Source organism: Mesoplodon mirus (assembly GCF_964341445.2).
Source record: "Mesoplodon mirus genome assembly, chromosome: 16".
NCBI lineage: Eukaryota > Metazoa > Chordata > Mammalia > Artiodactyla > Ziphiidae > Mesoplodon > Mesoplodon mirus.
In genome coordinates this window covers 39,744,325-39,816,413 of record NC_138992.1, presented here as the reverse complement: position 1 = coordinate 39,816,413, position 72,089 = coordinate 39,744,325, and the positions used below count along the sequence as shown (strand labels likewise).

General features: G+C 41.4%; 1 protein-coding gene across 3 annotated transcripts; it reads left to right on the top strand.

Moving 5' to 3' along the window:
- The first annotated feature begins 33,538 nt into the window (after window positions 1-33,538).
- PLEKHF2 (pleckstrin homology and FYVE domain containing 2) lies at window positions 33,539-61,430 on the top strand. Of its 3 annotated transcripts, none has more exons than XM_082601504.1 (2): window positions 33,539-33,798; window positions 58,807-61,430. In XM_082601504.1, exon 2 carries the CDS (start codon window positions 58,821-58,823, stop codon window positions 59,568-59,570), a length of 750 nt encoding a protein of 249 aa, XP_082457630.1. In that variant the 5' UTR covers window positions 33,539-33,798; window positions 58,807-58,820; the 3' UTR covers window positions 59,571-61,430. The 3 variants fall into 3 exon arrangements, with proteins under 3 accessions (XP_082457630.1, XP_082457629.1, XP_082457628.1); XM_082601503.1 differs by lacking the exon at window positions 33,539-33,798 and adding an exon at window positions 38,963-39,035; XM_082601502.1 differs by lacking the exon at window positions 33,539-33,798 and adding an exon at window positions 39,974-40,191.
- Window positions 61,431-72,089: the final 10,659 nt, after the last annotated feature.

The window sequence follows — 72,089 nt, the reverse complement described above, 5'->3', positions numbered from 1 at the left end:
CAGACTTGTCTCTTCCTTTCCACTCTCATACCTATTGTCTAATGCCAGGTGTGGTTTTCCCCTGTGTGCATTGACTTCCTTGCCCATTTCCTGCCCTTACTATCCTCCTTCCAGCCATTCCTCCCTGCCACCAACCATTAGAGACGCCGTTAGATCAAGAGCCTTGTATTTAGTTGCAGCCTAAGAGGGGATATCATGATTTGGACTCTGCAAACCCTAAATTCCTGCCCTCACAATCTCAAGAGAGTCTCATTCAAAGAAGGTTGGAATGATGATTATCAGGCAGCCAGCAAAAAAAGCCTCACACCCCAAATAGAGTCTAATGTGGAAAACATTATTTCTCAATTGCTTAGCAAACATATCTTTCACCGATTGTTTGTAGGTCAACCACATCTACCACCCCTAGACCTGGACGATCAACAGAATCTAAGGTCATGAGGATCCCATTCAAGTGGGTCAACAGACAGATGAAGAGATCAAATGACAGAAGTAAAGAAGAAAGATCATGAGATTCTTGCTGATTTTGCCAGTGTGCTCAACAGTAGAGCAACCCACCCAGTTTTTTGAAACCAAGGACACAAGATTTGACAAATGACTTTCAGATTTAGTCACTCACTCATATGAAATTGTACAAAGGTGTACACAAACAAATCATATTTAGTTATACACTTTTTTGAGAAAAAAATTACATTAAATGAAGTTGAGACGGTCTTGGAAATTTTAACCTATCAGGTCACCAGGACCAAACGTGCAGGCTCAAAATGCTTGAAAATAAAAATAATTTCTTTGAGGCCCCAAAACAGACATTTATTATTTTATCAGTCTAGGTTAGCACCCCCCCCCCTTTTTTGAGGAGGAATTTTCTCCTCCCCAGGGCAACCATAAGCATCTTTTTGGGCAGGAGTGGGTACATGACCTAATCAGTGTTTCTCTGGAATTTTCCAGTTGGTTCTGGTGAAGAAGGGTCCTCTTTAATCTTGTTTCACCCAACCCTCACCCACTTCTCCCTGCATTATTATTTAGGAGCAAATGCCCAACGTCGTAGCTTTCACAATAAACATTTCAGTATGAATTTCAAAAGATAAGGACTCTTTAAAAAAAATAAGCACAATACTACCACCCTGCCTTAAAAATTAACAATGATTCCTTACATCATCAAATACCAAGTCAGGTGCAAATTTTCATTTTTTAAAACACAGTTTATTTGAATTGGGATTCAAATTAGACCACAGGCTGGGGTTGGTTGATAGACTCTTAAATTTCCCTCTGGTGAGGAAGAGAAGGAAGTTAATGATGTAGCCATTTAGGTTGTGAGTCTTGTACAGCCAGCCAGCCTGAGAGAATGAAGCCAGCACAAGAGAGATTTGAAGGACCAAAGTTCCTGGTTGCAGGCATGCCTGAGGCCAGCTGCACCCCTATCTCACCAGTTACTTAAGCCTAGAAATCTTTCTGCCTTACTAGCTCCAGGGTTTTTTTGGTTAATTACCACGAAAGACTCTTTGTCAAACACAGATCAGTGGTCTTGTGAGCAGGGCAAGGTAACCATATAAAATCAAACCAATAAAAGAAGACAGAGCCACTTGCTGGGATCTCCCATAGGGCCAGTGGAATGAACCCAACCCTCTGAAAGCTCTAAACAAGGGTGGTGACCCACCCCTCTAGAAGCTGACCTGGTTATATCATAAAAAAGATCAATTTTTAAATGAGGTCTTAATGGTCCTGTTACCTAATGCTTTATTATTAGAAAAATCAATCTTTGACCAGAAAGAGGCAGGGTTTGGTTTTGTTTTTTCCTTGCACTATTCACGATTTTCTGGAATTCTTAATAAAAATTGCATGTCTCTAGGCAGAAGCTCTCCAATGCCAGATTTTCCACTAACATTCAAACGCCATTTCCCTCAAGTTCTTCCTCTGCTCATGACCTCTCAGGGCAGCTATGTTGCTCGCAGTGTAAATTCCAAGTGCCTCATCTGGGCACTGGACTTCAAGAATTGGGCCTAACCTTCAGTTTCATTTCCCATAGCTCAACAAAATGAACATTTATCTTGGTCACGCCATTCTCTGTATTGCTTCACACTGGCTGTCTCACTTTTTTTTTAAGCGGTACGCGGGCCTCTCACTGCTGCGGCCTCTCCCGTTGTGGAACACAGGCTCCGGACGTGCAGGCCCAGTGGCCATGGCCCATGGGCCCAGCCGCTCCGCGGCATGTGGGATTCTCCTGGACCGGGGCACGAACCCGTGTTCCCTGCATCGGCAGGCGGACTCTCAACCACTGTGCCACCAGGGAAGCCTCATCTCACTTTTTTCCACGCCTTGGGTTAAGCTGCCAACTCTGAACCATCCCTCCCACATGTGCTCTTTCTCTTCATCTTAGTCTCTTTTCCTGCCTTCAAAAAACTTGAGTGCACACTGTGTAGTCCTGAGGGCTGGGTATAAAATGATTTACAGCATATGGTTTTGTCCTTGAGAGATATTTTGGGCTGAATCACATTCGCCACAAATTCACATGCTGAAGTCCTAACCCCGAGTACCTCAGGATGGGTCTGTATTTGGACACAGAGCTCATATGAGCTCCAGTGAGCTCATACGGGTGGGCCTTAATCCGATAGGACTGGTGTCCTTATAAGAAGGGGAGGTTAGGACACAGACACTGCACAGAGGGAAGACCACGTGAGGATACCTGAGGATGACAGCCACGTATAAGCCAAGGAGAGAGGCCTCAGAGGAAATGCTTCCTGCCCATGCCTTGATCTTGGACGTCTAGCCTCCAAAACTGCGGCAAAATAAATGTGTGTTGTTTAAGTCACGCAGTCTGTGGTACTTTGTTATGGCCACCCTATCAAACTAACACACTCCAGGGAGGGAGACAAATGAGAAAAGAAGCAAACATAATACAGCCTTGTGAGTGCCATGACCCTGATTGTGGGAGGTGAAGGGGAGTTACTTAGGGTTGTGAAGCTCTTGAGAAGTGCCTGCCTCGCCAAAGGAGCAAGGGCGGCCAGAGGCAGGCCCTCAGACGCAAGAGGTCTTGATGCCTGTCTCACTTTTCCTGCTCCCACCGACCTAAATGCAGCGGCTCCAGCCAGGCCATGGGTGCAGACGTGCACCCATGGGAGGGCGCTTGTGGACAGTGATCAGCTGAGCCAAGTGCATCTCCCTCAACAGGTGGGGGAGCCAACAGGGCAGAAGCAGCTGAGAGCCTCAGAAAGGTGGCAGTGAACAGCAGCCGGCAGCCAGCAGAGGCCACGCATAAAGCAAAGCCACGCGGCACAGCAGAGATCAGAATAAGCAGTCAACAGGGCAGAAGCAGCCGCAGAGAGACTGAGAGGTGGAAGTGCAGCCGCAGGCACCCTGGGGCTGCTGGAGCCCAGGGCAGGGCTGTGAGGGCTCCTGCTGGGACCAGTGCCTGCCTCTGAGGCTGGCTCTGCTGCTGAGACGCGTGTTTGGAGTCTTTGCTTCTTTTCCTCAGTGGTAGGGAGAGGACTTCAAGTGTGGCTCGTTACGTTTGAGACACTTGTCCCTTTCTGTGTCCTTCTTCCCAGACTCAGCACATGGGACGAACTGGCTAGATGACTGGAGAGGCGCAGGAGAGGCGGAGGCCAGGGCATTTGCTCACCATGCTCCCCGGGCTCTGCCTGGCAGGACTTTCCGTCCCGTCTCATCCCTTGGATCTCTCCAGAGCCTCACTTCCCCCAGGGCAGCCCATCCTCTCCCTTGTACCTTGGTAGTGTGTATTGAAGTTGTGATCACTTTGCTTTTGCTTATAACTTGATTAATTATTAGTAAGATTAATGATCGTGGACCATAAACTCCATGGGGGACAGAGGCCATTTTGCACTTGTCTGTCTTCCCATGACTTAGCACAGTGCCTGGTACCCAGTGGGCTCTCAGTACATATTCACTGAGTGAAGGACTAGACTCCAATCGTGCATATAAGGGAAAGTTAGGTAATTTGCTCAAAGTCACATATCTAACAAGTGACCTGAAGGGAAAGTGAGACGAACGCTACTTAACCAGCACTTAGGCAAACGCACGGGCTCACACACACACACACAAACCAAAACCCTCCAATGGGCCTTTTCTCAAGAGAATGGAATATATTACGATTAAAGTAATTAGCTGACAGATGGAGGTGAAGGGGCCCATTTGTGGCAAAAGCAGTACTTAATTTTTAACAAATGACAGTGTAAAGCTTTGACAGTTTAAATATATGCCCTAAAAGAAAATGAAATTGAAATTAATCAAGAGAAAACTGTCCCCAAAAGTCCCTGTGGTAATGAAGCATACAGGGGTCTTTAGCCTTTTTTTTTTTTTTTTTGGAGGGGAGGGATAGAAACACACACCCCGTTTTAAAAATAAACTTCTAATTACATTATTATTAACTAAAGTCCATAGTTGATTCAGATTTCCTTAGTTTTTACCTGATGTCTTTTTTCTGTTCCGGGATCCCATCCAGATACCATATTAAATACAGTTAGTTATCACGTCTCCTTAGGCTCCTCTTGGCTGTGACAATTTCTGACTTCCCTTGTCTTTGGTGACCTTCACAGTTTGGAGGAGTGCTGTATTTTGTTGACTTTATCAGTACTTTCTAGAATGTCCCTCAAGTGATATTTGTCTGATGTTTTTCTCATGATTAGATTAGGGTTATGGGTTTTCTGGAGGAAGATCAAAGGAGTAAAGTGCCATTCTTATCACATCTTATCAAGGGTACCATCAAGAAGACTTACCACTGCTGATGTAAATCTTGATTACCTGGCTGAGGTAGTTTTGTCAGGTTTCTCCACCGTAAAGGTACTTTCCGCCCTTGTCTTTTCACTGTGTTCAAATTTTTTTTTTTTTTTTTTGCGGTACGCAGGCCTCTCACTGCTGCGGCCTCTCCTGTTGCGCAGCACAGGCTCCGGACGCGCAGGCTCAGCGGCCATGGCTCATGGGCCTAGCCGCTCCGCGGTATGTGGGATCTTCCCGGACCAGGGCATGAACCCGTGTCCCCTGCATTGGCAGGTGGACTCTCAACCACTGCGCCACCAGGGAAGCCCTCGCTGTGTTCTTTGAAAGGAACTCACCATGTGCAGTCCACATTTCAGGAGGGAGCGTTATGTTCCACTTCTTGAGGGAAAGTATCTACATAAATGCTTTGAAATCCTTCTGCATGGGAGATTTGTCTTTTCTCTCCCATTTTTTCATTTATTCAATCATTTATATCAGCATAGACTCATGGATATTTATTTTATACTTTGAGTTATAATCCAACAGTACCTTATTTTCTTGATCACATTTTTCCAGCTTTGGCCATCGGGAAAGCTGGAACTTTCCCAATGCCCAAAGTTTTCAGTTGACCTGTGTCCCTTCATTGTGTGTGCATGTGTGTTTTCTTTCTCTCTCTCTTCCTCCCTCTTTCCTTCCTTATTTCCTTCTGGAACACCTATTTACTTTCTGGCACTGCAAGCTGTTCCAGGTTTATCTTGTATTTTCTGCCCCAGTCCTAAAATCAGCTATTTCTCCAAAGAGCCCTGATTTCTTTTATTAGAGAATGGTATTAGAAACCGAAATCTGGGCAATAGGTGTACTCATGGTTACTGGAGTGTTGATTCTAGGTCTCCTCAGCTGACAGAGCAAAGAAAAATGTGTATAATTAGCCATGTATGTATAATATTTATGTAAATATTTCTACATGTAACCTTCTGTATCTGTATTAAGCTAAACATGAGTTCATACTCAGCTCACTTTAGCTAATACCCCTGTGTTTGGTTCTACAGGCTCTGCAGAATGGGGACAGTACCTGTTCTTTTTTTTTTTTTTTTTTTTTGCAGTATGCGGGCCTCTCACTGTTGTGGCCTCTCCCGTTGCGGAGCACAGGCTCCGGACACGCAGGCTCAGCGACCATGGCTCACGGGCCCAGCCGCTCTGTGGCATGAGGGATCTTCCCGGACCGGGGCATGAACCTGTGTCCCCTGCATCGGCAGGCGGACTCTCAACCACTGCGCCACCAGGGAAGCCCCTGGTACCTGTTCTTGATACAATTCTGAGTAAATTTGGCTCTTGGTTAAGAAATAGATTATACGCCCTGATCATAATCTATCCTGGTAGTGTTGTCTATGTTGCAGTATTCAAGTGTGTGGCCTCCAGAATCCAAACGCTATCGCATAGCCATTGTCCTATGAGATGATCCACAGTTTATTGGACAACAGAAGGAATGAGAAGCTTTCTTTTATCTGACCATACAGGAGGTTCTCTGAACTGCCTTTAGGTTGACCCAGATTATGAGGAAGATCTGGATTTCACAGATTAATGTCCTAAGGGCTGACACTGTTTACCCTTGGCCAAGACAGAATTGAAAGAGAAAAACCTAACCAATAATGAAAGAATAAAGGTCAGCTCAAACTGAGAAAGCAAAAAGCAGCCCTGCCTTTAACCAGGCTGGGAGGATAGAGACGGATAAATCAAACTGCAATTAGCAGAAAACATCTTTTGTTCTCAAGGATGCAAAATGCCATAATAACCCTCTCTTGGAGTGATTGACTTGTACCAATGACACCCCCAGACCCAGTTTCCTATTTTCACTTATTGCCGTGGATAGCCCATTGCTTAGCCACAAATAGCACTCAATCCTTAGTTAATCCCTGCTTCTCCTAATCCTGCCTGAGAAATGGCAACCAATCCGGAAATGGTCCCTTCCCTTAGACCCTCCTCAGAATCCTTTGGTGGGAATGCCAGGCTGACAAAAGATGCTTCCCTCTGTACTCAGTACTCAGCTCCTCTGTAGTGCCCGCCCTGCATGCAGTCAGCAGGCAATACATTCTAAAGTGCTCAAATGAAGTCTATGGCTGTGGGGTGGTGGCTGTCATTACCTGAGGGAGGGGTGTGCCATCCACTGGGTGTGCCAGCAGCAGATTAGAGGAGTTAACAGGAACCAAATAAAACGTTTCATTCTTAAACGTTCACCATTCTCCTTCATATATATATATGTATATATATATATAAATATATGTATATATATATTTTTTTCTATTTCTGGCTGCTGCTTATACATGTATAGGAGTCCACATTTCGGCTTCCCAAAGATTCTTCATCCCCATCTCTGTGATTCTTTGTACATTTTTCTTTCTTGGAGTAAGACACTTTGTTCCCCTTCACATTTCCCCTAAAGTTGCCTTGACCTTTGTCTTGGCTCATCATTTGGCTCTGACAGCTGTTCTTTACATTTTCTAGCTGCCCTTTCCTTTCTCTACCTTTGTTTCCTTGGCCCATGCTTCCATTTAAAATTCTGTGCAGCCAGGGCTTCCCTGGTGGCGCAGTGGTTGAGAGTCCGCCTGCTGATGCAGGGGATACGGGTTCGTGCCCCGGTCCGGGAAGATCCCACATGCCACAGAGCGGCTGGGCCCGTGGGCCATGGCCGCTGACCCTGCGCGTCCGGAGCCTGTGCTCCACAACGGGAGAGGCCACAACAGTGAGAGGCCCACGTACTGAAAAAAAAAAAAATTCTGTGCAGCCAGAAATCTATTTACTGTTTAAAAACTTTCTTTGACTTTCTCCTTTTCTTAGCACTTCTATTTTAAAACATTTAAAGAATATTTCTCACCATTCTGTGCCTCCTTGAAAAGAGATCCCCAATTCCTTCCCTTGTCCTTTTATTTTACTTTGCATTTCTAACATGCAGTTGCTAAGTGCTCCATAACGCTGGCCCCTCACCCGGCTTTTGGGACCTTCATTTCCACGCTTAACACAGAGCTGCAGGCAGCGACTTCTGAGTTGCATTTCACAACCTCCAGTCTCTCTTTCACATTCGATTCAGGGCTGGGGAGTGGCACATGCACGATTACAACAAAACTCACTGTTTCTTAAGATGCCCCCCCCCCCACCGCCGCCGTTAACTGGAAACCTCAGCCTTCACCTGCATGGTTGGGAGCGGCTTTGGAAGCAGAGGGTAGCTGATGATCAGCGCTCATCAACTCTCCCTGGCAGTGCTGAGCAGCTAACCCTGCAGGTGCCGCGTGGGCCTGGTGCCTCGGGCCAGCTGCCATCCACCAGCAAGGGGTCTCCACTCAGGTGCCTGCCCTTGGGGCCCTGCCATCTGCAGTGCCACCTGCAGCCCTCATTGCTGCAAGGATGCTAGAGTCCAGGCCGCCCACCTGGGTTGACAGCCTCGCAGATGCGACTGCTTCTCCCACCTCTCCTGCACACTCGCCCGTCTTGGACCTCCAGTGCCCTGGCAGGAGAGAGACAGGCATGCCCATCACGTGGGGTCCTAACGTGAGGCTGCCCTTGCCCACTCTAGGTTCTTTCCAGATTCCCTCTGGAAACTGGAACTGGTGAGATCAAAGTCGTTACCACCCCCAAGCTGTGCAAGAGTGAATATTCTTCCACTGTGCTTCCTCTGGCTGGTCTCTAATCCTTTCTACCCCAACTTCGCTTATTCCCACCCCTGAAACACCTGCTCCACAGGGCGGGCAGTCTCCCACACTTTGTAACCCCACCAGGATGGGCCTGCAGGGGCAGCTCCTCTCTGCCAATTTCCCTTTGATATGGGCCCTGTATTCTCACATAATGACCTAAGGCTTGGCTTCAGAAGTCAGCTTGAGGTTATTTTCAGCCGAATCACTTTCCTAATGATCCCTTTGAAATTCCCTTCGGGTATCACTTTATATAGAAGAAATATCAATACAGTATAAACAGTATTTAGGAGAAAAAAGAAAGGGGGAGTTATCAGTGTTCTTACTTTTTACATTTCGTGACAGAATCTTGCCCTCCACAATTTTTATCTCCAACCATTCTCTTAAACCTCAGAGCTTTAGTGCTGTGAGGACTCCCATTGTGGGGAGAACCCCTCAGCTGCCTCTCTGTGCCCTATTTGTGTGGCATCGGAGTTCTCCTGTCATGAAGCTCCCTCTCTAGAATTTTCCTTTCCTACGCGTGGTCCTCTTGCTACTTAAGTGTTAGAATGTTAGTATCTGTGTGATTGTATTTACTTTGTTCTTTAGTTCATGCTCTGGATTTCTCTTCTCCTCCTGTATTTGGCTTATCCTGTTCTGCCTTTATTTCAGGTTCTACCGGTGTCTCCAGCTCTTGGTCTAACATCTCTTTTCTTGGCAACTTGAGATTCCTGCAGTGAAGCTCTGACTCTTCTCCTCCCTCACCTTTTCCTGTTAATTCCTCCCCTCCTCCCCTTCTCCTTCTCTGCAGGCTTGAGACAAACTTCAGTCATGGTCCTCTCATTTCCTCTCAAGAGCTATTTTCTCCCACTTACTATTTCTTACTGCCACTCCGGTTCATTGCTTAATATTACGAAACTCATTTGTTCCATCTCCAAATACCCACCACAAGCTGAAATATATCTTCTTTATTTTCCCCTGGAAGCTCTTCCAGAAAACCTCCCTTTATCTTACTTACCCCTCCTGCCCCCCAAAAAACCCTCTTCCTTGCATTCTTCAGACAAATGAAAATAACTCCTTGGTTCCTCTTCCACTTTCTTTTTTATGCCCTTAAAGCAAGCCCGACTCTGCCCACCTCCTTCCTATTATGTAACGCTCTTGGGCAGTTTGCCTAACTGCATTTTATCTGTAAACAGATGGTGGTATCACCTTTCACATGTACACCTTTCTTATTTACACCTGGGCCAGTGTTCCCACCTTCATATTGCACTCAAGAGTTTTGAATCACACCGGTGTGTCTTCCACTGTCTCTATCTTCTTTTTTCATAAATTTGTTTATTTATTTACTTATTTATTTATTTTTGGCTGTGTTGAGTCTTCGTTGATGCGCGCGGGCTTTCTCTAGTTGCAGCGAGCGGGGGCTACTCTTCGTTGTGGTGCACGAACTTCTCATTGCACTGGCTTTTCTCGTTGCCGAGCACGGGCTCTAGGCATGCGGGCTTCAGTAGTTGTGGCATACAGGCTCAGTAGTTGTGGCTCACAGGCTTAGTTGCTCCATAGCGTGTGGGATCTTCCCAGACCAGGGATCAAACCCGTGTCCCCTGCATTGGCAGGCAGACTCCCAACCACTGTGCCACTAGGGAAGTCCCTTCCACTGTCTCTAAATGGAATTGTCTGGCATGTGGTCAACCCCAAGTTCCCCTTTGACATAATTTGATTCCATACTAATCATCTCCAGGCCAGACCCCAAACTGGTCAGCATCTTTTGTTAGGGTTATTTAATACCTCAGGAAGCCTTTTCAGTAAATAATAAAGTCTCCTGTATCCATTCTTACATGCAGAAATAGTATCCAGAACAAATCCATTTTCTCTGCTAATCTGCAATTTCATGAGAACATTTGCCCTTAAAGAATCTGAATTATAGAAAACATGTTGAGTTTACTGAGTTTCTTCTAAGTAAGTTCATGACCACGGTGCCCACCCTGTGCTTCTCACTGGGTAGCTTTCCTTATCCCTGGAACAGCCAACTGGGAAGCGTGGGGAGGGGGGAGTATGGAGGACAGATGTTGCTCAGGTTCTAGTCAGCCTTGGTGGGCTTGCGTCCTGACCCCACCGGGACCTTGAACAACTGACTTCATCTATGCCTCCATTTCCTCATCAGCAAAACCCCCAAATAACCTATCTTTTGCGGTTGTTGGGAGGCTTAAATGAGATAAGATGCAAGGTCCTTAAAACAATTCTAACACATAGTAAGTGTTCAGTAAATCTTAGCTAGAGTTTTTAGTGCCAAGCATCTTCCCTTCAGAGTCCACTCACGGTTCTTCCCTCTCTTAATTAGCCTAAGTTTTTAATTAGCCTGGTTTTCCCTTCTTAATTAGCCTGGTTTTCCCTTCATCAAGTCCTTCTTTAGACCTTAAAGAAATACCTTTCTTCTCCCCTTCCTCCTCCACTTCCTTCTGGCCACGCTGTCCCTACTTTTTCCACATCTTTCTACGACTCCTCTCTTAAGTGTGTTTGCACCTGACAGGTGACAAACACCATCTAGAGTCGGGGGTGGGGGGGGGAGAAAAATATGTGACTTCACATGTCTGAGTTTGACCCGTGATTGTAGAGGGTTCTCTCCATCTTGCATGCAGGCATCTATGTTTAATTTACAAAGTATGCCTCAGTGGGTGAATGAGGAGAGTCAGGTGATTTGGGCAAACCCAGAGACTTAGGGCAGAGATCCATGAGAAGACTGTCACCTTTGTGCTGCCAGAGGAAGAAGGATATCAGGGTTGGGTGGGACATGGGTCATCCTAATGGGGAAAGGGATCAGAGTCAGTAACCCACAGCCACTCCCATGGCCTCATTCTCTTAGCAAAGTGACAATCTAACTGCAATTGACTTTTGATCCCCAGGGTGGAGTGCCAGAGCAGGCAGGGCATAGGAAAGTCAGTCCACCAAGACTGTCCCAGGCTCTAGCCCAAGGCCCGTAAATCCCTGGGGGAGGGCGACTGCTCCTTCCAAGTTCTGTGTGATCTGTGCCCTCCTCCACCCAGATTAGTCAATGTCAGAGCTACTTGTGGGTCTGCACAAAGCTGATGGAGTCTTTAAATTTAAAATGGATATTCTGTTTATTATAGTAACATCTTTTAAAACCTAGCTTCAATTTAAGCTTCAAATCATTTTTATAAATGTAGCAGGTTTGAGCACTCACTTTTATGAGGTGTTTGATACTTGACCCAATTTACACATAATGTAAGTGCCCATTACAGGTCAAATCAGGATGGGGCTCCTTATTTAGAAGAGCATGCACATGTGGGAGCCTTGGGCAGTGGGCACAGAAACTTGGGGTGGGAGAGAGTCAGAGGGGAAGAATGCTGGGGGAGGGGCACCACAGCCAGGACTTAGAAGAAATTACTGGACCTTGCAGGAGGTCAGGCTGAGGAGCTCTGTTTGTCACCCACCACCACCTCAAGGCCTGGGGCTGGTCACCGGCCCCACACATGCAGAGCTGAAACCACCTGCACATTTATGAACAATTCAAGTGATCACAATGAATAGGGATGAAAAGGAGTCCTTAGTTAGCAGACGAAGGAACAAGAGCTGATAAAACAGAGAATTAATATTATTAAGCAGATGTTGCTCATTAGGCCTCCCTATCACCCTAAGAGGCCAGCATTATTCTTCCCATTTTATGGATATGGAAACTGCACTTCAAAACTACGCAGCTAGCAAACAGTGGAGACTAGATTCAACCCGTAAATTTTAAGAACACACATCTTAATAAAAACCATTTATAGGGCTTCCCTGGTAGCGCAGTGGTTGAGAGTCCGCCTGCCGATGCAGGGGACACGGGTTCGTGCCCCGGTCCGGGAAGATCACACATGCCGCGGAGAGGCTGGGCCCGTGAGCCATGGCCGCTGAGCCTGCGCGTCCGGAGCCTGTGCTCCGCAACGGGAGAGGCCACAACAATGAGAGGCCCGCGTACCGCAAACAAACAAACAGAAAAACCATTTATAAATATCTTGCAAAAGTATTGGAACTATCTAATCCAAGTTGGATCATGTTGTGACTTTTTCACCTTTATCATCTTCCCTCAGCCCCTAGTCCACATTTTCTTTTTCCAAAATTGCCATCTCAGGCTCATTATCTGAGACTCCATGGACCAAAAACAGGCAAGTCTAATTTTGAGGATTTCATATGAGGAAAACTGCAGGAAGGAGCTAGTTCTGCTATTACTAATGTTATAGCAGTTGCCAAAGTGGAAGTGATGCTGAAAGCTCAGCTTCTCTGTTCACTGGTGCCAAATCAAATCTCGGAGACAGAGTTTTGGGCGAAGTAGAAAAGGATAGCTCTATTACTTTTCCAGGCAAAGGGGGAACACAGTAGGCTAGCACCTCAAGAACTGTGCCCCCCTCCCTGGGGAATAGGGAGAGTTCTTATAGTCGGGGCTCGTGGTCAGGGGTATGCGATAAGGACCAAGGCAGTAACAGCCTTGCATTCTTCTGATGGGTGAGGTAAGTAGGAGTCGGCATCATCAACCTTCAGGTCCAGCTGGTCTGGGGTCTACATGCTTGTGGGCAGCATACCGTTAATCATCAACTTCTCCCACCTGGAGGGGGTTTCAGTATCTGCAAAATAGCTCAAAGATATTGTTGTGTGCATCTGTTGATGGGGAAACAGAGCCTTGCCCCAAGGCTGCTCTTGACTGTTTGTTTCTCCCTGGTCTCGCATCCCCTCCCTTCCCTAATTAACAGCTGCTTGAATCTGCCCATTGGAACTCAGGGAAGGTCATGGAGGCTGAATGAAGGCTGTTTCCTATAATCAAAGAAATGGGGGACACAGAAAGGCTTTGTGCCCAGGAGCCCCACAGGGCCCTGCACCGTATCAGAAGCAGAGATATTGCACAGTTGGAGATGGAGCAGTCTCTAGTGGCTGAGCTGGGATGCCTGGCCACTCATCGGTAGCAATGCTGGTAGAATCCCACCTGACGAAGCCTGACAGGGGGGCAAGGGATCACCTAAGCTTTGCAGGTCCTAGAGCCCCTGGATCCAAGAACAAACTCATTTTTCCATTTTAACCTCTGGCTAGATATGTTGCTTCTTTAAAAAGCACATTACGGACTCAGAGAGAATCTTCTTTTCAAGCATCCGTGGGAAATTACCAAAATATATAATGCACTAGGTCTCAAATTTCCAAACGGAGAGTTGTTTAGGCCACAGTTCTTGACTGCACATGAAATGAAACTAAACATGAATAACAAAGATTAAACTATGACTTCTCAATTTGAAAAATTGAAAGCACTTCCCTTATTGGTAATGACATAATCGGCCAAAGGAAAAAATTGGAAACGATGGAAATGTTCAACAGTAGAAGATGCAGAATGCTGTGCAGTCATTAAAATAAGGCTGGAGAATCCATCTTCTGCCTATATTGTTGACGCCTGAGATAAAAGTCAAGCTTTTAGAAGTTGGTGAACTACCTTCTAAAATTCATTGTAAAGAGTTTCAAGTGAGAGCAGCTTATGCCTTAGTGGTGATATTCTGATTTGGAGTCTCTTCTGCTTCTCCGAAGTGAATTTTCTTAATAGATTTAAAAAAAAAAAAGGAATGTCTATTACTACATCCTGAGTGCTCAGAATTGAAGAGAGATAATATATAGAGCACTGAACAATGACCCAATGAACTGACTGCAGTCATGGTGAAAGGTATGAAATCTCATCTACACTCTGATACCACAGATTCTTACACCACAGGGGGAGGAGGTGGGAGAAAGTGCAGAGAAAACTAGGTGGCAACGGCCATGGGGAAGCTGAAAAACTGTACGGGTATAGTGAGCACACTTTCTGAATTAAATATCGACATTACAACTATGAGGCTGAAACTGAAATCTCTTGGACTATTTGGGATATAGGTTTTCCTAATTCTATGAATTCTGAATGGGAAATTCGACAGACTGTGTCCCAAGAGGAAGCAAGCCTAGTGTCTGTGCTTGGGGCAATCTTGAAGAAGTTGAAAAGTAGACTGATGATTTGAGAAATCTATGAAAACGGGAGTTTGAAAAGAGGTGCTGAAAAATTTTTTTGGATTAAAAAATATTTATTGTGGAAAATTTGGAAAATCATAAAGAAAATAAACCATCTGTAATCCCACCACTCTGAAATAATGACTTCTGGTATTTTATTGTATTTTCATCTAGCCTTTTAACTTGAATATATAACTTTAGAAATTACAGTAAAATATACATAACATAAAATGTATCATTTTACCCATTGTTAAGTGTACAGTTCAGTGGCGTTATGTAGATTCACATTGTTCTGCAGACATCACCACCATCCGTCTCTAAAACTCTTTTCTTCTTGTGGAACTGGAACTCTGTACCTATTACTCACGAACACGTCATTCTTCCCTCCCCCCACTCCCTGGCAACCGCCATTCCACTTTTCGTCTCTATGATTTTTAATTGAACACATAATATTTATTTAAAATTAAAATTATACTGTACACTATAGAGTTTTGTGCTCTGCTTTCTTTAATTAATATTAGGTTCTTCTTACCACTAGTCTTGCCAGCATCATTTTGCAATATATTCTATATTGGTGTTTCTTCCTTTTTTTCTCTTTTTCTGTTAAAATTTTCCATAAGCATACTTACACATACAGTTTTATGAGTAAGCAACATTCTGTAGAACGTTTTAAGTAATAACTCCATAAAATTAACAGTGGTTGAAACCTAATTGACAAAATAAGATAAATACTGTCACATGGTTTCTTATTTTTCTGTTTTGGTAGAGAAGCTACACTTGTTAGAATAGAATTAAAAGAAAAATACTTAACTAATCTATAATTTCATCAATTTTCTGAGACCATCCTAACGTGATATATGTGTGCCAACATTCTACATAGTTTCCTAGGATGATTGTTTACATAGTAAAACAGAAGATTATAAAACACAAAAGAACCTATAGGTATGAATAATACTATCTTTTCTAAGAGAATTGTAAGATTTCTGGCTTCACTTTCACCATTTTTTGTTTGGACCAAATTGAGACTAAATGCAGCAAAACCTGGTGGTGGTTGCTTTTAACCTAAAAATACCTACCTCGGGCTTCCCTGGTGGCGCAGTGGTTGAGAGTCCGCCTGCTGATGCAGGGGACACGGGTTTGTGCCCCGGGCTGGGAGGATCCCACATGCCGCGGAGCGGCTGGGCCCGTGAACCATGGCCGCTGAGCCTGCGCGTCCGGAGCCTGTGCTCCGCAATGGGAGACGCCACAACAGTGAGAGGCCCACATACCGCAAAAAAAAATAAAAATTAAAAAATAAATAAATAAATAAAAATACCTACCTCGAGGAAAATTTTCACTTGCGACTTGAGAACAGAAAAACAGGACAATCTTCCTTTGGAGGCTCTGGCAGCAAGGCAGAGGCCTGGTTTTGGCTTCGCCCATCCCCCCTTTACCCCTTGGCTCACCTCACATGAGTTCCGTGTGGTATTGTGATCTTTGCATGGCAGGCACTGAGCTACTTGTTACCTGGACCAGGTCATGCCCTTCCCTGGGACTGGAGTGCCCCTCCAGAAGGAAAGGGCCAAACGTATAGTCGTGGTGAAGGTGGGGTGGAATCCCTGAATCCTAAAAACCTATTTCCTCCCCGGGCCTCATTTCCCAGCAAGCCCTTCCTTAGGACCGTGCACTAGGAAAGGAACAAAGAGTCTTTGTCCTTTACGCCTTAGAAAATATACTCATGGTTAGTCAGCCATGTTCTAAGCATATTAAAACAGGCCAGTGCTAATGGTAAATTTCAGCTAGAGCCGTCCCCAATGTGGCGGCCTCAAGTCTTCCGTACGATTGAGGCCTCAATTCATATGTCAATGCCACAGTATTGCCAGTGCGGGGCAACACCCTAATCCAGAGAGATCCATCTTCCCTGAAAGCTGGCTTCCCTCTCAAGGTGTGTTCTTATGGGCCACCACCAGCCACCACCAGTTCTCTTGGGCTTCAGGAGCCAAAAAAAATGGCCGTGTTCATGGTGGCTGCTTCCGCATTCTCTGCACACCTTCCCTTCCACTGCCTGGCAAAACTTCCATGGTTCATGCAAGGTGTTGACTAGGAAGAGTTCCTAGTTCTTTCCCTGTGCTAAACAGAGAGGCGAGCTCCTCTTGCAAGACCAGCCTCTTGAATGTTCCACCCCTTCCATCTCTTCACTCCAGGTTACAGAGCCCGAGCCTTCGCACTGGGGCTTGCTGGAGACACACACCACCCCTGGAGTTCTCCTCATTCCTAGCCACCACACTTCTTTTTTTTACGTTTTTTTTTGACATGGAACCATTGTTTCTTTTTAAGTCTTTTATTGAATTTGTTACAATATTGCTTCTGCTTTTTGTTTTGGGGTTTTTTTTTGGCCGTGAGGCATGTGGGATCTTAGCTCCCCGACCAGGGATGGAACCTGTACCCTCTGCTTTGGAAGGTGAAATCCCAACCACTGGACTGCCAGGGAAGTCCCCACCCCACTTCTATTGTCTCACCTCTAAAGCATTTCCTATAATAGAGCCTCTGCAAGTGCCTATTAATAAACTATTTGTGGAAGTTTGGCCTCTGATGCTTTCTCTGGTGCCTTCTTGGTTGCTCCAGGCTTCAGGAGAACCTCTGCAAATGTGCTTTCCCAAACCCTTTCCTCTGAGACAGAGTGTGCTGAGGCTCTTTCGAGTTGGTCTGGGCTGCAGATAACGATCCCTAAACCATACATGAGCCTTTGGAGCGAATTGAACATGGATGGGTCCATCTGATCTAGAAAATGATTTTAACTGATCAGGGAAGCCAAATTGTAAAGGCTCGATCCAGGGGCAGTCCCTACCTTTCTTGGTTCCTAACCAGTTCCTGCCTTCCCTCACTCTGTGTAAGGAATAAATAAGCAGTCACAAAATGTACCTGAAATGTGGATATCCATAAGAATTAGGTTTTAAAATGATTTCCTGCTCAGGATGTGGCCTGCATGAAAAAAATAAATAGAAGAAACAATAGTAAATATAAGGACAAAGTAAGTAGTTAAACTTGAAAGCAAGTTTTGCTCCACAAAAACTGTGATGGAGCTGTGGTTGAATTTTTTTTTTTCTCTTAAAGAGAAGGGGAAAAAATTATCGATAGTGAAAAGGAAGTGATCTGATTTGTTGAAATGTTTGGTCTAGAGGACTACTCCATATAGTCAGATGCAAAGTTGTCTCTGACTTTCTGAATATATTATGCCTTTGAGTATACTGTGTTACTGATTTTCTATATGTTTTAGTTTCACTTTCTTTTTCTTTTTCTTTTGGTATATGTTAAACCAATTTGTCCTACATGCTAGAACTAGCTAGCTTTGGAGCAGATATCTTTAGAAGTTATATTAATTCAGAGGGTGTTGGGAAATATTGGCTAAATAATGCAGCTTTCAGTGTAATTTATGCCCAGAAGCCTTTGCATTAAAAGATTCCGACTCAAAATATCTATTATGTTCATAGACAAATACATTGTTTTCTATTTTTGCAGGCATTTCCTGTTTAACTTTCACATACTCCGTGATGTAGGTGTGACTATTGTTTTGTTGATTTTTGTACTCGGACAAGCCAAAGCTCAGCAAAATCAAGTTCTTTTTCTTCTTTCCCTTCCCCTCCCCCTTGCCCCAAGGACACCATAAAAAGCCGGAATAGAATCAATGTTGGCTGCCTCCAAGCTTAATGTTCCATACCTTCGGTGAAGCCGGATGTTGGAGCACTTTTCATTTACCTTCTCGTTTAAGCAATCTAATTCTGAGTCAGGTAAATATGCTCAGGCCAAATTAAAACCAAGTGTTTGATATGCTTATTTTTAGAATGATTTTATTTACAGTAATTGCTTTCCTGTTTTTCATGCAATACATTGTGTTCTTAGCAGGGCAAAGAAGTCTATTTAAACACCCCTATCTGATGACTTAGCCATTTTCTTTGCATCTGATGATAACATCTGGCAGTACCCGAAGTTCCAATCCCAAGTGATTCACATAATGCACAATGTTGCCCTTGTCTGGTCTTCTTTTAACTGGGACGGGCTAATAGGATTTGGGCTAAGGAAGTTTCACAATCTAGTAGTAGAATTTTAGATTTGGGAGGGACTTTACAGGTCATTTAGTTGCATATCCCACCCAATGCAAAAATCTCTTCCATAGCATACCTGCAGGTGACTGTCACCTCTTGTTCCCGGCCCCTTCAGGGACAGGGCCCTCCCAAAGGACAAGGCAGTTCATTTCACCTTTGAACACTGAATTGCTGGAGAGTTTTTCCTTATGCTGTCACGATGAGCTGAGATTTTTGTCTCTCTGTAACTACTACCCATTGGTTCTAATTTGGTCATGAGATGACAAATTATCTTATGGTCATACAATTCAAATTGATCATAACATTCAAATTCTTTCACACAATGAAAACGTAAATAGTTCTCATACTGCCTCCTAGGAAGATGACTTTTTTATGGGTAAACATTTCTTGTTCCTTTAATTGTTCCTTATCCTTTTGTGGCTTATGTAATTGAGATTCTTTAATTTGTCAGAGGCAGAAATCCCAGTTCAAAATGGCTCCATTAAGAAAAAAAAGTATTGGCTTACATAACTGGAAAGTCCAGAGGAAGAGGCAGCTTCTGGCCCAGCTAAAGCCATCAAGGCCTGGTCTCCTTCGCCATCTGTGCCATTCAGAGTCCCATCAGGGGGGAGAAACCACACGATCGTTTGAACAGGAAAAGTTTAACCTAAAGAATTATTCACTTTGCTGTCCACCTGAAACCAACACAACATTGTAAACCAACTATATTTCAATAACAATTATAAAATAGTGAAAAAAAAAGAATTATTACCTGTAACAGGAGATTAGAGTAACATGGGAATGGCCGGCAAGAAGTAAACAGTCCTGAAGAATGCAGGAAGTGTGGGTATATGGAGCAATACTCCTGGGGCTGATATAGAACACCCAAGAAAGATCTAGGCATTCCCATCTCCCCACCTGAGATCCAGACCTTGTTGGAGAGGGCACAGCTGTATCTCACTGATAGGCAAATAAGTTACTGTCATGCTGTTTCAGTGGAACTTGCTGGAAATCTTCCCCCTGCAACTTACTGGAAATTCATCCCCATAGTGCTGGGGAAAGCTGTTCATGAGGAAGTGTATCTGAAGTAGGTGCCAGGGTAAGCTGCTGGCCACTGGGTGCTGCTGGCACTGAAGGAGCAGATACTAGCAAAGCCATTGATGTTGCAAGTGGCAGACATGGGAGAAGTGGCCCCCATTCCCAGTGAACACATGGAACTGGGAAGCAGAACCCTTTCTTCTGCCATGTTTCTCCAGTGCTCTCTATTGACAAAGTGTAATATCATGACAGCTGGTAAAGAAAACTATGTAAGGACCCACTACATTTTTGTAGAATAGACAATAAAGGGTGAATTTGGAGCCAAGAGGCAATCTGTTGTTAACTGGCACACCACTTTTACATTCTGTTCCTCTCTTTAGGCTCTATACACATTCTCCTTCTGGTGGCAAGATGGCTGTCAGAAGTTCCAGGCTTTTATTCCTTTCTCCTGATGACCCCACTGGGAAGAGAATATGTCTCTTCCCCAACATTGTACCAGGTTAAGTTTAATTGTTTCTAGTTTGTCAAGCTTGTATCATCTGTTCATTCCTGAACCAATCACAGTATTCAGATGGTTCTGTTGCTCTGATTGACCAGCTCTGAAATATCCTACTCCCAGAAGAAGGGGTGAGTCAACCTTACCCCTATCAAATGTACAGTGAAAATTCCATGTAAGATCCAAAATTGTTTTATATATAAATTTTACTTTATTTTATTTTTGACTGTGTTGGGTCTTCATTGCTGCATGGGCTTTCTCTAGTTGAGGCAAGCAGGGGCTACTCTTCATTGTGGTGCATGGGTTTCTCATCACAGTGGCTTCTCTTGTTGTGGAGCACAGGCTGGAGGTGCATGGGCTTCAGTAATTGTGGCACACCGGCTCAGTAGTTGTGGCTTGCACGTTCTAGGGCACAGGCTCAGTAGCTGTGGTGCACGGGCCTAGTTGCTTTGTGGCATGTGGGACCTTCCTGGACCAGGGCTCGAACCTGTGTCCCCTGCACTGGCAGGTGGACTATTAACCACTGCGCCACCAGGGAAGCCCAGATCAAAATGTTGATACTAGAAGAAGGAGGAATGGCTAATAGGCAGGCAAAAATAGCACTGGTGGTTTCTAGGAGCAGAGAATGTGGAACAAGATAGATCTCAATCAACCAGTGCCTCCATTTTCTCACCTGTAAAGTGGAAATAATAATAATGCCCGTTTGAGCTGGAAGGGATAAATAAATGCCACACCTTAATTCCTGCCCAAATTTGGAAACAATTGAGAAATAGACTGAAGTGTTAATAGGGTGGAGAATAACATGTCAGCTTTATTACTGAGAGAAGTTGATGTTGAGTGGCACTCAGGGAATGATGTTGTCTCTGGTAGTGCTAAATAGCCACAGGGACCTGCCCCCACGCCCCACCACTCCCTGCCATGCAAATTGGCTACTGTAAAACTTACGCCATAGACATCAAGAAAGAGACAAAATCTTGTGTTCTTTGTAGGTAGACAAATCTCAAAGAGAGGGAGAGGAGTGAACTGATCCAGACATGCACAATTCCCTTTTTCTAAATTCCCAATAAAGTAAGTCATTTTTCCTCCCCTGGGGGTGTGAGGGTGGGACAAGTGAGGGTGGGACAAGAGGGCAAGAAAGTGAAACATATAGTCCATTTACATTTAAAGTAATTATTGATAGGCATGTGCTTATTGCCATTTTGTTTATTGTTTTGTTGTTCTTTTTTTCCCTCTCTTCTTTTGTTCTCTTTCTTCCCTTGTGATTTCATGACTGTCTTTAGTATTATGTTTGGATTCCTTTCTTTCTTTTTTTAAAAATAAGTTTATTTATTTATTTATTTTTGGCTGCATTGGGTCTTCGTTGCTGTGCGCAGCCTTTCTCTACTTGTGTTGAGCGGGGGCTACTCGTTGTTGCGGTGCGCAGGCTTCTCATGGCGGTGGCTTCTCTTGTTGTGGAGCATGGGCTCTAGGCGTGAGGGCTTCAGTAGTTGTGGCTCATGGGCTCTAGAGCGCAGGCTCAGTAGCTGTAGCACATGGGCTTAGTTGCTCCCGTGCACCACAACTAGTTTTTCTCTCTCTGGGCATGTGAGATCTTCCCGGACCAGAGCTCAAACCTGTGTCCTCTGCATTGGCAGGTGGATACTTTTTTTTTTTTACGGTACGCAGGCCTCTCACCGTTGTGGCCTCTCCCGTTGTGGAGGACAGGCTCCGGATGCGCAGGCTCAGCGGCCATGGCTCACGGGCCCAGCTGCTCCACGGCATGTGGGGTCTTCCCAGACCGGGGCATGAACCCGTGTCCCCTGCATCAGCAGGCAGACTCTCAACCACTGTGCCACCAGGGAAGCCCCTGCAGGCGGATTCTTAACCACTCTGCCACCAGGGAAGACCTGGATTCCTTTCTTTTTTTGTGTATCTATTGTAAATTTTTGGTTTGTTGTTACCCTGAGGTTGTTACCCTGAGGTTTATATATAACAACCTAAGTATATACATGATTATTTTAAGTTGATCTCTTAAGTTCAAATGCATTTTTATTCACCCTCACCACGTTTACTGTTTTTGACCTCATTTTTTATATCTTTTCTTTGTGTGTGTGTGTATCCTTTTACTAGTTATCATGGATATAGATGATTTTACTATTTTTGTCTTTTAACATTCCTACCAGCCTTATAAGTGGCTGATCTGCTACCTTTACTGTATATTTGCCTTTAACAATGAGATTTTTTCCTTTAATAATTTTCTTTTCATAATTTTCATATTTTTAGTTTTGCTCTTTTCTTTTTCATTTAGAGAAGTCCCTTTAACATTTCTTATAAAGCTGGTTTAGTGGTGCTTAACTCTTTTAGCTTTTGCTTGTCTGTGAAACTTTCTCTCCTTCAAATCTGAAAGATGGCCTTGCTGGATAGAGTATTCTTGGTTGTAGTTTTGGGGTTTTTTTTTATCACTTTAAATATATCTTGCTACTTCTTTCTGGCCTGCAAGTTTCTGCTGAAAAGTCAGCTGATAGTCTTATGGAAGTTTCCTTGTACTAACTAGTTGCTTTTCCCTTGCTGCTTTGAAGATTCTCTCTTTCTCTTTAATTTTTGTCATTTTAATTACAATGTGTCTTTAAATCAACTATACCTCAATAAAATAAAATAAAATTCTTTAATACCTTGAAAAATATCTGTAAGAAACAAGGATATATTGCACAGCACAGGGAAGTATAGCCATTATTTTGTAATAACTTTAAATGAAGTATAATATATAAAAATATTGAATCACTATGTTGTATACCTAAAAGTAATATAATATAACAATATAACACTGGCAGGTCAGCACTTGTCATGTGGTCCTGCTGGAAAAGATAAGCTGGGCCAATCAGCATGTCCTTCTGAAAGAATGAAGGTGTTAGTAATGGGAGCAGGAAAGGAAAGCATGCCTAGAAAGAGGGAAAGTGAGTTAGAATTGGGGCCAGGAACAGTAAAAGCAATTCAAATTTTGAGTGGAACAGATGCACACAGAGAAGCAATGATGCTGTGAGAAACAGAGAGACCAAGGTAGTGTAGACCATGAGGAAGAGAGAAAAAGTAGCCTTGGTTCCTGATGGCTTCCTAGTTTCTTGTCACAAAGATCTTCATCACAACTGATAAACAGATGTCTAGTTGAGGGACAGTACTCTATTGCTCTAACACAAACTGCTTTTCTTCCCAAAAGTGACCGTGAATTTAGAGGCAACCATCTTAATCACTGATAGTAACCAGAAAGTTGCCTTTAAAAATATGTTACCTTAAAAAGGGGAATTTTATGGTATGTGAATTAGACTTCAATAAAGCTATTATTTTAAAAGTGTTTTTTAAAAAAATTAGTGTAAATACAGACTATTGAGTTTTTTCAAGGTATCAGGGAAGTCATTAAGGATTAATGCATGGGACAGATTGAGTTTGGGAGGGTATAACCAAACATCCTTGGGCCATTTGGATTTATAATAGGAACTTGGACAGTACCAGAAGTAGACGGTGGATTCTTGGATGGTGGGGACCAGGATGTCCCCTAATTGTGCTATTAAATAGTCTGGGTGGCAGGTGTCTGGTTAAGTTGTGTTGGCAAGCCCCCCTACCCAAATGCTCTTAAAAACATCTGCTGGCATTTTGCATCTGTTAGTATGGCTATTATATATTAAAAAAAGAAAATAACAAATATTGGTGTGGGTATGGAGACATTTGAATCCTTGTGCACTGCTGGTGGGAATGTAAAATGGTGCAGCTACTGTAGGGGAATCACTATACTGTTTTCCATAGAAAAACAAATTCAGCAGCACTGAGGCAATTATCCTGAGTGGTGAGTGTGGTGGTGGTGGGGGTGGGGGGGTGGGGAGCGGGGAATGCCATGAGATTAACCCAGAGAGGACATTAAATGACACCAGAGACCATCAACCAGGTTCTATCAAGATAGAGGACCCAGAAGAATTAAATGGAGTCTTGAGTTTCAGACCAATATGAAACTCTTATGGGCTCTCTTTTCTCTCTGTCTTCAAGCTTATGCATAAATATTCATATTCACATATGTGTTTGGAGTCTAAAAACTGGAATAACATCAATGGACATGACACCTAGACCCAAGGGCACAGAGAAGTGCTAAGGGGAGGCATTGTTATGGGGACCTGGGGAGGAGACCTTTGTCTGAGCCCCGTGAACTGTTGCTGAAGCCCTGGGGGCATAGTAAATGGGATACTCCTCATTACAGATCCTCTAAGATAGTGTTTCTAATAATGTGTCATGTGAGATTCTGGATGTTTCACATAAGAAAGGATTTGGTCTTCCAGTAAGACTAATCTAGGTCACCGTCTGCACCCCCATCCCTTTGTTAATAAGGAAGCTGAAACTGTGATTGGTAAAGTGAAAGTTACTTATCCAAGATTGTGCATGTGGGTCTATCTCTGCCTCTTTTTATGTAATATTTTGTCACACTTCCAAGCAATTCAAAATTGTGTATCAGTATATTCTTATATGGATTCTTTTCCTCTCTATCTTCTTCATTTTTAAAAAAATAAATTTATTTATTTATTTTTGGCTGTGTTGGGTCTTCATTGCTGTGTGTGGGCTTTCTCTAGTCACGGCGAGCAGGGGCTACTCTTTGTTGTGGTGAGTGGGCTTCTCATTGCGGTGGTTTCTCTTGTTGCAGAGCATGGGCTCTAGGTGCGTGGGCTTCAGTGGTCGTGACGCTCGGGCTCAGTTGCTCCGCAGCATGTGGGACCTTCCAAGACCAGGGATTGAACCTGGGTCCCCTGCATTGGCAGGTGGATTCTTAACCACTGCATCACCAGGGAAGTCCCTCGCTCTGTCTTCTTCGAATTATCCTTATCCAGTCCCCTGGATGGTGGTAAAATGCATTATTTATTCAGCTAGGGGATCCTAATGACCTATCATATGTTGCCTATAGAGCTGTGGTAATTTCTCCAATAATGGTGCCCACAGTCCAATAATGGCCAGTAATGGTGACCAGATGTACTTTGGGCCAGTGGCTTATGCTTGAGAGATGGTTGGAGGAGCAAAGACTTTACTATTCTGCCCTGTGGCCTTATTAGCATCTTGCTGCACCAATAAACCACGCACCAGACAGATCATGCTTCAGCCTCCTATCCAGCTACCATCAAGATGCCTTTGGAGAGTTTAAATCAACTGGTAAAATTTCATTGCTCTGTGAGTTTTGGTTCATGGGTGCCACTTATTTAAGAAGCCAGATAGGTTATCTAAGCAGTTTCCAAAATCAGTGATGTACAGCATTGGACAGATTTCAGTAAAAATAATAGTAGCTAACACACATTTAGTGCTTGCTACATTCCAGGCACTGTTCTAAGTGCTTTTTATATATTTTCTTATTTAATCTTCAAAACAACCCAATAAAGTAAGGTACTATTATTATCCTGACTGAGCAGGTATAGAAACTAAGATAAAAAGTGGTTAAATCACTTGTCCAAAAGCAGCAGTGACAGAGTTGGAGTTTGAGCTCAGAAAATCTGGGTCCAGAATCTGTGTTTTTAAATCTTTTTTTTTTTTTTTTTCAGTACACAGGCCTCTCACTGTTGTGGCCTCTCCCGTTGTGGAGCACAGGCTCCGGACGTGTGGGCTCAGCGGCCATGGCTCACGGGCCCAGCCACCCCGCGGCATGCGGGATACTCCTGGACCGGGGCACGAACCCGTGTCCCCTGCATCGGCAGGCGGACTCTCAACCACTGCACCACCAGGGAAGCCCATGTGTTCTTAAATCTTTATGCTATTCTCCCCTGCTTCTCAATCCCGGGCTGTATGGTTTGATGTAATGGATAATTACACATCAGAACCGTGCTATCTTCCAGTCTCCTGAAGGACATTTTGGGCTTTTTCATGTTTGTTTGCTTTTCCCCATCAAGGTGTCATTGGATAATATACCCTTTCTGGATCCCAATATTCAGTGTCAGCTCTAAGATTTATGTTGCTATGAAAAATTCATGACTGAATTCAGTTTTTCTTATACTGGTTGGTAAATAACTTGTAACGTTTCCAGGCAATGTGTTTCTGGAAAGGAATTTTTATCCCATCTCTCTGATTCCCTAGTTGGAGATGAAACCTGCTGGGCCGGCCTGACTTGTCTGACCCTAAGTGGCCTGGGCAGGGAGCCTGCCGTTCTCACCCATAGCTGTGAAGGGGGAGCCAGGACTCCTGGGCCAGCAGGGGCAGCCAGTGAACACAGGAATTTTATTCCAACAGGTCATCTAAACAAGGTAGCACTGAGGTAGGTAAAGAGAGTTGAAGTAAGGAGGAATGGGATCAGAAACCCAGTGAAGAGAGGAGCAGAAAGAAGCGAGCCAAAAGGAGTCTCTGGAAGGCATTCTGGGCAATTCTGAGCAACTCTGTGCAAGATCAGAGACAGGAAGCTGTTGCCAGAAGCCCAGACATGTTTGAGTAAACTTCACCAACTTCAGAGAAAAGTTAAAACTCTATGAAAATCTTTATTAATTTACATATCCCTTAAACACACATGTAGTCAGTATGAACAATTCTGTTCACCCTTTTTACTTAGTGGTAATAAAGCATTTCCAGGAATCAACATAATCCACATTCTTGGATTTCTTAAAGTTTTATTCCTATTGCTGTTTGGCCACTTCCTTATCCTTGAATTGGTTCCAGTATCTTTCTCTACTGGGCAATGTTTTGACAAGGAACTGTGCCTACTAAAACAGCATTACCCCAGCCACACACACACACCTGGCTTACTGGTGGTGGGCATAGAATCTTGGCCCAAATAGTCATGCGGGTCCACCTTGTCCAGCTGTCCACCTATAATAATAACCAAAGACCTCTTGGGACTCAGGGCTTCATAAAAACTTCAAAGGATTAATTGAGAAAGACCAAAACCAGTTATCCTACACATGACCAGATATTCGATAGGTTTAAAAATATTGTATAGGGTGCTTCTAGCTTACTTTAAAATCCTCTGGCCATAGCTACTCTTTTTGTCTCTGCTATCCAGCATAATTCTTCTGCTTTTATCATCTGCTGATTCTGCTGGTTTCACTTCCCTGCTTGAAACCCATTGAGTTCTACTGCTTTCAGAATGAAACCTGAGTTCCCAGATATGGTCAGTAGAATAATGGCCCCCAAAGATATCCACATTCTAATCTCTGGAACCTGATTATGTTATCTTACATGGCAAAACACTTTACAGATGTGATTAAATTAAGGATCTTGAGATGAGAAGCTTATACTGAATTATCTGGGTGGACCCAATCTAATCATAAGGGTCCTTATGAGGTCCTTATAAAAGAGAGGCAGGGACTTCCTTGGTGGTGCAGTGGTTAAGAATCCGCCTGCCAATGCAGAGGATATGGGTTCGAGCTCTGGTCCGGGAAGATCCTACATACCGTGGAGCAACTAAGTCCGGGGGCCACAACTACTGAGCCTGTGCTCTGTAACTACTGACGCCTGTATGCCGTAACTATTGAAGTCCGCATGCTCTAGGGCCCACGTGCTGCAACTACTGAGCCTGTGAGCTGCAACTACTGAGCCTGCGTGCTACAGCTACTGAAGCCTGCGCACCTAGAGCCCGTACTCCGCAACAAGAGAAGCCACCGCAATGAGAAGCCCATGTACTGCAACGAAGAGCAGCCCCCCTTCGCCGCAACTAGAGAAAATCCCCTTGCAGCAACAAGGACCCAATGCAGCCAAAAATAATTAATTAATTAATTAATTAATTAAAAAAAGGGGAGGCAGGAGGGCCAGAGTCAGAGAAGGAAGCGGCGGGAGTGACATGGGGCCAAGGAATTGCAGATGGCCTCTAGAAGCTAGAAAAGATGATGAAACAGATTCTCTGCTACAGCCAGAGCAGCAGAACACTGCTGAGTAACGTTTCTGGGTAAGCACCAAGGCTCCCACATCACACTCTTCAATGTCATAGAATTACAGTCTTCTGAAAGTCATCAAGTGCAATAAAGATATGTATCAGCCCCAGTATTTATTAAGTGCCATCTGTGTGCAAAGGCCTCTGCTTTTGTGTATACTTGTAGTGGGGTGAAGTACAGAATAGTGGATCCCCAAAAGATGTGTTCAAGTCTTAACCCCCAGAGCTTGTGAATGTGACTTTATCTTGAAAAAAAAGATCTTTGCAGATGTAATGACATTAAGGCTCTCAAGATGAGATCATCCTGGACTTAAGTCCAATGACAGATGTCCTTATAAGAGAAAGGCAGAGGGCGAGCTGAGGCACAGAAACTCACAGGACAAGGCCACGTAAAGAGGAAGGCAGAGGTTGGAGTGATGCTGCCACAAGCCAGTGAACCCCTGAGCCACCAGAAGTTGGAAAAGGCAAGGGAGGATTCTCTTCTGGAGTCTTCAGAGGGAGCAGGGCCCTGCCACACTTTCAGAGGCAGTTTGGACTTCTGACCTCCTAAATTGTAAGAGAATAAATTCGTTTTGTTTTTAAGCCCAGTTTGTGGTCATTCATTATGGTAGCACAGGAAGTAATACAGCCGCCTTCCCTGTGCTTCTCTACTAGGCTGTGAGCCGTTAAGATCCTGTTTGCCTGTCACAGTGCAGACAAGAGCCACCTCTGCTTCCTCCCACACACCGCGTGCTTCTGCTTGTGATTCCTCTTCTCGCCTCTCCTACACTTTACAGACCCATTAGCACACACTCCTCTGTGTGACTTTGCTTTCAGGACACATAGTACAACCAGCGTGAAGACTAAAAATATTTGGCCACCAGGACGGCACAGGTGCTGACCAATCGGAATGGTTGCCGGCTGCAGTGATGGAGCAAAGTCCAGGAGGCCCCTGCCGTGCCAGGCGTTACCCCTTTAGGTGCGGGACTGTGGCTACCAGATGTTGCCAAGAGTCCTGGTGTTAATGTTTACTGTGTACCAGGAGGTCTTTGAGACCTCACCACAATTCAATGGGTGAGGAAAACTGAGGCTTAAAGGGGTTCAGTGTCATGCCCGAGGTCATTTAGGTAGCAGGCAAGTGACAGGGTAAGGGCTGGAATGCAGGCAGTCTGACTCTGCTCTGTTGTAGGCTATGTGAAGAAAGGCCTAGAGCAGGTCATTTCTCTATGGAGTAGCGAATACACAGAAAGAGGTGTTCTTGGGGTCTGGGGCCCTCGGAAATGTCAAATATTTATTTCAGAAAAATGGCGTCAGAGGCGATACTAGTTGATTCTGTCATTCGGTCCTGATTGGAACTGCAAGCCCGAGAGCCCATCAAGCCGAAGGGAGAGCAGGCAGGAGTGTGGAGTGCTCACCCATCCCCCCATCGCCACCCCCACCCCCACCCCAGGGAGAGGTGAGCTCTGTCCTTGTGAAACTATCCAGTGCAGAGAACTCAGAGCGTGCCGAGGCCAAGTGATGCCCAGAGGAGTCAGGACCCCAAAGGTGAGCCCCTGCTAAGAGTTCTTGAGCCCTGAGGCATCCCCACACTTACTGTTCTTTCCCTGCCTTCTTCCTTGGCTGATCCTCGGTGAAGCCGTGGCGCGGAAAGGACACGTGTGCTTCTGTGAGAGAGAAGCAGAGGCTGGGTGAAACAAGCAAACCTGGATCTCCAGCCTTGGAGGAGAAAATGAAGCCAGAGATGAAATTGGTGGTGTTGGCTTGAAAGAGGGAAGGGTCCTCGGCAGCCTGACACCTGCAGAGGAGAAGAAAGGAGAGGCAGGGAGGTCTCCCTCAGCCTCAGCCAGAGGCAGGGCCCCTGGGGCTTAACCTCTGAACACCCACTGCTCCCCAGACAGACAGGTGGAAGGGAAAGTGAGGGGGCCTTCATTAAAGCAAGGGCAGCTGGGGCAGTGGAATTTACCAGCAGGGGACCTCCTTGCCTCTCCCCGCCCCGCCCACCCCCTCATGCTGATGTTTGCTGAAAGTCAGCGGCATTTCTGGTACTACATATGTAGGTGTACTTTACAGGAACTTTTAAATAAATCTAGTCCCGAGGGATTCATTAATCTATTATATTAGTTAGGTGTTGGCAGATCTGTCGCACCATATACAAATGCTGAGCTCTTTCTTTGCTGGTACCTATGAGTCATCTTGCCGACTTTCTGTGTATGTTTTCTACCGCTGTTCTGTAATCGCATTCTTTCGTTCAGTGTATACAGGTGAGGGTTATGTTCTTACCTTCTCCTACATTCTTCTGTGAGATCAAAACAGCAACAGCAAAAAAAGGCAGATATGGTTTTCTTTGATATTTTATGGAGATTTATAAAACTAACCTTGACACTGGGGCTTCAACTTAGATCTGAAATTACAAGTAAGTTAATGCAAATGCTCTTCTGAGATTTGTAATAAGCAAAAGTGTATAACAAGACAGTCTTGATGCAGGGGACACAGGTTCGAGCCCTGATCTGGGAAGATCCCACATGGTGCGGAGCAACTAAGCCTGAGCGCCACAACTACTGAAGCCTGTGTGCCTAGAGCCCGTGCTCCACAACAAGAGAAGCCACCACAATGAGAAGCCCGCGCACCGCCACAAAGAGTAGCCCCCGCTTGCCGCAACTAGAGAAAGCCTGTGCTCAGCAACAGAGACCCAAAGCAGCCAAAAATAAATAAATTAAAAAAAAAGACAGTCTTGCATTTGATGGACCTTATCAAGTTGTGTACCCATCTTGCCAAATTGCTGTCTTCAAAAATTCACTTTTACATTTAATGGATCTGCTTCATCCATCATTACCACAGAAATCTAAAAAGTTCTCCTTGAAAACCTTAATATTTGTCAACACCAAGAAGGAGAGAGAAAAAAAATATGACCCAAGAAAAGATGGATTTGTATGACAGAGAAGACCACTAACCATGTGTTTCATTCACTCCATTATCTCTGGAAGGTCTCCCTTGGCAACTTTTATTTTGTTACTTCATTCTATCTTGGAGGCTTCTCTCTCTCTCTCTTTTTAAAAAATATTTATTTATTTATTTGGCTGCACTGGGTCTTAGCTGTGGTATGCCTGATCTTTAGTTGTGGCTCGCGGGATCTTTTAGTTGCTGCATGCAGGCTCTTAGTTGCGGCATGCAGGATCTGGTTCCCTGACTAGGGATCGAACCTGGGCCCCCTGCATTGGGAGCACAGAGTCTTAACTGCTGGACCACTAGGGAAGTCCCTTGGAGGCTCAAATGTAGTGAGAGAACAGAATTATAAATATGAAGGGAAGGGAGAATATGGCTCCCCGAATTAAAAAGTGTTCCACCATTTTCCCTTTTTATGTTACCTTGAAGCCTCTCCAGTTGACTCAGCCACATTGGTTGGAGCTGCGTTGCATGCACTTAGACTTACCCATTCAAATGACCACGGCAGGAAGTTAGAAGCACACCTTTGACTCCAATGGAGTTTTTCTATTCACATGCTCTCCATACGGAGGAGTCATCAGGCCTCGGATGAGGTCTTCACAAGACCCCAAGGTTTCTTCTCAGCGGCACCCAACCTGATTGCTCAGCAGATATTTTTGAGAAAAGCTGGGAGCTCAGAGAGCTGCCCATGGTCATTTGTCGAGCCAAGTGCCCTAAAATTGCAGATGCCAGCCAGTCAACACTTAAGGAACGGCACTTCTCCACAGCTGGAAATCTGGAATGTTCTCAGTTTAAAAAATGTTTTCTAGATGCTGCAGATGGTGATTTTGTTCGTCAGCTAGCCAGGTTGTGCTTTTTATGGTGATTATGCTTAATACATTTTGAGCTCAGTTTAACCATAATTTGAAGTAAAAATACATGTATTTTAGTGACTCAAGGTGGCTGGGTCATAGTGTTAGTACTATTGATTAGGAATCTTTTGGTTGAAAGCAACAGAAAACCCAGCTTCCACTGACTTAAACAATGAAGGGAACTCAACCCACCTAAAAAGGCCAGAGGTGGTTCAGGCTGTAGGTAAGGCTTGTTGGCATCAAGGTGTCATTTCTTGTCCTCTCTCTGTTCTGGCTTCTACTATGTGAGCTGCATCCTATGGCAGACTTCCTTTATGGTCCCAAGATGGATACCAAAACTCCTGAGGTTATATGATTCCTTGTTCATGTCCACAGGAGAAAGAACATCTCTTTTTTTCAGTTGTCAAATAAAATACCTGGGCTTCATTCTTTAAAAAAATGTTTTTTAATTTTTATTTTTTGAATTTTACTTATTTTTTTATACAGCAGTTTCTTATTAGTTATCTATTTTATACATATCAGTGTATATATGTCAATCCCAATCTCCCAATTCATCCCACCATCACCACCCCTCCTTCACTCTCCCCACTTGGTGTCCATATGTTTGTTCTCTACATCTGTGTCTCTATTTCTGCCTTGCAAGCTGGTTCATCTGTACCATTTTTCTAGATCCCACACATATGCATTAATACACAATATCTGTTTTTCTCTTTCTGACTTACTTCACTCTGTATGGGTCCCTAGATCCATTTACAAATGACCCAATTTTGTTCCTTTTCATGGCTGAGCAATATTCCATTTTATATACGTACCAAAGCTTCTTTATCCATTTGTCTGTCGATGGGCGTTTAGGTTGCTTCCATAACCTGGCTATTGTAAATAGTGCTGCATTGAACATTGGGACGCATGTGTCTTTTTGAATTATGGTTTTCTCTGGGTATATGCCCAGTAGTGGGATTGCTGGGTCGTATGGTGGCTCTATTTTGAGTTTTTTAAGGAACCTCCATACTGTTCTCCATAGTGGCTGTATCAATTTACATTCCCACCAACAGTGTAAGAGGGTTCCCTTTTCTCCACACCCTCTCCAGCATTTGTTGTTTGTAGATTTTCTGATGATGCTGCGCTTCATTCTGATGGGACCAATGACTGTATTTAGGAGTATGGGATAGCCTGCTTGGTAAAAACCAGCTCCTCCTTGGAGCTGAGGGAGGGTTAATCCCATCCAAAACATTTTGTTGAGAGTGTGGTAGAAATGGTTATGCAAAACAAAACTGGGGTGTTGTTTTACCAAAAGAAGAGTACATGGATGCAAGGAGGGAAAATAACCAATATTCTCTATTGAGTGTGTTGGGAGGAAAACTGTAAGCTCACCAGAAAGGGAGGCTGAGGAGTGATAGTGAGGGGCTCTGTTAAGGAGTCTGAACTTGACATCTTTTAAAGGGTTGTGACCAGTAATTGTTATCCAACATCCATGGAAAGCTCTTCAGGGGCATTTAATATCCAATTATCTTTTTAAAAATAAGGCTTTTCTGGGACTTCCCTGGTGGTCCAGTGGTTAAGAATCCACCTTCCAATGCAGGGGATACGGGTTTGGTCTCTGGATGGGGAACTAAGATCCCACATGCCCCGGGGCAGCTAAGCCCGTGTGCCGCAACTACTACTGAGCCTGAGCTCTCTAGAGCCCGATTGCCACAACTAGAGAGAAGGCTGCGTTGTGCAAGAAGAGCCTGCGCACTGTAACGAAAGATCCTGCATGCTGCAACAAAGATCCTGAGTGCCGCAAGTAAGACCCCAAGCAGCCAAAAGAAAAAAAAAAAAAAGAAAAGAAAAGATATTCAGTATTTTCCAGATCAAAACATCCTTTCCAACCCTTAGGAGTTTTGACTCCAGCTTAGAAACAGTCCTCTGCACCAAGTCCTATGGTCCCTGGCTGTGAGCCTGTATCTCTTACCTCTGTTTCTTGTTTCTTGGCTGCTTTGGCCACCTTGCCACTCAGTTTCATTTCCAAATTTGGACTTCCTTATGAATGAGTCATAATGCAGTAAGCAATGTGCTGAGGCCCAGTTGCAGTGGAGCAAGAAGTTTGGACCTTTTCTCTTGGTCCAGCCACCTCGCTTCTCTTCTAGAACCAGGTGCCCTGTTCCACCTGGCCTGCCTGTCCCAGTTCCCACCAGGCCTGGTGGCTGAACTTAAGGTAAGAAGTAAAGAAACCTGTGGGTAGGTGTGAGCAGAAGTAGGGGCTGGAGATGAGTGTTGGGTGTGGCTCCATACAGAGTCAGAGGGAGACCACGTGAGGAGTGCCGTTTGGTGGTTGCAGCTGAATGACCACTCATCACATAGGATTTGTGCTGCTTGTGAACATTCCTTGTTTGTTCTCAATTTAAAGCGTACAGAGAGGCACAAATATGGAGGAAGTCTCTTTGCAAGAACTGGCCAGGGATGTGTGAGTCAGGCATGTCAAAGTTTAATATACTATTTCCTGCCTTTTTACGTAAGTGGTAAACGTTTGTATTTCATTAAAAATTTCAGTAGCAACAACATTCACCACTACAACTACTACCACCACATCCACTGTTTACTGAGCACGTGCTATTTGCTATGTGCTTTACTTATGTTACCCGTAATCTTTATAATTCTAGGGAGCAGGGATTCTTTTTCCCATTTTACAAATTTTACTGATAAGAAAATTGAGGTGCAGAACAGCTAAACTATTTACACAAGGTGATACAGCTAATAATTTGCAGAATCAGATTTTGAACTCAGGTCTACCTGGCTCCAAACTGTAAAAGTTTTTATTTTTATTTGAAAATGATTTTTTTTTTTTTTTTTGCGTTACGCGGGCCTCTCACTGTTGTGGCCTCTCCCGTTGCGGAGCACAGGCTCCGGACGCGCAGGCTCAGCGGCCATGGCTCACGGACCCAGCCGCTCCGCGGCATGTGGGACCCTCCCGGACCGGGGCACGAACCCCTGTCCCCTGCATCGGCAGGCGGACTCTCAATCACTGAGCCACCAGGGAAGCCCTGAAAATGAATTTTTAATGAAATCATGCTTAAATTTCTTCTCTTTACATAAAAGTATGGACAACCTATTTATACCAGTATTCTAGAAAAATATATTGCTTTAAAAAATAAATCCCTTTGGGACTTCCCTCGTGGTACAGTGGTTAAGAATCTACCCTGCCAATACAGGGGTCACGAGTTCGATCCCTCTTCTGGGACGATCCCACATTCCTCAGAGCAACTATGTCCGTGTGCCATAACTACTGAGCCTGTGCTCTAGAGCCCACGAGACACAGCTACTGAGCAAGCCTGCAGGCCTAGAGCCCATGCTCCACAACAAGAGAAGCTAGCTCAATGAGAAGCCCTCATACCTTAACGAAGAGTAGCCTTCGCTCACTGCAGCTAGAGAAAGCCTGTGCACAGCAAAGAAGACCCAATGCAGCCAAAAGTAAATAAATTAAATAAATTAATTAAAAAAAATTCCCTGATAATATGTGGATTTAAAGTTTCTGTTCAATTTCATTTAATCTGGCACCAACTTTTAAAACCCTAATACAGTGTTCTAACTTTGCAGGTTATATACCTATTTTGAGCTAGCTTTATAGATGGTAAGCTTACTCAATAACTGCTTGTTGAGGTTAATGTTTTGTGATTTACAGAAGTTAATGTTGAGAAATAAGGCATTTGTTGTATAATTTCCTACCACTGGCAGAGGAGGTAATATGCAAATCATTTAGGAATTTTCTACCAAAGAAAGCAGCCATTGTGTCTTTTTGTGTATGAGTATTTGAATATGATTCACACTTCATTGAAAAACTTACCCATGACTATGCCTTGAATGTTTTTTACAAAAATAAAACAATATGTACTTATTATAGAAGACAGGTAAATTACAGAGAAGAAAAATAATCATGCATAATCCTACCAAAGATAGATACGTATTTTATATGGCTTTTTTATACAAAAATTTAAAAATTTTACATTATAATTCACTCATATACCTGGAATTTATTTTAGTACAGGGTGTTAAGCCTTATGTTTCTAATAAGACATAGATGAGCATAAAACTATTTCCTTAGTTTTCAATATGATAAACAAATGATGTCTCTGTTAGAAATATGTAAATTTAGTTTGAATTGAGGCAAATCCCTGATCAGTTTTTATCCATTGTTGAGAAAAGTCACAGGATTCTTGAAGTGTACTAGGTTTATATGATAAAGTTTCCAAGATCAAGATCAAATTTCTGCCAAGAAAACTTAATTTTTAAAAATATGGATAAACTTCTCTGTTCAGATTTAAATGTCATTTTTTGATTGTAAGATAAAATAACTTGACAGATGGTTAAAAGAGCAGTAGTCTGAGAAATACAATTTACAATAAATCTTTCAAGAAATAAATTTAAATGCCTGCCTAAAAGCTTCTCAGATAAGTCCCCAAGCTTAAATTCCAATCTCTCCAAGGAATATATGCAGTAACTTTTTTTTTTTCTATTTGGATAGATTTTAGTTTTTAGAGCAGTTTTAGGTTCACAGCAAAACTGAGGGGAAAGTACAGAGTTCCCATATACCTCCTTCCCCCCCAGTATGCACAACATCACCTCCTATCAACATCCTCCACAGATTGTTACAACTGATGAACCTACATTGGCATGTCAATATTACCTAACATCTATAGTTTACATCAGCGTTCATTCATGGTGTTGTACGGTATATATTTTGCGAAATGTATAATGACATGTGGCCCACCATCATCCTATCACACAGAATAGTTTCACTGTACTAAAAATCCTCTGTGCTCAGCCCTCCCTCCTGCTGACACCTGGCAACCACTGATCATTTTACTGTCTTGCAGTGTTTTGTTTTGTTTTTTTTTGCGCGGTACACGGGCCTCTCACTGATGTGGCCTCTCCCGTTGCGGAGCGCAGGCTCCGGACGCGCAGGCCTAGCGGCCATGGCTCACGGGCCTATCCGCTCCGCGGCATGTGGGATCTTCCCGGACCGGGGCACGAACCCATGTTCCCTGCATCGGCAGGCGGACTCTCAACCACTGCGCCACGAGGGAAGCCCTGTAAAATACTTTTATCACAACAAGGCACTTCACTGACACCTGCCAGAGAATATCTGTGATAAATGTAAAGTTTACAATGCTTCACTGTGAGAGGCACTCTTCCATAAGGTTGTTCTACTACAACCTGTACCACTGTATATGGCAGCCTCAGTGGGGAGTGACCCAAGCCTTTATTGTCCCTGTGTGGAGCAGACACAAGGAGAAGTGAAGAGATCAGATGAAGTGTTCTGTAGGTAGATCCTACAGTATTTTGGAGGCAAAGGGATTGGATAAAGAAGATGGGAAAGAGGATGAGGTAGTGATGACTCATCAGGTTTGTGGATGGCAGTGCCATTTCGCTGAGATGGGCATGACTGGGAGAAGACCAGGGTCTGTCGTGGGTTGTGGGTGAGGGGGACAAAGAAATCAAGCAGTAACTGAAATCCAGGTATTTGCCATCTTCCTCTGAATTGCTCTGTTTTCAACTAAAAGTTAACCAAACTCTTGTCTTTTCCAAAATACATATCCTTGAAAAACTTACTCACTAGAGTCAAGGACAATAACAAGATCTTTGCCTTTCAGGCTTATATGGATAGAATTGGGTTAAACTCAAGCTTTACTAACATTTTCAAGTTCCTCTATGTTTTAGGCACTCTGCCAAAGACTTTACACACCTTATCTCATTTCCTCTGTTCAGCAATCCATGAGGTAGTTCCTATTTTTATTTTCACTTTGTAGAGAGGTGAGGCTCAGAGAGAGATCTTATCACTTGATTTGAACATGGTACCACAGTTACAGGTTTGAGTCAGGAGTTGATCCTACTGCCTGAGTCCCTTGTTTTTTTCAGCTTTGTCAGTGTGATGCAGTAGAACTTTCTGCAGTGATGGAAATATATTATATCTGACCTGTTCATTAGTCATGTGACCTTTAAGAACTTGAAATGTGGTTGGTATGACTGAGGAACTAAAATTTTAATTTATGTAACTACATGTGGCTAATGGCTACCGTATTTGTCAGTACTGTATTTGTCAATAGGCTCCAAATTGGGGTGCACACAGACCAAGGAGGGTACAGAATATGCAGAGAACAGAAAGAAAACATACAGACACACACATACACATGTATGTTTTAAATCATTATTTCTGATATTTTGTGAATATGTTTTTAACGTACCTAACATATTAGGCATATCATAAAAATTAATAAACAGAAATCTCAATTAATATAGAGTCAGGAGACCAGAAGAGGGAGCTCTTAAGCCCTATGACAGTAGCAGAGACCAAAAGGCAGAAAGAATTCCTCTTCTTGCCCGGCAAGAGCTCAGCCAATGAGAGGTTGTCACAACTCTACCAATGAAAAGCCACTGTGCTTGGAACTCTCAATTCCTCCAATGGACTCTTTGTTTACTCTAGCCCTCCGAAGTTCCTTTTCCCCTCATTAAAAGAGTTCTCCTCTCCTTACTGGGGGTGTGTGTGTGGCGGGGAGACTTGCAGGTGCCTTGCCATGGTAGCATACCCTGAACTGCAATTATTTTTACTGGAGAAATAACTGGCAGTCTATTTGTTTTACATCAACATTATAATAGACATGTGTGTATATACATATATGCACACATATGATATATCTATTATTTTATACATAATTAATTATATATATATTTATTTAACACTTATATAGCCCTTACCATCTACCAGGCACTACGCTTTACAAATATTAACTCATTTAATCTTCATAATGACACTATGGGGTAGATACTTTAATTATCCTCATTTTACAAATGAAGAAACTAAGGCAAAATTTGGATGTGGCCAAGGACACAGGTAGCTGGCAGCAAAGCCAAAATTTGAGTAGTCATTTTGGCTTCTAAGTCCATGCCTTTTAGGATAAGCTAAATACGTATACTGGGAGGTGGGAGAGGCCAAACATTTTTACTGATAAGTGAGTGATGAAAAATGTTTGGTGACTATTGCTCCAGACTAGACCTTTGACAACCAGTCAGACATAGCAATTCCTAATCTCACACTTTAAAGGGATTTTGGAGATGATCATCCTTTTTTCCACTGACAGTTGCTGTTCTGTACGGAGAGGTGGATGAGGCTAAATGAAGTTGGGAGACGATTGAGATGAGAGTCCTGGGGACATTTGTACTTGTCTACAGAGACAACTATAGCTAACACATGTAAAGATTTCCGTGACAGTGATTTTGTTTTCCTATTTAAAAAAATATCATCCTTGCCAGTTTTGTTCTAGTTACTAATTTTTAAAAAACATTTGTTTGTTTCTGAGATGTTGACCAGGGGAAGATGGGAGGCTGCAGACCTGGCGGGGGTAGAATCCCAGACCAAAAGAAAGTTGGTTGGAACGAAGACCTGCTTATGTTCCCTAGGTGGGTGCTGGCGGCTCTAATTCAAGAACAATCAAAGGTAAAAAAAAAAAAAAGGTAATATTTCAAAACCTTGAAATAATAGATCAATGGGAAAGAAAATTTACTCAAATCTAATTTCTGCCTATACACTTTTTGCTTGAAGTGAATATGCTGTCCCCTCCCCCCATTCCTTGTCTACTTTAGGCATCTTTAATATCTCTCCACGTACCCACCAGCGCGCTTAGCTGTGGTATAAATGAAGAAGGGCGGGTTTAACCTTATATATATCATTACTGTTTCCAGGTGTGTGAAGTAGGTAGATGAGGCTTGCGGCGTCAGAGAAAAGTTTTGGAAAGACCGGGGTTCTAAGTCCGGGACTAAAGGCATCACTTAAAAGGCTGTGCAGAGTACGTGGGGTATGTGTTGCAGCCGCAGCTCCCTGTTTCAAGTGGTAGGGTTTTTAGGGAAAGCAAGTGGAAGATGTGACGGGGAAGGAACGCCGTGCTAAGTGGGAGTAGCAAACAAATGTCTGCCCCGACGCTTTAAATCCAAAGCTTTTATTTCCCGGCTGCGGGAAGTTCTTGAATTCCCCGCGGAGGCCCGTTCGGTGGTGGGGGGAGAGGGGGCCCAGCTTTCCTTCCATTCTTCCAGCTTCGCTAAGATCTTCTTGGTGAGGCGAACAATCCTTTCTAAGGGCTTGCCCGCGCGGGGCAACCCAGGTAAGATATCCCACGTGCACTCAATCAGCTCCAGGACCCACGACCCCACTCGGCGCGAAGGAACCAACCCCACGCCCCGGCTGCCCAGGTGGGTGTGGCCTCCGAGGTGGCCCCGCCCCCTCGAGCACGTCGCGCGGGGCCGCCCGGGCGGGGGGAGGGAACAGGCAAGAAAGGGCGGAGAGCGAGCGGTGTGGGTGTGCTCGTGCCCGCGCTCGCGCCTGGCGTGTGGGTGGCGGCGCGCCCGTGCGCGCGCAGGGGAGAGGCCAGCCTCGGCGGCCGTTGTGGGTTTCGTCTGGAGGGGCGGGAGGGTCACCTGAGTCCGGATCGCGCCGGCTGCGCGGGGCCGCTGGCTGCACACCCTGGGAGGCTGGGGCGGAGGAGCGAGCAGTGTCTGCGTCCGGCGCCCGGGACGAGGAGGAGTTGGACCTTCTCTGCAGCCGCCTTCTGCGCCCTGCCGGGTAGGTGAAGCTGGGGTTGGTTGTCCGGCGGCCCCTGGCGGGCCGGGAGAGGAGAAGCGAAACTTTCTGGGCGCTTCCCACCGCAGTCCCCGGGCCGTCGGCGGCGCGGGGAGGTGTTGTCGTCTCGGGCGGCGGCGACCGACGCCATGTTGGGGTCTGTGAGAAACGGGGCGCTCCCGGGCCGCTCCCCTCCCCTCGCTCTGGGGGAGCCGCGCCCGCCCGCCGGGCTTGAGGGCAGCCCGCAGGGCCGCGCCGGTGCTCGTCCAGTCCGCGGGGCCGCGGGGAGGGGTCCGGGCAGACGCGCGAAGGGGGCCCCGAGGTCGGGCGAGAAGTGAGGCGTGAGGACTGGGGTCCAGTCGTGGCCACCGGCGTTTTAGGGTGCCAACATCTTTCTATCCAAAAAGTTTGCAGGGTCTGGGCATCAGGGATGTTGTAACTTGAACAACATTTTAATGTGATTTCGGGCAAAAATGGCACCGCAGAATTTGCTCTGATAGAAGCGCTGGCTCTAAAGCCTTACTTATTTGAAGTCTTTTAAAGTCGTATCTTCTTTTGACGAATTTACTTTTCCTTTAAAAATTTTTATTGAAGGCCGAGAGCTTGCTGTTCATGTGTCTTGAATACCCCTGCGCGCTCTTAGTACATTGTAACAGTAACTTGTGAGTGTGCGGTGGGAATAATGGGTGGTATTAAGGTTACAGATAACCAAGCCCTTCTCTGTAATTCATAGACTCACAAAGTATGTAAGCTGATAAATACCTTCTTTGTTGTGTTTTAGTACGTTACTGAAAAAATTCAGTAAAGACAGACACGAACGTTCACTAGAGACTTAAAGGCATGTGTTGTTCTCTTAGGAAAAAGGTGAAGTGATCTTGACATTGCGAAGTTTTTTCCTTCACTAAAAGTTCCTTAAAGGTGCATGCCTACCTTGTTTTGAGCATTTACATTTTTCTGTACTCTGGTAGCTCATGGGGTCCTGAGGTTAATTCAGTATTAACGAAGACTTCTATTTTAAATCGTTTCGGGTCCTCACAGCGTTGGAGGTGAATGGTATTAAGTTACTTATTTGGAAAGCACATGTAATCGCCTCAAAAAATAAAACTGGTGTACTGACCAAGGAAGGCATCAAAAAAGATTCAGCTTGAATCACCCTAGTAAATGAATGTAAATTACTAGTTTTAATAAAGGCATCTGAGCTTCCAAATTCTGTTAATTGTACTGAAAGCACTCTTAACCACAAATAAGATAAACCCTTCAACATGTCTTGGAGAATTTCTCTTCTTGAACTATAGGTAAAAATATAGCTTCTGCTCAGATTTGATTGCTAATTTTCTGAGGGTTTTTTTTTTTTGCTTCATTGTCAGGTAATCGCCATTATACATATTTATTTTTCTGGATGTAACAGTTACCGAGAATGAGGTGATTTAACTAACTACACAAATCTAGCAGCCAAGCTGGTATTTAACTGAGGTCTTATGACTGAAGCCTTCTCATTTTTTTTAATAGCATAACTTTGCAGGATACATAACTCATTCCTGTGGTGCAGTCTGTGTCCACCTTGGTTCCTCTGTCTTAGCTGCTCTGTCTGATTTTAATTTAGTTCCTCAGCATATATATTTCCTAGAGTATTTCCTAGGAAATTTCCTGATTTACAAGGAAATTTTTCCTCTTAAAACTACTCACTTGAGCATATACTCTTTGAAGCTTTTTTGCCCTGTTCTCCTTATCCCACCCCCCCTTTCTCCCCAAGAATAATTCACTTATCTATCCCATTGCATCTCAGTAAATATAACATTTACCTGTCATGGCACCTCCTTGACAGCAGGCATTACATGAGGTCTAACTTGCCTCTTCATCCCCAGCGTCCCAAGAATATAGCAGGTGTTCGGGAAAGGTTTGAATGGATGAATACACATATGTTTCTTGTAAATATACTTCATGAATTTCTTGTTAAATTGTACTTTCCATGGGCATAAGTAGTTAAATCTTCTCTAATTGTTTTTGGGAGGGGGGGATTTACCTTGGTAACTCAATTAATTTTGGACTGGGGATACAGAACTTGAATGTTATGAAATTTCCAAGTAGATAATGGACTGAAGTATAATCAACAAAAAAACAGCAGCTGTGGGTCAACAAAAGGATAATAATCATACTTTTAAAGTGCAACTGTATTTAGTATTTGCACTGAATGGAAATAGAGTTAATGCCTGAAAATTTTGAAGGTCATATTTATACATTTAAGCTCTTTGATAGAGCAACTCTCATTTCTCTACCAATTATTGTCTTGCTAGAATTGTCTTAGAATTTTGTTTTAGAATGCCTTGCTTATTGGAAAACATATAACAATTGCTTTTCTATTGATAAGTTTATCTTTGAGAACCAGCTTTGTACCACCAGCTGCATGCTTAATATAGCAAGGTGTATGCTGGCTTAATAAAATAGACTTTGTAGATATACTCTCACAGTGCTGTTTTAAGTTGCAAAACTTAAACTAGGTGGCGTTCTGTAATGAAATTACTGTAGAATTTGGGGTTAATTCCCTACCCTCATAACTTTCTCTCCAATCACTCCATAAACCACAAACTGTGTGCTCAGTTTGGGAGGTCCTGGGAAGAGAATACAGAAGGCATTCAAGTAGTTGCTGTGAGTGCTAGAGAAAGCAAGTTGTATGTAGGGTGGATTGGAACCAAAGCAAACCAAACCTGAATTCTAGGTCTGCTCCATTCTAGCTTGTGACTCTTGAACAAGTCACTTCACTTCTTTAAGCGTCACTGGACTCACTTGTGAAATGGACACAGAAGTATTTGCTAACAGTGTTGTGAAGATTTACTACGATGTTTGTGGAAGTGCGTGGTGCAGGATATTAAGTAAGTTAATTAGCAAATGAGCAGAGTGGCAGTGAATTATAGAATTTTAAAAGGGAAGCAACCTTTAGAAATACGTACTTCAGTTCTCAACTTTGGTGCACATTAGAATTCCTTGAGGAGCTTCTGAACCCCACCCTTGAACAAATCAATCACAGTTACTGCGTTTGGAGTCAAAGCATAGGTAGCTTTGCCAGTTTTTTGTTTGTTTGTTTGTTTTAATGTGCAGTCAGGGTTGAGAACCATTAATTTAATTCAACTTCCCATCTCCTTGTTCTCTTCATTTTGTTGTTGAATAAAGTGCAGAGAGAGGTTAAGTGCCAGCCAAATTCCTGTCAGGTTAGAAAGAATGAATTTACATTAGAGGAAAGTGACGTGCACAGAAGTTAAAGTAACAGTTACCTTCATTTCAGACCAGAAAGGCCACCTTTGGAACTACAGTTCACTAAGTCTGGTGGCCACCATCTCCACTCTACATTAACAACCTACATGGATGCCTGTGTTATTTAACCTAATCATCATTTAGACCTCAGGGCTTAACCTGTGACCAGAGGTGATTCAAGGGCCTGTTTTCCATCATACCTGATGAATCAGCTTTTTGTTCTCATCGTCACCTGCAGTCCCTCCCACGCTGTTAGTTTTCTCGTTTTTTTCCTGTCCTGAACTCTATAGTTCGTATACTGTGAAGCCACTAGTACCACATAGTCCTCCTCTCCTAGACCTTTGCTGTATATAACTGGTCAGTTCTCAACTTGTAAATATCACCTTTTACTTTTTCTACTTTTGTCCCTGCCTAGCACTCCTGAAAAAAAGTCACATCTGTGGTGACTGTTAAATATTTGTTTTCCAGCTGCCTGTGTACTAGTTCCTTTCTAATCCTTTCTCATCCCAAAGTTGACTCATTTTCTCTATTGCCTTTTCACTCTTAGGTTGCTAACCCCAATCTTGAAATGCTTGACTCTTAACAGATGACCTTGCTTCCTTCTATGGATTTTATGATGTGAATTTTCTGTTTTCTTTTTTGCATCAACATTTTTAATCCCTTTTTCCTTTCCATTTCCATAAGCGGAACTATCCTTAATTCTTTATACTTGTTTCATTTAAACAGTGGTTGGGGAAAAAAATAAAAAAGATTTTTGTATTCTTTGGTTATATTTTTATTAATTATACCTGTAACTTTGTGTTTTATTTTTCTAAACATTCTTTGCATTTCCTTAATTTAAAAACGTTTTTCTTTGTCTATGAGAGAATATGTGTTCAATATTAAATAATTAGGCAATATCAAAATATTTCACCCTAGTACTTAGAGATAACCAGTACTAAATTTTTGGTGGGTGTCTTTCCAGACTTTAAAAAAATTTTTTTTATATTGCACGTGCTGTTTAAAAGCTTTTATTTAATAAATTGCCTTATTTAACAATTTTCCACATTAAATATTAATCTGTGTTCTCCAAAAAGCTATCTAAAAATCCATTATGTGGATATGCCCTAATTTGCTTCACTAATGTCCTGTTGTTGAACATTTAGATTGATTTTGACTTTTCAACATTATAGACAAAGCTACAGTGAACGTCTTCGTGTGAACAACTTTGTACACCGGTCTAATTATTTTTTGCATATATTCTTGGAATTAGAATTGTTGTGTAAACTTTTTAAAGTGATTATATTGCCAAAAATGGCATGTAGAAAAGTTATTCCAGTGTATACTTTCAAGAATATGAGCGCTTATTTTTTCCACATCTTAGAGAGGTGAATAATACATCATTTAAATTTTATTTCTTTGATTAGCACTGAGAGCCAACATTTTTCCATTTACTGGTCATTTTCATTTGTTCCTTTGGAAATTGACATTTGTATCTTACCCATTTTTCTTTTGGGATATTTCCCTTTTATCTCATTGATTTACAGGAGCCCTTTATATATTAAAAATGTTGACCCTTTGTCATATTGTGCAACTATTTTTCTTTAACTTTAAGGCTTTTTTCCTCTTAGTGTTGAAGTTTAAAATTTTTACGTGGTAAAATGTTTTCTTGTATGGTATTTGGCTGTTTTTAATGTTATATTTAGTCATTCCCCTCTAGGGCTAGAAATTTAAGTTCTGTTTGTCACTATTAGAGTTGATGCCAGAGGGAAAACTTCACAGTACAGCCTCCCCTCCCCGCAACCCCAAGAGTTTGTTTCTCAGGATAAATTGCTGTGATTAAAAATTCCAGGGTCAAAGGGCAGTGCTTTCTGAAATATTACTGTACATTACCTTCAGTCCTCGATTTTTCCCCCATGTTTCACTGCTTATTGTGACCTTTTGGCACAATGAGGTCATTTAGTCTCTGAGACTTGTGAGACGTGCTCTGTGCTTCCTTGTCTCCCCTTTCTCTTCTCCTGCTTTCTAAACTAGGCATTCCCCAAAGTTTAGTCCTTTGCCCTCTCCTCTCTTCCACAGCATCAATGACCATCTCTTCACAGATAACTCCGAAATCTCTTTCTGTCCTGGAGCTCCCTGCTCATCTTGGGGTTTTTGTTTGTCTGACAGATGTTTGTCTTGTGGATACCTTGAAGGTACTTCAAGATAAGCATGTCCCAGACTGATTTCTTCCCCTCCTGAAACAAAACTAGTATCTGATCTACCCAATGGATGATGCTTAAACCTTTGAAGTCGTCTTATACTCACTTTCAAACCCATTCAGTTGGTTCCTAAATCCTTTCTGCCTTACCTCAGTAATCTCTCTTACTTCCATCTTCCCCTTTTTATTTCTGCTGTCAAATTTGTGGCTTAGGCTTTTGTTACCTCTCACTTAGAGACTACTGTAATACGCTCCTGCTTTTTTTGCCTTCAGTTTTGCTTCTTTGGTAGTCTCTCCAGTTCATCCTGTGTTCTGCTTCTGTGTACTTATTAATATTTTCCTATTTCCTATTTTCCTTGGTCTTCCCATTGCCTATACAATAAAGTCTAAACTGTTCAGTGTGATGCTTACTTTCCTCTGCATTTTGGCTCTTCCCTATCTTGCCAGGTTTCTAGTTTACCATTATATATTCTCCAGGCCCTACCTCCTTCAGCCTGGACTCAATTATTTCCTCTCTGGGGAATATATTGTATTTGTACACCATCATCTCCTATCTCTCTCCCTCTCCCCTAAATAGTTTGACCTACTACTTTTGCTCTAAGGCCTAGCTTGAATTTCTGGACATTTAAGAGTTGTTCCTAAATATTCCCTCTGGTCAAAATTAACCTCCTAACTACACCCTTTGGTCTAAGGTTTCATCACTCTTTATTTTTCTAGTTAAAAAAAAATTATGTTTTTGGTTTGTTTCTCCCCTGCTCCTTTAGATTTTGGGTGCACAGATTGAGGTAATCATATTCCTCAGTTCAGAGCATACTATATGAGTACCAAACACTTTCTTGTTTTGTTTTGTGTTTCCTTCCTTATCAGTTACTTCCATTATCCTCCTTCCTATAGAAACACACCCTAATGTATAATACATGAATTATATATACTTGTGTATATAAACTTGGGTATATGGCTGTCCTCCTTCACAAAGATTGTTAGTTTTGAGTACTTCTATCCTTGTACAGAGTAAGTAGTCAGTAAATGTTTACTACTTGAAATTCATTGAAAATGATTGATTTTACTAGCTTCCATACTGCTTAGACTAAAAACCCAGGGATTTAATTTCAATTTTACTCTTCCACATCTAATTTACTTATGGCAATCCTGAACATTACCGATTCTTTCTTTTCCTGTTGCAAACTTCAGACTCTCATCAACTTTTCCTTTTCCTTTTGCAGTAATTTTTCAGCTGGGTCCTTTCAGTCTCTCCCTCCTGAAATCTTTCACCGTTTCCACAGTTATCTTAGAAGAATCCAGATCAAATCAGGCCACTCCTTCCCAGAGCTTCAAAAAGAACTCTCAAGAACCAAGAAGATCTTGTCTTATTTTTTTCTCCCCTGTTTTTCTACTAAATATCTCTTCTCCAGCCTCTTCTGCAGCTGTACATGCAACTTTTTAAAAACACATTTTACTTGCAGAGCTTTATGCCTTTATGTATCATGTTTTTGCCTCTTGAAGTTCACAACCTGTTTTCAGTGTATTTTTCAGAACCTGTTTCAAGTGTTCAACTGCTGCGTTCTTCCTTACCGCTTTAACGTTTTTATTATAGTATTTATTTCATTGTGCTTTTTATTAAAACCTTGTGGGAACATGTCTTAATTCCCAGTGTCTGGTTCGTTTTTGTTTTCCCTTTAACACAAAGCATAAAGTCTTGAACATAGTGAGTAGATTGTAACTGCTTTGAAAAATACTAAAGAAAATTTGTTAGGGATGTGATGGGTACCAGCTTTGTTTTTCAAATATTATACAATGATTTAACAGCTGTCAGCACTGTACAGCTGCCCCTGTACAAATGCTTTTTGAAATGATGAAGTTTTTTATCTGAATATTGTTGATGTTGGAAATACGCATACACCATCACTTTTTATTTGCTAACTAAACAGCTGTGCTTTTCGGCAAGAGAAGACATCATTTTTATATATTATCTTGAGATTGAGATTTTAAAAACAGGATCTGCTATGCTCAATACTTAGAATTCACAGTTAGATACTATAGTTAAATAGACGAGAACATTTGCTTGTAAATTTAAAATCTGTGGGCCTAGTGAAGGATGTGGTTCCTGTTTTGTGTGAAAATTAGTACTATGGATGTCAAAAATGAAATCTTTGATTTTCATAAAACTCTAGGTCAAGAAGCTGCTGCTGCTTTTAACTGCTCAGTGCACAGTGATGGCATGTATATTCAGGCAATTTTGTAGGTGCTATTGGGAATATGAAGTTGTAGGAAATGGTCTTCTTTTTTTCAGGAACCTCCAAATCTGTTGGGAATAAGCAGGTATACAAGTTTTTATAGAACATAATAGAGGGCTTCCCTGGTGGCACAGTGGTTAAGAATCCGCCTGCCAATGCAGGGGACACAGGTTCGAGCCCTGGTCTGGGAAGATCCCACATGCCGCAGAGCAACTAAGCCCGTGCGCCACAGCTACTGAGCCTGCACTCTAGAGCCCACGAGCCACAACTACTGAAGCCTGTGTGCCACAACTACGGAAGCCCATGCGCCTAGAGCCCGTGCTCCACAACAAGAGAAGCCATTGCAATGAGAAGCCTGTGTGCACCACAATGAAGGGTAGCCTCCAACTAGAAAAAGCCCATGTGCAGCAACGAAGACCCAATGCAGCCAAAAAACAAAAAACAAAAACAAAACAAAAAACAACGTAATAGAATATAAGTGCCATAAATGGTACAGGTAAAATGGTATGAGGATTTAAGGTAAACAATATGTGCCTATGAGGTTACTGAACTGACCTGTAAGATTTCAGAACAGCAAGTGGGGAAGGACATATTGAGCTCAGGTAGAGGAGAGGAAGCTCAGAGCATAACCTGGGAATAGCTAGTAGTCTGGTTTGACTATAACAAAGAGAACATACAGAAAGAGGTAAAACTGAAAAGATAGACTGGGCAGGCTGGGGCTTGACTGAAGGACTTTGAATACCAGGTTAAGGATTTTGGAATTAATTCAGTTGGCCAGGGAACCTTTGGTTGTTGAATAGAGAGTTACCTGAGCATAGCTGTAGTTAAAGAATATTAATCTTGCCTTGTGTGGTATGGTTTAAACGCTAAAGACAGAGGACTTGTTTCAAGCTTGAGGTTCATATTCTTTCCCTTTCTAAAGACCTTTTTTTAACTCCCAATGTGACTGTTCTGGTTTTCTAAATTAATTTTTAAAAATCTTCAACTTAGTAGCTTAGTGGCTTAGTCATTATTTGTATACCATGGTGAGTTTCTCTATCAAGCCTATCCTATTTGAAACTGTGTTTACTGACACCCTAAATTAGTCATTACTTTACTTTTCACTTCCTTTTAGTATTTGAAGATTTATTTTCAGCATACGTTCTACTTATTACCATGTGTTTTAAGATTTTTGTGTCATCAGTGGCTTTCTCCAAATACCTAATAAGGTCCACATGAGTGAAATATTTCTGGAATATTTATTTCTGAAGGTAGCAAAGCATAATGGAAAGAACATGCTTTTTTTTTTTTACATCTTTATTGGAGTATAATTGCTTTACAATGGTGTGTTATTTTCTGCTTTATAACAAAGTGAATCAGTTATACATATGTTCCCATATCTCTTCCCTCTTGCGTCTCCTTCCCTCCCACCCTCCCTATCCCACCCCTCCAGAACATGCATTTTTTACAAAAACTGGCTGTGCGACTGGGAAAATTCCTTAACTAGCCCATGACTCAATTTACTTTTTTTGTAAAATGGATATGATTATTCATTTTAACAAAATCGAGATTATTAAATGAAATAGAAAAATGTGGACGTGCCTAGCACGTGTAGGTGTTGAGTAAATGCTTTTTCTTTTTCCTTTCTTGGTTAAGCCTGTAGTATAGTGCATTTGAGTCTACTTTTCAGTAATAGGCAAATTTAGTGCCTACAGGAGATTGAAAACAAATTACTATGGCTCTCTGTAAATGTGATTCAAAGTTTAGAAGTTTCAGTTCTTATCAATCCACCTTTATGAGTTTAAAATTAATATAAGAGCTTGTTCCTTTCTTTTTTCTTATCTAAGAAATGAATGTTTCCTTGATCACTACTAATTTCTGCAATACATATTGTATAATTGGTTTGCCACAGCGGCAGAAATGCTAGTGGAAAGGGGAGGGAAAAACCGTCTCTTCTTCTTGATAGTATCAGCAAAATTTACTAAATTCCAAATTTAATTTGCTAAATGTTCAAGTATTTCTTGCTTTATTCTCCTAGTATTTTATTGAAAGTCTTTAGAATTTCCTAGAATTTCCTGATTATTATTATGCTTACTAAATTATAGAACTTTTGAAAATAAAAACTGCTCTGTCCTTTGCATATGGTAGGTGCTTAGAATAATTGTTCATTTGACTTAGGTGCATTAGGAGAGAGGGGTAGTTTGTTCTAATACCTACACATTTGCCCAGGGAGGATGTACCTCTGATAGTTTCTTGCTGCTTTTTAAAAAAATCTCTTCTTTCCCCACTTTCCTGTTTGTCTCTCCTTTTCCTTTTACAGTTTCTATAGTCTTAATTCAGCAATAACACAGATTTTAAAATCTCAATTGATATTAAGACATAGTCAAAAGTTTGATTAAAAATTAATTTTTAGTCTTAGTAAACCAGAAGTATGGCCCATCTACTATCGGAGTTCATTATTTTAAAGACAAGAAAGGGCTTTGCAGATTATTTTATTCAAGGTGGTAGCTGGGGTGTGTGTGTGTGTGTGTGTGTGTGTGTGTGTGTGTGTGTGTGTGTGTAGAGCAGTTACGTAGCGTGTATGAAATCTCTTATTTTAAAGACAAGAAAGGGCCTTGCAGATTATTTTATTCAAGGTGGGTAGCTGGTGTGTGAGGGTGTGTGTGTGTGGGGGTGTGTGTAGAGCAGTTAGGTAGCTTGTATGAAATCTCTTATTTTAAAGACAAGAAAGGGCTTTGCAGATTATTTTATTCAAGGTGGGTAGCTGGTGTGTGGGTGTGTGTGTGGGGGGGGTGTGTGTGTGTGTAGAGCAGTTAGGTAGCTTGTATGAAATCTCTTATTTAGTGCCAGAGCTGAGATTAGAATCCAGGTCTTTTGGTTCATAGTTTATTGTTTTTTCCATTATAATGCACAGTTGAATACTGAAGCTCACTGATATCAGATGTCTTGGGTACGTGTAAGAAATTAATTAGGTGATTTTTTTGTTTTAAACTCACCTGCAGGGATGAGATAGAAGTATTGGTTTTCAGTAAGAAGAACTGGGCCATAGTATTCTGTGACAGTTGGGCTCTCTTCTCAATTGTAAATAGCATTCTGACTCTTCTTTTAAAAAAGAGTTTTTGCCTCTTCTAGTATTACATTTTTAACAGGTGGTAGACACTCCATTGAAGAACATGTTAACTTTAGAAACAAGATGTTACCAAAAGACTAGTGTGGAAATTGGATGATGCAAATGTAGTTCATGCCTACAGTTGTGAAGGAGATAACTTGAAACTTGGATGGTTTAATTTTTAAAAATTGGTATATAAAGCTGTCTTTATAAAAGTTAAGAGGGTTTCTTTGTTTTGTTTTTGGTATGCTTTTCCTGTGGTTCGTACATTTTAAACTATGAATTAAAGGCTGCCAGACACCATTTGTTGGAAAAGAAGACAGGAAATCAGTTGGAAAACTGTTGCATGTGTAGAGTTCTCTGAAGTGGCTGGATGTGGGATGAAACTAACATATATTAGTAGTTTTCTTATCAGTAGTAGTAATGAATTAGAAAATACAATGTGGAAAAGAGACTAGATTCAAACTAGCAACAAAATGTATGAGATACTTGAGAATCTAAGTAATGTAGCAGTCTTGGGAGAAGAAATGTACAAAATTACTGGGCCATTAAACAAGATCTGAAACCTTGGGAAGAGATAGGATCAACCTGCTAGGAACACTACACGTGTAATATGAATTCACCAAAATTTCAGTGGATTTGGTCTCTATTTTTTTCACTTATTTATTGTAATTGGAAATGGTTCTAAACCTTAGCTGCACAGTGGAATTACCTGAGGAACTTTAAAGTGTCCCAGTACCCAGGCCAGACCAGTAAAATCAGAACATCCTGGGGGGAGGGATCTAGATATCAGTATTTCTTAACCTTTAATATCTATCATCACAAGCTATTGGTCTCAGTTTTGTATTTTGAGTTTCTATTGATATTTTAAGCAGTTCTAATTATTTGTAGTGATTGATATTTTGTAAATTTTATTATTTCTTAGAGATTTTCAAAACAAAAAGGAAATTTACGTATTAAAAAACATAGCTTGTTGTTACCATATGGGTTCATTGGACTTGTGTAAATCTAAGATATAGGATTTTAGTGAGTGATCTTGTTTTTCCTATATCTTGAAGCATTTTATTATTTTATTATCTTAGGAATTATTTAACCAAAAAGAAGAAAATAGAAGTGATGTAATTGCCTGGAAGGATGATGCAGTGATAAAATAAATCACTATTGTACCATTTTTCAGTTTTATTATTACATTAACCAAAGTATTGCATCATTTTTCAAAAAGATACGGAAGCAGTTTGGAGATATCCTTAGTCTTTTTATTTTAAGCTTTCATTTAGCATATTTGAGAATTTAGATTTTTTTTCATTTTTCATCTAATGACAAAGAAAAAATGAGCAAAGCTAGACATTTCAGAACTATTAGACAAGTCAGAGGGTGAGTGCAAAGAAACAGCCACACTTAAACTAATAATGATGGTGAAACATTATAAGTGAAATCTCAGACAATGAGCCTTCAGTTGATGATTTTCTAGATGAGTTTTCTCAAGCTCAGAATTAATTAGTAAACAATATTCCTAAAAACAGAAATGGAAATATTATAGATTCATGCATGACAACTTATGAGCAGTTAGTTGCATTTAAAGGATACTATACTTTTGTATCTACATACCTTCAATAACAGAAATGTAGAATAAGAAATTTGCTATGTTTCAATTTTTATAAAGATTGTTCTTAAAGTTATTGTTTTTTACTATTCATTCTTATTTCTGTAAATTAGTTATAAAATGGCTTAAAATATTAAAAGTAAATAAAAAGGGTATTTTGGACTCAGAGAGTAAATTGGGATGGCTATTTTTTTATGGTATACTAAAGGTTAAGAGTTCCCCTGTGGTTCCAGGCAGCTAAGGTTGGAAACCAGTGTTCTAAGTAGATGTCATCTGGCCAAATAAGCAGAAGAGATTACGTAAAACATTTAAAAGGTTAAGTAATGGGAAATAGTGTAGTTTTACCAGGTGCATGGTACTGACAATAGAATTATAAAACAGGCTAATGGAATAGAATTATAAAACAGGTTAACACTGCCCAGAAGCAGTATTATAATACTATATAAAAATTTAATATAATAGAGTGTCATAAAGCAGTAGATTAGATTATTAATACCAGTAAATAATAGCTACCACGTGTTGACTACTTGTTGAACATTTTGTATGCACTATCTTATTTAATCCTCCCCCGATATAGCTGCTATTATTATTTCCATTTATAAGTGAGGAAATCTGAGGTCACACAGTATTTGGTGATTCTGGAGCAGTTAGCTCCTTTAGAATGCAAATATATGAAAAGGAAAAAGGGTTTTTACCTATGACAGAATAAATTTCAGGTGGATAAAAGAACTAAATGTAAAACATAAACCGTAGAGAATAATAAATAGGTGCATCTGATATCTGGATAAGGGAAGCTTAGGAGTCAGTCACTGGGGAGAAAAATCGCAAAGGAAAATATCTGTAAGTGTAACTACTTGAGAAATAAAACTCCCTTTGTGTCAAACACCATAAACAAAATTACAGCTTAATATACTAGGAAAAGCAATGAAATAAATGGGTTAATAGACTTTATGTGTAATATACTCATATAGATTAATAACCTAAATATATGAGTGTAGAAATACAAGTTAGTAAACACATTAGAAAGTGGCTGGTCTCACGAGGTAGCTATGAAGTAAAATATTCAGTTAAATTGAAAATACTGTTCTTTCCTGTTTTAGGACCTTTGTCCATAGTATTAGTTCCTTTGCAAGGCTGACTCCTCATCATTTGAGATCCAGTGTGTAGCACCACCTCAGTGAAGTCTTTTTGAACTACTCAGTAAATGAGTTTTTCCCTATATCTTGGCACACTGCTGATTTCCTTCATTGCACTTCACCTTTTGGAATCACCTATTGGTTTACTTACTTATTGTCTTTCTCCTCCACTATACTCTGAGCTCTGAGAGGAAAAGGATAATGTCTGGCGTTTAGAAAGTGTTCAATAAAGTTATTGAATGAATAAACATAATGAATAAAAGAGAAGTAAAAAACGAATAAAATGAGATACCATTAAAAAATCTACTCTATTTGCTGAAATTTTTAAAGGAAAATATTCTGTGTGAAACAGGATGGGATGGATATAGTCATTGTGCTACTTGGTAAATTGGTGTTACCTTTCAGAATGGAAATTTTGTAAAAGGTAGCAAGAGCTTTAGACATTAGTGCCTTTTCGGCAGGCGGACTTGCTTCTTGGAATCTATCCTAAAGAAGTCATCTCTGCCAGAAGATGGGGAAGCATTCTTCCTAGCTCTTACTGTATTCACTGATATTCCTTCCTAAGAAAAGCAGACAGAAGTCCAGTTGGGCCGCATTTTAGAGTTGTCTTCTGCTGCTTCTCTTGAAGATATGCCAGGGACTTATTCCTTGCCTAGCCCCGGTGTTCTTGTATTCTAATACTCTCACAGAAGTCTTTGAGAGTTCTTACTGCTTGGGGCACCTCACTGTACAGGTAGTAGATTTGGATTTGGACTTTGGAGGAAGGTAAAGGGTCCTGTTTAGGCCCTGGGCTAAAGGGTAATGCCTTAAATCCAGTTTATTAAGAGCCTTGCTTTGGGGTGTCTGGAAGTAATCCAGCTAATGGTGGTACTTTGATTTCATTTTTGATAATCTCCCTTCTCTCAGCCCCTCCCTGTTGTGCCCCCACCATCTCTTTCTCCTGTGTGTGTGTGTGGGGGGGGCATTTGTGTATTCCTGGGGTTTCAAAATCAGTGCTTCCTTTCTTTTTCTTGTCAGACACATACTGAAAACATTTTTGGAACAGCAGGGATAATGGAAAGGATTGCTTAAGGCCAAAGGCCTTAAGTTCTTTGTGCTCACTGATGTTCAAGTATAGGTCACAATCCATTGCTGAAGTCAATCAAGTGGGCTTCAGCTATCATTAAAATAAATGAAGATGCTAGAATACATCATTCATAGAATTGTGTATTGTTTGTAACATTGCAGTATGAAATATATTTCTGATCAGCGTCACTGTCAAACTTTGAAAGCTATTTGCTCCAGCCAAATACCAGTTAATGCCCCAAACTTCACTTTTGTTGCATCATACTTAAACAGGGGGAAAGATTTATGAACAGGGATTCAGGCTTAATATATTGCAAAATTTGAACAGTGAAACATTATCAGAAGACTGGCTAAATAAATCATGATGACCTATCCTTTCAGGTTATTTGCTCAAATTAGTATTCTTTTATCTTCAGTATTTTTAAGGTTTGTGGTGAAGGTCCAGAGGTTAGCAATAGCTTTCTTAGTTCTTATATATAGAGTCAGTGGAGCCTTAAGGGATAATCAGTATGCCATAATACACTGGTAACAGCAAGGAGGAATCAGCTTTGAGGCTCAGTTCTATGACAGCCTTGGGCATGGTACTTACTCCTTTTTGTCAGTTTGCTCATCTATAAACTGGAGCTCATAGTGCATATCAATCATAAGGTTGCCCTGGGTAGGAAATACAGTAACGCGTGTGAAGTGCTCAGCTCTTGCTTGGGCTCCCAGTGAGTAGAGTTAATTCCAGGCTGTTTTGCCTGAATCTCTCTATTTGTGCCTTAGTTTCTCCTTCAGCTCACATTTCAGCTAATATTACTAGATGATTCTTTGGGAGATAAAAACTTCACAGCAGTTTGAGACAGTTAAAATCAGAAGATAATAAAATATGAAAAGCACTGCACAAATTTGTGGTGGTATTAATTCCAGTAGTAGCAATAACAGGAAACCTGTTTGCATTGCATATGAGCTGATTAATAACTGTATAATGAGTAGAATCAGTAACTGATTCAGGTGGGAATAAATAGATACTTTCAGTTTTCCACAGGTGCCAACGTCTTTCTTGCCTTAGGGCCTTTGTAGTTATTCCTTTTGTCTGGAATATTCTCCCTCGTCCTCGTCCCTCATGTATGCATATCTAGTTCTGCCCTATCAGCTGAAATGATACCACTTTAGATACCCTGACCATCCAGTCTGAGTAGTCCCAGTGGATTTTTTTTTTTTTTTTTTTTTTTTTTTTTTTTTGTGGTACGCGGGCCTCTCACTGTTGTGACCTCTCCCGTTGCGGAGCACAGGCTCCGGACGCGCAGGCTCAGCAGCCATGGCTCACGGGCCCAGCCGCTCCGCGGCATGTGGGATCTTCCCAGACCGGGGCACGAACCCGTGTCCCCTGCATCGGCAGGCGGACTCTCAACCACTGCACCACCAGGGAAGCCCAACCCAGTGCATTTTTTAAAAAATCACTTAAAAAAATTCCAATGTTAATTATTTCTTGGGTCTCGATTTTTTTCTGTTTGCCTCCTCCCCAACTAGGATGTAAACCTTGAAGAGCAGGGACCTTGCCTGTGTTGTTTATTATTTTTTCCTGTACCCAGATCAGTGCCTACCAAACACTTGTTGAATGTTTGACTATCATGTAAAGTATGAATAGTTATCCATAATTGTACTTCCCAGAGATAAATAACCACTCTTGATATTAAGGTGTATAGTCTTCTAATTTTACATACTTACTAGCGTCTAATATTATGCGCTTATACCATATTTCGTTGAGTCTAAAGATGAACATGTTTTACTATATTTTATGTCTCTAAAATTGGGATGTCGTATAATCAAGAGTTTGCCATGATTTAATTGGCAGCATTTTTCTTTCTCAGTAGCACATAAAATGAGGCTGTGTCTTAAAATCAGTAGCATCTTAGATTTGATGAAATTTGGTATGTATTTGAAACACAAATGAGATCATTATGTTCAACTCTCCCCACCTAGATATCAATATTTTGAGCATTTTCCTATATCACTGTATTTAGATCTATCACATTCTTAACAGATATCTAGCATATTATAAAGGGTGTATCATAAATTGTTCAGCCAGTTCCTCTTGATGAACATTTGGAGCTTTTCCAGTGTTTTTTTCTGTTACAGACAGTGCTGCGTTGAATATACTTGTACATATCTTTTGAGTGCCTGGATCAGTGGGTACACATATTTTCTGTAGTGTATGAGGGTACCTGTTTCCCTATATCCTCAGTATTACTACATCTTAAGAAATTTTTAAAATTTTTGTTAATCTGATGAATGAAAACATATCCTAATGTTTTATTCATTTATTTAATTATGAATGAGGTTGAGCCTCTTTTCATGTTTACTTTTTAAATTTTCTCTTCTGTGATGCACTTGTGCATAGGGCAGTAGACTTTTAATTGGCTGGCAGATTTGCCTTAATTAGAAAGAGAGGCCATCACACTTTGGAGCCATGTGTTGTCATATTAATTTTTGGGAATAACTTTCAGGGCAGAGTCCGCCCTTGTGGAAGGCAAGAGGGCTTTATAAGGGCCCAGGATTAGGGGAGAGACAGAATTCAGGAATAATCAGAATTGTTGTATCCTTTATAATGGAGGCCAAGAAGCGTTACAGTATCATCAGTTTGTGAGCTGAATACTGGAACTTAAACTATGCTATTACTCTTTAAATGCTCCTCTCCTTTCTAATATGATTTGGTTATAGTATGGTATTGTTAGGGTAGTGGTCTGAAATAGGCACAACTCTGGGACTTGAGTGAAGTCAATATTGGATCTAGAGATTAAATCTTTAATCGTTTAAGACTAGATTAATGTGGGTTTTTTGCACATTGCCAAGATGTTCTTGTCAACCTTTTTGAGCACTTTTACTATGCCAGACAATGTGCGTCTCAAAGATAGATATCAGATGGTCTCTGCCTTTTAGTTTCCACTGCAGCCTATGGAGAAGACAGATTTCAATCCTTCGGTAAGAGTGAGTCCAGAAGGTACAGGGAGTATGAAGAGCACAGAGGAAGGTGTTTTAGTCTAACAGAGTTTAAGGAAGACTTCTTGGAGTAGGTATGATAAACTAAACTGAGTCTTGAAGGATGATAAGAGTTAGCTGAGGGTAGTAAATAGTAAAGGATACAAGAGCATGAGAGAAGATATGTATGGTTGAAATGGACTACAAGTGGTAGGGTTTTCTTAGAACATAACATTTGAGGTAAAGAGTGACTTATGAGTCTGGGAAGATAAGCAAGAACCAGATAATGAAGGGCCTTAAATGCCATGTTAAAGATTCTGCATTTTATAGGTTAAGGGGAATAATCTTGAGTAATGGTGTGGTCAAATTTGCATTTGAGAGATCACTGCCTGAAGATTGATCTAAGGGGCAAGACCTAAGGCAGTGAGGTGCGTTGGGAAACCATTCTGGTAATCCAGGTGAGAGGATTGAGGCTTTAGCTCAATGGTAATAGAGCCTACTGGAAAAATCATAGTTGTTTCTCTTATATAATATTTGGCCCTCTTGTTCAGAATCCCTCTGAGATTAAATTTCGTGAAGCTGATGGCTTATATTCATTTTCTAATTATTTGTTGTTTTATGTCTGTAAGAAGTTTATACTTTTTTTGTGTGTGTGTGGTACGCGGGCCTCTCACTGTTGTGGCCTCTCCCGTTGTGGAGCACAGGCTCCGGACGTGCAAGCCCAGTGGCCATGGCTCACGGGCCCAGCCGCTCCGCGGCATGTGGGATCTTCCCGGACCGGGGCACGAACCCATGTCCCCTGCATCGGCAGGCGGACTCTCAACCACTGCGCCACTAGGGAAGCCCAGAAGTTTATACTTTTATAAATACCTGCTAATGATACTATATGGAGATGGTTAATTAATGTTTTTGATGATTATAAAAATTGGGAGATGTTAGCTCTTTTGGTATACTTAGTGATTATCTTAGAGGGAAACAATTGGGGAATTTTGCCTTTGGGTAGAAGTAGTGATTTGTTAGATTAAATTTAGATTGTATAATTTTTTTAACTTATATGAATTTATAATTTCTGTGTGCTCATTTCTCTCTCTCTTTTTTTTAAGGCTATTAACAAAAGATGGTGGATCGCTTGGCAAACAGTGAAGCAAATACTAGACGTATAAATATAGTAGAAAACTGTTTTGGAGCAGCTGGCCAACCCTTAACTATACCTGGACGGGTTCTTATTGGAGAAGGAGTATTGACTAAGTTGTGCAGAAAAAAGCCTAAAGCAAGGCAGTTTTTCTTATTTAATGATATTCTTGTATATGGCAATATTGTCATCCAGAAGAAAAAATATAACAAACAACATATTATTCCCCTGGAAAATGTCACAATTGATTCTATCAAAGATGAGGGAGACTTGAGGAATGGATGGCTGATCAAGACACCAACTAAATCGTTTGCAGTTTATGCTGCCACTGCCACTGAGAAATCAGAATGGATGAATCACATAAATAAATGTGTTACTGATTTACTCTCCAAAAGTGGGAAGACACCCAGTAATGAACATGCTGCTGTCTGGGTTCCTGACTCTGAGGCAACTGTATGTATGCGTTGTCAGAAAGCAAAATTCACACCTGTTAATCGTCGTCACCACTGCCGCAAATGTGGTTTTGTTGTCTGTGGGCCCTGCTCTGAAAAGAGATTTCTTCTTCCCAGCCAGTCCTCTAAGCCTGTGAGGATTTGTGACTTCTGCTATGACCTGCTTTCTGCTGGGGACATGGCCACGTGCCAGCCTACTAGATCAGACTCTTATAGTCAGTCATTGAAGCCTCCTTTAAATGATGTATCTGACGATGACGACGATGATGATAGCAGTGACTAAAGGCATATTTTGAAATATTTAATCGGATGTGACTATCTGAGAAATCAGTTCTGGGGGGAATGTAAAATCCTGAGCTTTCTGTCAGTTTTGCTCTAGCCATGAATTTGCCTGAGAAACTTATAACCTATGTGCCTCAATATATTCTATAGAAAATAGGTCCTGTCACCATCCCCCAGCCCCAACTGCTGCTGCCGCTCTCTCCTCACCTCCCCCAGCTCCCTATTCTTCTACAGGGATAGACTGTTGCGAATATATCAGATAAAGTTTTGGTTTCTTATTCTTGTTTTAATTCTAGACTGTTTTCTTGAATGGTTGGGAAAAGATGTTTATTTAACGTATGTACTACACTGTTGTTTATTATATGTTCTGTTATATGGAAAAACTAAAAGCAAAGAATGATGGAGAAAAGAGTGTGATGTGGTCAGTTAATAACGTTATTAGCTTTTTCTAACCATCCTATCTAAAGGTTAAGACACCAGTAACAGAAATACATGCTTTGGAAATACTTTGTTTGGCTTTTTCATGTACCAGGTGGTGCCTTATCATAATAGCACTGTGGCATGTAATAAGCCCCTACCTTCTCACTTTTTAGTTTGTTTTAAAAATACACTGGTGCTCTTTGAGGTGTAAAATGAATGTTATAAATGGGTGTAATTAGAAAATACTTCTCATTTGACAGCTACAAATAACTAAATTTAGAGGTTCTTTATTCTATATGAATAATATTTTTCCATAAAATAGTTGTGATTACTGTATATTTTTACTTTTTGTAGGTACCAAATTATAATTGTCATTCTGGGGAATTTGGTTTGAAATTTATCAAATACAAATTGTCATTGCATTATTGCTACTTTTAGTAAGACATATTTTTAGGTATAAATTCATCTGCTTTAACATTGTTTCTAGAATGAAAAATCTTATACAACTTCTTGAAATGAAACAATCTCTTTAAAAAAATCTCATGCTAGAGCACAGATCTACTTAGGTTGAAGATTTGGAAGAAATAATGTATGAGAATGGTCAAGAGAGACCAGTTGAGTTTGACTAGACTTCATATCTGTGGAAGTATTTTCTATTTCAGTGTGAAACTATCTTGAATTTACAAATATAGTTTTATATTTTATAAAGTTTTGTAAAGTCCCAAACAATATTTCTATTTTTATAAAACAGTTGTATGTTTAATCTGTTTCTGAAATCATTTTGCAATCTATGGAAATAGAGTAGCAATTGATCCTTCTAAATTGTGAACTTTATTGGGTCAGTCTAGATTGCTTTTAAGAAGAGGTAATTTGTCACTCTTTGCTTTTGAGGCAGCCATTAGGTTGAAAGTATATTTATCATATAAAACTTGATGCATTTTGCACTACTCTCTCCATTTGTATGCTGCAAATAACTGTAGTCTTTCAAATATGAAAAATCAGTCTGAAGTTTGTTTTAAATTCTAAATTCTTTTGTTTTAAAATCTTTAAATCTGGATATATTGCAAATGTCATGAGAGGTTTGATTTAATAACTTGTGATGGAGGATTCTTTGGTTTGGTTAAGGCACTAACTTTACTTGTAAATTGTGAAAGCACCTGAGATATATAGATCTCCCTGTAGGAAATGTGAAAGAAAGGCACAACAGGTTTTTTGTTTGTTTGTTTTAATATCATAAGGACTTTTGTTTCTAAGCAATATTTACATATAATCAATAAACATATCCAAAAAGGACCATGAAATCTGAGAAGTGCTAATGGAGACTTGCTCATACATAGGAACCTAGCAAATTCAGGAACCAAGGGGAAATGTTCTGAGATAACATTTATGTTGTCAACTTCTATTGACTCTGTTTTTACAATAAAAAATACTTTACAACTTACCTTCTGTGCATATTGTGACTTGAAGATTTTTTACCCCTTGCTAAGGTTAATGGAGATGTTATGCATATTTTACCTCATTTCAACAGCTGTGAGTGCCTTCTACGTGCCAGGCATTGTTCTAGGCACTAGGAGTAGGGCAGTGAACAGAAATTGCCTCCTTTTCATGGAGTTTACCTGCAAAGAGAGTCCAAGCTGTGTTTTCTTCCAGAATTTTTTCTGTAAGTTTTAAAGCTTTTATAAATCTTACTTATATATAAACCTGAAATGATTTTGGTGCCAGTTTCTCATGCTGTTCTCTTGAATGAAATTTACTTGGACTGTACTGGATCCCCAGTACATTAACCACATGGATAACTATTGGCATAAAGGAAGCAAAAAGTTGTAGATGCCAAGGAAAAATATTAAATTGAATACATACACCTTAACACAGGAATTCATGCCTTTGGGTCAAGTGCATACAATGGCCAGTTTTATATAAAGTCATTTGTTTATATATCTTTGTCACTTTTATACTGAAAGTTTTTTCTTTTTTTGGCCGCACTGCATGCAGCATGTGAGATCTTAGTTCCCCAACCAGGCATCGAACCTGTGCCCCCTGCAGTGGAAGCACAGAGTCTTAACTGCTGTACTTGGGAAGTCCCTGAAATTCTTATAAATGGGTAGTATCGAATTGTATGATTTTTGAAACATTCGAAAATGCACTTGAGCTGTAATCTTTCTCTTGGATGTGCTAACTTGTTCTCAAATACATGTTGTAGCTTTATACAGTATAGTAGCAATTATCTACAAATCCACATGATTGCTATACATTTTAGAAGATAAATTGAATAGTAAAGTCTAGGGTGAAAATACATGAAACTGTTTATTTTATTGATAGTAACTTTAAAGTTTTAATTTAAAAGCTAAATTATTTTAAATTCATTCAACATTTATTAAGTAGCTGTTACGTTAGGCTCCATAATATTGGTGTTGGTTGTTTTAAACTTTTTAAAGGTCATTTCTATAAAGGTTATTATTAGTGGCATTCTCTTAAAGTAAATTTCTTAAAAATTACTTTGTATTTGGCATCTGAAGTAATTGAAAAATTTTTTTGCAACAATACACTTAGTATACCAAATTTCAACTCTAGAAAGTAGAATTTTAAGCCATTTAACTAATGGTATTGCTCTTTGCATCCACTCTAAATGTAGTATTTGGCAAAAACAGAAATTGGCAAAGGTAGAATTGCTTGGCTTGATAATCCTGTCTTTTTAATTGATCAGTAATAGAAAGGTTGAGGCAGTTGGTTGATAATATTGCTAACATTATCTTCACCATCCGAACCATTGTTATATTTAATTACGTTAGTTAAAATGATTGCTGTAAAGCTTTGATGGTATTATCTAACAGTTTATCAAGAAAAAAGGAGTAGTCAATATCACTTTAAACAGATTTTGCTCCTGTCAGCTTAATGTTTAGAGGAAATAACATGCTTTACTCTTCTTTATTTTTAGCTTTATTGAGATATAATTCACTTACCATACAGTTCACCCAGTTAAGGTATACAATTAAGAAAATAAGATAAAGTTATACAGTGGCTTTGGTATATTCTTGAAACCATCACCACTGTTTCCAAAACATTTCCATCACTTCAAAAGTAGCCCTGCACTCATTAGCAATCACTCCCCAATCCCCTAGCCCTAGGCAACCACTAATCTACTTTCTGTCTATAGATTTGCCTTATCTGGACATTTGACAAATGAAGTCATACATTATGTGGTCTTTGGTGACCTACTTTTTTTTCACTTAGTATGTTTTTAAGATCCATGTTGTATCATGTGTGAGTATTTACTCCTTTTTGTTGCCAATTCATATTGTATGGATGACCTACATTTTATTGATTTATCAGTTGACATTTGGGTTGTTTCCACTTTTGGGCTATTGTGAATAATCTTGTGACAAACATTTGTGTACAGGTTTTTGTGTAGACATGTTTTTATTTCTTTTGAGTCCGTACCTAGAAATGGAGCAGTGGCTTATATGTTACCTCAATGTTTAACCTTTTGAGGAGCTGCTAAACTGTTTTCCAAAGTGGCTGTACTATTTTACTTTCCACCATCAATGTAGCCAATTTCTCCACATCTTCCCCAACACTTACTGTCTTTGATTATAGCTTGTGAAGTATCCCATGGTTTTGATTTGTATTTTCCTAATGGCTAATGACGTTGATGACCTTTTCATGTGCTTATTGGTCATTTGCATGTCTTTTGGCGATGTGTCTGTTAATGATCCTTTGCTGACTTTTAAATTAGGTGGTTCTTCTTTTTTGTCATTGAGTTGTAAGAGTTCTTTATATAATCTGGATATAAGACTTTATCAGATAATTGATTTGCAAATATTTTCCCTCATTCTATGAATCATCTTTTCACTTTCTTGATGGTATTGTTTGAAGCACAAGAGTTTAATTTTGATGAAGTCCAATTTATCAGTTTTCTGTTGATTGTGCTTTTAGTGTCATATCTAAGACACTAGATAATGCCTAACTCAAGATCATGACTATTTACTCCTATGTTTTCTTCTAACTCTTGAGTGTGATGAGGACTCTTGGTTATTGATACACAGAACATATCCTTAGTATTTCCTCCAGAATTAGAGTTGGGAGCTATTTCCTAATGAATTAGATAATTCATTAGAATTCTTTAGCGAATTTCCAGTCAAGTAAAACAGCAATATGTTTGCATTAGCCTTTTTTTTCAAGTCAGTAGGATAAAACTATTGGATATACTGCAGGCAGGCTCAGAAAGCAAACATTCTTTCATATGCTGAAGACATGGTTTATTGTTGCTGGCAACTGACTTCATATAATTTTGCTTTGAAGTCCAAGTTACTGTCAGAAAGAATGACTCAAACTATTCTGAGTTAAGACAAACTGTTACAAAAGTAATAGGGTAAAATTGTAAAGTCTAGATTTTTGTATATAGATCATGCTTTATTTATTTATTTAGGCTGCGCCGGGTCTTAGTTGTGGCACGCGGGATCTTCACTGCAGCATGTGGGATCTAGTTCCCCAACCAGGGATCGAACCTGGGCCCCCTGCATTGGGAGTGCAGCATCCTACCCATTGGACCAACAGGGAAGTCCCTAGATCATGCTTTCTTATAGGAATATCCTAATGACTTGAAGAGACGAAAATTCCAGAGTTACTTTGGCAAACTTTTTACTCCATAAACGTCATCACATATCAGGTGGTGCTCAATTTCAATATGTCACATTAGGGTACTTGAAGATCTATCATATAGATACTGTATTCCTCATCAAACTTTCATTTATTTCTTTTATGGACTCATGATTTCCTACTTAAGCGGTTCTCAAACTTGAGTGTGTATGAGAATCCTATGGAGGGCTTATTAAAACATCGACTGCTAGGCCCTGTCTCCAGAGTTCCTGATTCTGTAGGTCTGGAGTGGGACTCAAGAATTTGCATTTCTAACAGGTTTCCAGGCGATGCTGTTGTTACTGGCCCAGGGACCATATTGTATTACCCATTATTATCATAATTTATTCTGATGCTCAAATAGTCCCTAATTTGGCCAGCGGCAAGCTGGCTTCTGTGGCCTATTGACAAATCTTCACTATTTGAGCCCTTTTTACTTTTTTGCTACAGGATGTTCTAGACTCATCTTGAACTTCCCCTCCCCCAACCCAGGAATTGGCCATTTCTCCAAAGAGCCCTTTTAGTGGAGAGTGATACTTAGAAGCCAAGATTTGGGCATGAGCTGTACTTGTTGCTTTGGGGAATGTACCAATCCCAGGCCCTTTCAGTGGACAAATCTAGTGTGTGTATACACACACACTCTTATATCTAAACTTCCACATCTGTCTCTGGAAATCCCTGACTTCATACTGAGTTGATACCTCCAGTTCTAACACTATGAGTTTCCTCTCTTCTCGAACAGTGAAAGACTGGGTCTCATTAACTTTAATATATTTAGATTATTTGATCAGTCTCCCAGTATGTCACCTATCTCATCATCGCATCTGCCTCTCTCCCACCTGGATACCCTGTAACCCCACTCAGGCTCTGATACTTCATACCAGGCTGCTCTTATCATCCATGGTCCCCTTATCTCACTCCAACAGCCAGTGCTGAGCCTAACCCCATGTGTGGACATCCTTCCCGCCCTGTTTGGTCTCTCACAGCTCGTTCTGGCCTGCCCTCCCATATGGATACCCTCCACACCTGGGCTCCAGCATTCAACAGTGGATCACTTCTCTGCGGGGGTGCCCTCCTCACCCTGCCTGACGTCCCACTCTGAGCCACCCACAGACAGGGACACTTTACCCTGTGTGGTCTCTGACTCTCCTCACTGGGTCATTCCCATTTCTGACCTGAGCGCTCTTCTCATCCTGCTTTGACATCAGGCCCCAAGCCTCACCCCTGTATGAATGTCCTCCCTCCTCACTGTGCTTGGGACATGAACTATGCACCTTTCTTCTCTGCTTGGGCTCTGACAGACCACCCATGCCAAGCTGCTCCCCTCATGTGGACACCTTGCCCTCTTTGGGCTCTGACTCACTGCACCAGGCTGCCTACCCTCCTTACCCCATCACCACCCTCCCCAACACACTCTCCTCTCCGGTTCTGACCCCTCCACCCCCCACCAGGCTTCCCCTCTGCACAGACCCTTCCCTTTCTCTGGTGCACCTGATGACTTAGGACTGAGTTGCTCAGGGGAAGGCACGGGCTTATTCGCATGAGATAACTCCCAGAAAAAGAAGAAAGGTGGGGTGGTGGAGAAACAGAAAGAGAAAGCAAGCAAGCAAGCAGGGGAATATCTTTAAAACAAACTCACCTGATGGCATGCACAAATAAGAGAGAGAAAACTGGAGCTCTGAGCTGCTCTGGCTGAAGGGAGGTTTGGAGAGCCAAGAAGCAGGACAGACCCTGGCTTGTCCTCCCTCCACCTTCCTAAGACCCCAGGGGATTTGAAAACCACAGCTTTAAACCAAGTCAGCTGACATTTGCAGGTTGCCCAAGATAACCCAAGTGGTTTCTAGTTGTTTTTATTTAATGATGATTGAAAAGTAAAGGTGTAAAGTTATTTTCAGGGCTTTAGTTTAACTTATAAAATAAATCACAAATCAACCTGTTTTAACAGTGGTGTGACCCTAACATAGAGTACGCTTGAGGGAGGAGACCTAGGAACTCAATTTCAATGAGAAATCCATGAATGGAATTTATTGAATATTTTTTAAAATATAAATTTATTTATTTATTTATTTTTGGCTGCGTTGGGTCTTTGTTGCTGTGCACGGGCTCTCTAGTTGTGGCGAGTGGGGGCTACTCTTCTTTGCAGTGCGCGGGCTTCTCATTGTGGTGGCTTCTCTTGTTGCAGAGCACGGGCTCTAGGTGCATGGGCTTCAGTAGTTGTGGCTCACAGGCTCAGTAGTTGTGGCTTGCGGGCTCTAGAGCGCAAGCTCGGTAGTTGTGGCTCATGGGCTTAGCTGCCCTGCAGCATGTGAGATCTTCCCGGACCAGAGCTCGAATCCATGTCCCTTGCATTGGCAGGCAGATTCTTAACCACTGCACCACCGGGGAAGTCCCAAATTTATTGAATTTTAAGAGAGTTTTAGTGAAAGGAACCAGAGGAATGTGTTTGAAGTGCACAGTTCTCCAGAAATTATTTGAAAATGTATTTCTGTGATATAAAAAATAAGTGGCCACTATTATATACAATTCTACATTTATATGTGAGCCAGTATGGTAAACCATGATATATTTCAGAAAAATATGTAAGATTCACATGAACAAACGTAATGTTACTAATTAAATGAAAATAATTATACAGAGTAATATATCACCGAGAAATAAAAAAAGCAGAGCAAACTGCCAGAGCAAGGTTAATGAGTTTAAAAGAGATTATATTTTTTGAATACCTGGCTTTTTTGAAACCAATTTACTTTTAACTTGGTATAGTAAAGCATATTTTGGTGTGTAATGACTCCCAATTTCATAGGCTTCTATCTTTTAAAAGTGTTTCTTGGGGATATTTTAACTAAATCTCTGAGCATAGAAACTGAGACCTGCACTAATGAAGGTCAAGTTTTTACTTGTTGCTTTGTGTGAATAAAAGAGTGAAAAGCATGTGTGATATATAAACACAAATAAATGCCTTATAAAGTTTTACTGATTTCCTAAAATTTATTTTCCATAAAGGGAAGTTGTTAATGGTAACACTGTTAAGCTTACGGTGATAATTTGACATTTTACATCTAGTGGTTTAGAAAATAGTTTCTGTGATTTTCAAATATTTCACAGTAGCGTCTAAGGTCTTAAATGCAGAAAGAATGACAAAATGTTAAAAGCAGCTTTTGCTTGGCCCATTGCTTAGCTGCCAAATTATCTTAATTCCAACCAAAGCACGTTGTAGAGTCTAGGCTGAAAAGTATAAATTAATATAATTCCTTATTTTCATTGGGAGCCTCCCTTCTATGTAATGTCTCTTTTTTTTCCTAAGCTCATGAGGTATATGTATGAATAATTCAATTTGATCTCCCTTTACATTAAAAGCTATGTTAAATCGACTGTATCTCAATTTAAAAAAATAGAATAAAATTTTTAAAAATTAAAAAATAAAAATAAAAAGCTGTGCTACGTGTGTTTTAGGCAAGGTTTACCTGGACTGTTAAAATTGGCCCTCTCTGGTTGTGGGCCCTCATTTGGAGGCCCAGTTGACCTCATTGCCTAGGGTGGAAACTGGAACTGCCTTTAAATCATAACTGGTAATTTATTTCATCCTTAGGCGTACTATTCTATTCATAACACCACCAATAATAATAGTTATCCCATTAATAATAATAAACAACTATCATTTGATTTACTCTATGACAGGCCCTGTTCTAAGTACATCTATTAAGTCAGTTAATTCTCACATCAATCCTCTGAAGTAGGAAGAGTATTATTAGCCTTAATCTAGAGGGGTAGCGAGGTCAGTCACACATTTAGTAACTGGCAGGTCCAGGATGTGAACCCAGGTGGCCTGGCTCAGAGTTCACGTTCCTGTGTCTCACCTAAAGAGGCTACCCAAAGTTGAGGAGGTCTCTGTGTGCATTTGAGGGAACTACTGATGAACTTTGCACATGGGCAAAACTGGAAAATTCCCACTCTTATATAAGCCTCAGTTCAGACGTCCTCATCTATCTTCCTCATTTCATTGTTGATTTTCTGGGGCTTCTGTAACACTTTTGCATCCACCATGTTTACCTTACTAAATGTGACTTTCTGAGGGAAAGGATCTCATATTGTTATTTTCGAAACTGTGATATTCATTCAGTCAAACACATTTATTCTTTTATTCATTTAGTGGCAGGAATTTAGCTACTCCTCCAAAATCTCCATTATTTTCCACACCAGATCACTCCAAGCCAACATGATCTAAGTAGAAACAATGTGCTTGCTGTGTAGACCAGCTTTAAGGCAAAACCATTCCTTCCAACCCTGGACTGAGCCCTATCAACTCCTTCCATATAGAAATGACGGAGCTACCACTACAGTCTGTAACTTTAGTTGACTACCCTACACCGCACAATGCCTGGCTCATTCATTCACCTGAGTCAACTAGCAAGTGTCTCACTGAGCAAATACATTTTCCACCAGGCAGTCTTAGGCTCTGGGATTATAGCAGTGATCAAAGCAGTCTGAAGCTCCTGTCCTCACGAAGCTTATGTTCTAGTATATAATACAATGGCAGGTAGGGTAAGTGCTGTGATGAAAATGGGATTAGATGAGCGGGCTTGAAAGTGGTGGAAGGAGTTTTTTTTTTAATTAAAACTTTTTAAAAATTTATTTATTTATTTATTTTTAAATTTTATTATTATTTTTTTTGTGTGGCACGCAGGCCTCTCACTGCTGTGGCCTCTCCCGTTGCGGACGGAGCACAGGCTCTGGACGCACAGGCTCAGTGGCCATGGCTCATGGGTCCAGCTGCTCCATGGCATGTGGGATCTTCCTGGACCAGGGCACGAACCCGTGTCCCCCGCATTGGCAGGCGGACTCTCAACCACTGCGCCACCAGGGAAGCCCTGGAAGGATCTTTTTGAATCTCTACTGTGTACATAATGGATGCTTCCTAAGTGCTGGAATGAATGAAAATTAAAGCTCAGGATAGAAATTTAGTTTACTGTCCTAGACTAGAATCAACTATTAGGTTATAACTCCATTCTGAAGGATGAATATTTGTTTAAGTAACTCATGCTTAAAAATAAAGTTGGCCTCTAGACCTAGAGGAAGTTAGGCCCTGCTAGGAAGTATTTGACTTGAATGCAAGAACTTGCCCTCTTACTGAATTCAAACAGAATGACAGTTTTCAGGGCCAAGTTTACAAGCATCTTTTAACTATTGAATTTGTTAATATTTCCCTTTGGGGACTACCGAAGAAAGATTTATCTTGCTGTGGGATGACAAAGAGAAAAAGGCTCTTTTGAGTGAATAAATAAGGCATGCCAGCAGCAGTGATAATTGGAATGCTAGCAAAATGTAGCTCAGTCAGGGCTTATTCTCATTTCAAGCCATTCTGTGTCCTAGTCTGTCATCAGATGAGTGGCTTTGAAGTCTGCTCTCTGGCTGCTTTGTTTGGCTTTGGAGGATAGCCACTAATTAGGACGTTATGTATCTAAAGAATGTAGCTCTTTCCAAGCCTTTGCCAGTTCTTAGAACAGCGAGCTTTGGAAGGAAAGATTGGGATTTGCTTCCTGGTGCTGGAAGTTTGGAGGAAACCCAGCTCAAGTGTGACCACTTCTGAGGTGCTCTCCCAGCACTGTCCACTTCACCCTTCACCTTCTCCACACCTCCCATCAGAACTGTTTTCATCCGCTAGTCTATTCTCCTCCTGTTGTCTTAGAGTTGCTTTATTTGTACCTGTTTCTTGGGCTTGTTTGGGGACTGCTCGGGGCAGGAGGGCACCTTGTTCATCCTTTTGTCCCCAGTGTCTCACGCCATGCCTGATATACAGTAAGCGCACAATAATTGCTTGTTGAATTCAATGTGATACAAGTCTCCCCTGGAGCATGCTCTCTAAAGAGAAAGTAAATGTCTCCTGAGGCTGCACACAGACATCGTTTTCTTTAAGCAAGTGTTGGAAGCTTAAGAAGCACTGCTGCCTGTTGACCATTTAATTCATCCAGTGTCCACTGGAGCATCCTCTCTTAGGAGAAAGGTAAATGTCTCCTGAGTGTGCCAGGGAACAACAGGCTGGCTCTGCGGGCATGACAGCAGAAGTGGCTGGCCCAGCTTGTGTTCCCAGTGCCAGAAGGACAAGCACACGTGGTACTGCCCTTGGAAAGGCGTCTGTGCCACTTCACAGTCTGTGCTCCGCCTTTGCTGAGCAAGGGCCTTTTCCTGATTTTCACATTTCTGCAGAAGAAGGTTCCATAGGTTTTTCCTTTTGCAAGTGAGCTTCGGAAATGGAATCTGCTGTAGCAAAGGTGAAGAATGTTTCTTCTACTCATCATCACCTCTTTCCTAATCTCTTATTTAGGTTACTCAAATCCTTTCTCAGACCAGTCTAAGAATAAATACTAAGCTTCAGGCAGACTTCCAATGGACTTCCACTGCCTCTCAGGAGTAAAAACCTTTCTAGTAACTTTTCTTTGGGAACAATTTGAATCTGCTTATTTAATTTAGAGGATTCACTGCTATATTGTCCTGTGAAATGAGAGGCCAAAATCTCCCTCTTTATTGAAGCCTATGGCTGGATTTAGGTCAGCAGAGGCCAAGACTGTGATCAACTGGTAACTTCAAAAAATATGGCACATTATAGGGATGTATGGTGAGAAATGCCATCTTCTTCCAGGGGCAACTAAAAGTTTAGTCAGTGTTCCATTGTAGGCTCTATGGCTGAAGAAAAATTCAAGATCTTAGATATTTTTCACAAAATGTTGAGGTGATCAGAGTTTGAAAAATAGGAGCTTTAAAACTTGGTATCACTCTCATTTAAGAAAGTTGAGAACTGACTTTTTAATAGGATTCCTTAAAAGAAAACTTCATAGACAAAATCAGGATATAGTACATTTCAATAAAGAGAATTATGTAATATTTAAAAATGTACAGCACATGCATGGAATAATCTCTGTAAGGGATGTCATCTATTAAGTCAATTCTAGGGAAAATCTCTGGTGCTTTAGCTATTGATTAATGTTGCCTATTGTTTACATGTCATAAATTACAAATATTTTCTCTTAGCATTAGCCCATCACTGAGCTGGATGGGTACAAAAATTCCCATATTGGAGAGGCAATGTGGGTGGAAAGGAGATGGACTTTAGTTTCCATCAGAGCCAGGATTACATTCCAGCCCATTGCCTTATAGGACCTTGTGGGTTATGAAGGTTATACAATCTCTCTAGATTTCTTTTTTCTTTTTTCTTTTTTTTTTTTTTTGTGGTACGCGGGCCTCTCACTGCTGTGGCCTCTCCCGTTGCAGAGCACAGGCTCCGGACGTGCAGGCTCAGCGGCCATGGCTCACAGGCCCAGCCGCTCCACGGCATGTGGGATCCTCCCGGACCGAGGCACGAACCCGTGTCCCCTGCATCGGCAGGCGGACTCTCAACCACTGCGCCACCAGGGAAGCCCTCTAGACTTCTTTTGAGAGTTGGGGACAATAATACCTTGCAGAATTGTTG

Excerpts from the sequence above, each read along its gene's own strand:
- PLEKHF2 (XM_082601504.1), top strand. The coding sequence starts at position 58,821 with ATGGTGGATCGCTTGGCAAACAGTGAAGCAAATACTAGACGTATAAAT.